Source organism: Lathyrus oleraceus, chromosome 3 (genome assembly GCF_024323335.1).
Source record: "Lathyrus oleraceus cultivar Zhongwan6 chromosome 3, CAAS_Psat_ZW6_1.0, whole genome shotgun sequence".
NCBI lineage: Eukaryota > Viridiplantae > Streptophyta > Magnoliopsida > Fabales > Fabaceae > Lathyrus > Lathyrus oleraceus.
Window position 1 is genome coordinate 432,888,285 of NC_066581.1, and position 72,089 is coordinate 432,960,373.

The window sequence follows — 72,089 nt, forward strand, 5'->3', positions numbered from 1 at the left end:
TGATAGCAAAGTCCCAGACAGAAGAGGGGCATTTGGTAGATTTGGCCAAGTTGTTCGACCGGCTGAGACAGTTTAGACTGAGGTTGAATCCGAACAAGTGCACGTTCGGAGTGCGGTCCGGTAAATTGCTGGGATTTATTGTAAGTGAGAAAGGAATCGAGGTTGATCCTGCAAAAGTAAAAGCAATAAGAGAAATGCCTGAACCGAGAACGGAGAAGGAGGTTCGTGGTTTCTTAGGTAGATTGAACTACATTTCACGGTTCATATCTCATCTAACAGCCACGTGCGAACCGATATTCAAGTTGTTGAAAAAAGATCAAACGGTCAGGTGGAATGATGCTTGCCAAGCGGCATTTGAAAAAATAAAAGAATATTTGCAGAAGCCTCCGATTCTGATGCCTCCTGTGGAGGGAAGACCGTTAATTCTGTACTTGACGGTCCTTGAGGGGTCTATGGGGTGTGTATTGGGGCAGCATGACGAGTCTGGTCGAAAAGAGCATGCCATATACTACCTTAGCAAAAAGTTTACCGACTGTGAAACAAGATATTCACTGCTCGAGAAAACTTGATGTGCTTTGGTCTGGGCTGCTCGCCGACTAAGGCAGTACATGCTGGTTCATACCACTTTATTGATTTCCAAGATGGATCCAATCAAGTACATTTTCGAAAAGCCAGCATTGACCGGACGGGTTGCGAGATGGCAAATGATTTTGACTGAATATGATATACAGTATACCTCTTAGAAGGCTATCAAGGGGAGTGTATTGTCTGATTACCTCGCTCAGCAACCCATTGATGATTATCAACCGATGAAGTTTGAATTCCCTGATGAGGACATCATGTTTCTCAAATCGAAAGATTGCGAGGAACCAATCCCGGAGGAGGGGCCTGACCCTGAATCCGAATGGATTTTGATGTTTGATGGGGCCGTTAACGTGAATGGAAGCGGTGTTGGTGCTGTTTTGGTTACGCCGAAAGGATCCCACATTCCTTTTGCTGCCCGGCTAACATTTGAGTGCACCAACAACGTGGCTGAATATGAAGCTTGTATATTGGGAATTGAGGAGGCGATTGATTTGAGGATCAAGAACCTTGTCATATATGGAGATTCAGCTCTGGTGATAAATCAGGTTAACGGGAAGTGGTATACGCATCAATCTCATTTAGTGCCGTACCGAGATTATACGAGGAGATTGTTGACGTTTTTCACCAAGGTGAAGATGCATCATGTGCCTAGAGAGGAGAATCCTTTGGCAGATGCTTTGGCTACTCTAGCCGCCTTGATTAAGGTGCAGTGGTGGAATCAGTTCCCCAGTGTTGAGGTTGGACGTTTGGATAGGCCGGCTTATGTGTTTGCTGTTGATACAGCGCCTGATGATGAGAAGCCGTGGTATTACGATATCAAGCGCTATTTGGAGACTCAAGAGTATCCCGAGGGAGCATCTAAAAAGGACCGAAAGACTCTGCGGAGGTTGGCCATGGTGTTCTACCTGAATAAGGATGGGGTTTTGTATAAGAGGAACTTTGATTGGGTCTTGCTAAGATGTGTTGATGATAAAGAAGCAAGCCAATTGATGAAAGAGGTTCATGAAGGATCGTTCGGTACCCATGCCAGTGGGAATGCAATGGTAAGGAAGCTGCTGAGGGCAGGTTATTATTGGATGACAATGGAGGCCCAATGTTTTAATTTCGTGCGGAAGTGTCATAAATGCCAGATTTATGCTGATAAGGTGCACGTGCCTCCAAATCCTTTGAGCTTAATGTCGTCTCCATGGCCGTTTGCTATGTGGGGCATTGATATGATCGGAAAGATTGAGCCTACAGCTTCGAATGGGCATCGGTTCATATTAGTGGCTATTGATTACTTCACCAAGTGGGTTGAAGCAGCCTCTTATACGAACGTGACGAAGCAGGTTGTGGCCAGGTTTCTCAAGAGAGACATCATTTGCAGATATGGGGTTCCCGAGAGAATCATTACTGATAATGGTTCTAATTTGAACAATAAGATGATGGCAGAACTGTGCCGGGAATTCAAGATCGAGCATCATAATTCTTCTCCTTATCGTCCGAAGATGAATGGGGCGGTTGAGGCAGCCAACAAGAATATCAAGAAGATTGTGCAGAAAATGGTGGTAACCTATAAAGACTGGCATGAGATGTTGCCGTTTGCATTGCACGGGTATCGAACGTCGGTGCGTACATCTACTGGGGCAACTCCTTTTTTCATTGGTGTATGGGATGGAGGCTGTATTACCTATTGAGGTTCAGATTCCCTCTTTGAGAGTCCTGATGGACGCGAAATTGCAAGAGGCTGAATGGGTAAGAACCCGATACGAGGAGTTGAGCCTAATTGAGGAAAAGAGGCTGGCGGCCATCTGTCATGGGCAGTTATACCAGCAAAGGATAAAGCGTTCTTTTGACAAAAAGGTGCGACCTCGGGTATATCACGTAGGTGATATGGTGCTGAAAAGGATCCTTCCTCCTCAAAACGATCGAAGGGGCAAATGGACACCGAATTATGAAGGTTCATTCGTGGTTAAGAAGGTCTTCTCTGGCGGAGCCTTGTTGCTAACGACCATGGATGGCGAAGATTTTCCATCCCCTGTGAATGCGGACGCAGTTAAAAAATACTTCGTGTAAAGAGACCCGCTGGACGAAAAGAATAAAACAGTTCAGGCAAAAATGGGCATCCCGGCGAACCAAAAACAGAAAGAAAGGTTCGGGCAAAAATTAGGGATAAAATGAAAAATTGTACACCCGGCAAGTCGAAAACCTGGAACGGCGGCTTGGGCAAAAAAGGGTATCCCGGTGGACTGAAAACCCGAAAGGGCGGTCCAGGCAAAAGAGGGATTGAAACGAACAACTGCGTCCAGCATGATCGTGTGCGTTTTGGTTAAGGCATCATGGATAATACCCGATGGGGATCAATCAGAAACGTCTTGTTCAGAAGGCAGAAAGCATGGAGAGTCTGAGGATATATGGGGTGTAACTGAGTTGGAACTCGATGAGATCACGGGTTTCACATTGCCATTAGGATAGATTTTTCCTTTTGTGCGCAATTACCTCTTTTCAGGAATTGCTTCCTTTGTATTGCTCATTTGAGCCACACTTTTTTCAATCAATAAAATGCATATTCAGTCAAATAATGTTGTTTTTGTTTTTCATTACCGCTTTGATTGCAAAAACATCCAATTATTTTTGATAAAGAATCTTGCATTTTGAGACATACAGGTCCCTTCCAATGCATGTTTATAAGATTGAGAGCTTGAAACCTTATTCGGAAGGTTGAGGGACCCAAGTGTTGAAATCTTGACACGCCTGGGGCACGGTTTTATCTGACGATCTCCTTTTGCAGGTGCTGTTAGATATTTTCGCTCACTTGAAGGTTGTGATGTGGAAGCTTTTGACAAGACAAATCCCCGTGGAGTCCGGTCAGGGACGAATGAATATGAAGGGATGACGAAGAGACGTTGAGACGTGCGACGATCCTTGAATGATAATCAAGAAGACTCTTCAAAGTCGGAAGACTGGAAAGTCTGTGGAGATTCCCCGCAAAGTCCAATCAGGGACAGGCGAGTTGGAGGAACGGTGAAGAGACGGCGAAGGACGTCCGAGGGCCTTTGAAATTAATCAAGAAGACTCTTCAAAGTCGGAAAATTGAAATTTCTGTATAAGTCCCAGGAGTTCGATCTTTGTCGAGTGCGGAGCGATTGGGAATACGAGATGATGGAGCAGAAAAGGTCCAGATGAGTTTGGGAATTCTCAAAAGTGGAAAGCTGATACGAGATTAGGAGGCGGATACTTTGGTTCGACAAGTCGACGGGTGTTCTGTACCAACTTTTCTCATTTCCCCAGTGTAGTCTCCAAACAGAGTCGTGAGAACTAACTCCCCAGCGGATCCAAGGTCTGTGGGTCCCCTAGTCGAGTCAGGATGGTTATCCCAGGCAGGTTTAAAACGATGTTTCCTCAGCAGCAGGCCCGAAGGTTGCTATCCCCGAGTGGAGCGGGTTGCAATGAAATATATCTCCAGCGGTGCTCATCCTACCAGTGGATTGGACGAGTTTCCGTAGCAGACTGATATCTGTATCCCCAGCTGAGTTGATTCTACCGGTGGATTGCATGGGTTGTCCCCAGCGGAGTAGCATTCGTTTCCCCTGGCAGGGTCAGGATGGTTATCCCCAGCAGGTTTTAGATCGATGCTTCCCCAGTTGCCAGGCCTGGAGGTTGCTGTTTCCCAGCAGAGCTATCTGTGAGCATTTTCCCAGTGAAGTCATCAGGTATCTGTGAGGGTTTCCCAAGGCAGAGTCGGGATGTATATCCCCCGCAAGTCGAAGATCGAGGTATCCCCACTGAGTGTTGGTGGTTCCTATCCCCCAGCAATTCCCCAAGCGGATTGGGTGCAAAGGAGGCTTTCCCCAGCAAGGGTTACCTTTTCCCAACAGCAGTGTCATTCCCCAGTAGGGTGGAATCGGAGTATTGACGAGTTCCTCAGCAGAGTGTCTCGAGCTCCCCAGGAGAGTCCCTTGAGGGGGACATTTTTTATGCATTCATCATGAAGAATAAGCATAGCATATTGCATAATAAATCGCGTAGCATTTCCATAATTATGGAGCATTACGCAGAAAAGTCAATCATGCATCATATCGCACGCATAAGCTAGGCTCAAGCCGTGGTTACCGTTTGAGAGGTGGTTTTATCAGAAGTGAAGGTGTTGCTCCGCGGAGTTTAGTATCTTGATTTTGAATCAGAGGTGTTCCTCAGTAGTGCGATACTGGAGGAGTTTTCTGTCGTGCGAGACAGCGATTGGAAGATGTTACTCTGAGGAGTCTAGCATCATGACGTCAGATCAGCAATGTTCCCCAGTAGTGCGATATTGGAGGAAATTTTTCTGTCAAGCGGAGAAGGAAATGGAATCAAAGGACGTTACGCGATCAGCGCGATTACGGGGTTTAACTGGAGAAAAGGAAATGTTGAGACATTTTTTTGGGAGATCGAGGTTCAACTGGAGAAAAGGAGATGTTGCGGCATTTTCTGGGGTTCAAATGGAGATTGGAGTTGAAGATTATATCCGGGATGAGGTCCTCAGGATTATCTTCTGTTCATGTGTCACCTTAGACTTTGGCTGAGGCCAATGGAGGTCGTTATAGGTGTCTTCCGGGGAAGAGACGCACATGTTACCTTCCTTTTGTGAAGGTATACCCTCTTATATGTCGCCCTCAGAGTGGTGTTGGTGTTATTTCCGACGTTGCCAGCGGAATTATCACGAGAAATTGGAGAGCGGGGTTCAAACGGAGAAAAGGAAATGTTGAGGCATTTTCTGGGAACGGGGTTCAAATGGAGAAAGGGAAATGTTGAGGCATTTTCTGGAGAGCGGGGTTCAAATGGAGAAAGGGAGATGTTGCGGCATTTTCTGGAGAATGGGGTTCACAATGGCGATCGCGAGTTATCGTCAGGCGACTGGGGTTCAAATTGGAGAATGGGATTCATTATTTTGGCAAAACAAGATGTTGGGGTTCAACTGCAGCGATCGGGGATCATTTGCGCGAAAGAAAAATCTCGGGGTTCAAGAAAAGCATGAAAAGGAGAGATAATAATCCCCAGCGGATGTGTGGTGTTCAGGCCATGGTTATCCCTGCGTTACCATTTATTTTGGTATCCAGGTCGACGTTACTATTTCGGTGATCAGGCCGACTTTTTCCGTTCCAGACGGATTCTTGTTTCAAGACTGTTCCTTTGCCGATTATGACAGGCGTTGTTAATTATTTTCCCAGCAGAGTGCAAATTTCTACGGTTCTTTGGTATTCAATCCCTGTGTACCTTGAAAGTCTGACAGTCGTTGCTCTCATCCATTCGGGTTCCCAGCTGATTGAATAGGGGCAGCTGTAGCACCTCAAATTTGCACCTATCATTGTACATACATTCTCATATTAGGTCATAGCATAACATGGTCCACTGCATAACATTGCATTGTCCCTTTTGCCCAAGTGCAAGGTCATTTAGAAGATTTAGGTCAAACTGGTCAGGAGATCAGTTAGTCAGTCAAGCAAGTGTGTTTTTCATTGAGCCAAGGCCCTAGGGTTGGTCCAACATGTTCACATGACTTGGGGATCCATTTAAAGTGTTTAGGTCAAAGATTGGATGTTCAGAGGTCATCATTCAATGCACAGTCAGTCAGAAACCCTAAAGAGTCAACTTGGTCAACTGTGATTGATTTTATGGTTTTGATGATGGGATTTGGTTTGAGAGAGCTTATTAATGTCCAAATAGGCCTCATATATCATGGTAAACATCATCATGGAAGAATTTGAAGCCAGACAAGAAATTTCCAAAAATAGAAAGTTGACCTGTAATTGGAATTTGCCAAAAATGGAAACTTCTTGATCCCAAACTTACATCATGATACGAGCTTCAAATGAATTGTTTCCCAACATGAAAGTTGAAGATCTTGTTCTCCCATTTCCAAAAAGTCCAAGAACTCTCAATTCCCATGTATGGTTGGCAAGATATGATCAATTCATTTTCAAAAATTCTTGAACTTCAAAAAGCCATATCTCTCAAACCATTTGGCCAAATTTGGTGGGGTTTTTTCCAACAAGTCACATTTGACCTCCTCTTTCCAAAAATGTAACCCTCATGCACCAAAACCTCATGGATCAAAATGGCATTTTTGAACCCACTTGAATTAATTTTAAGTGAGGTGAAAAATTGAACTTTTGATTTAACCACTTTTAACCACTTTGGCCTTTCAAATATGGTCTGAAATGTTGATTATAACTTGTTGCAAGCCCAATTTTCGTGCACCAGCCATTACACCTCCACATGTGAACCAAAGTGGCCATTTAGCAAAATGCTTCATTAAACTAAATCATGTTTAACACTTACTTATGCAACCTTAAACAGAAGATATAAACTCATTTTTCTGTCATTTGGAAACCCTAGCAGCCACATTCCAAGACAGAATTTCCATTTCTCTCATTCTCTCACTTTGTGCATATTGGAACTTTTCTCCAAAAAACTCAAGAGAACTCGAGCTGGCCTTGGTTTGCTTCATCATCCATCATCATTTTGAAGCTGTTGCAAGCCCTAAATCTCTACTGAAAGCAAGTTTTCCAGCACTGCTACATCAATATCCTCCCATGGCAGAGTTGGTTTCGAGCAAAAACAAACATCATTGAGCCAAAATCCTTCAAGCATTCATCATCTGGAAACTTCTTGAGCACCTGTTTCGAGCAAACAAAGCCAAACAACCATTACATCTCAGCTGTTCCTCAAATCTAGTGAGTTTTCGACCTCTTTGTTTTTCCAAACCATGCTATGCCTTATGTAGAGTTTACTTTGCTGGTCATTATGAGCTTTGAGTTGATGAAAATGGTCAAGTATTTAGCAAGTTATGTTGTTTTAAAGTTTCACATGTGAATGATGTTTTGCTTAGTTCTTCCATTGCTAGCTCGATTTCATGATTTTTGATGTTAGGATGTTGATAAGGTTTGTTTAATGTTTCGATTGCTATGCTTGATTCCAATTTCTGGGCATTTTGAATTTCACGATTGAATGGAGAAGACGAAGCTTCACTGTAGCTTAGAAACCCTAAAACTTTTTTCCAGATTTTCCTTTTGAACGTGTTTTGCATGTTTCTTCTACTGTTCCATTGCCCTGCCCAGTCGCTGCTTGCCACGTCCCAAAACCATGCGCAGCGTTTCATTTAAATTGTCCCATATTTACAAGTATGCCACCGTGCCCAATTTGACCATTACACCATGTTGTATTTCATTTCATTTTTTGCAATATTCATTTCATTTTGTACTCATCTTACAAAAATCATAACTCATCCGTTTTAAATCCAAATTTCATGGGAATTTTTGCATTATGCTCTGCTTGGTCTCTACTTATTTATCATGATTTTTCCAGAATTTTTGGATGAGTGGATTTTTTATTATGCTAGGGTTGGTGACATGTATCCATTTTTTGTACCTTTTGCCAAAACATTTGTGAAATGATGATGCATTATCCAATGGCCTTGAAATTTTTTGTGCTTAAACTAGACACATTCATGGTGATTTTGGTTTAGAGTTTGTGAATTTCCCATTTCTGGTTTGTGAGTTATGATTTTTTGAAGTAGGGTGTGACAATTTGTGTCACACCATTGATGTGCAACTTGTTGATTTTCATAGCCATGCCTATTGACCTCAAAATGGATTGAAATTTTGCATGATTGAGCTTGTGGATTTGTTTATGGCATTTTCCAATTGATTGAGATTTTTGTCCCCTGTTTGACCAAAATGTTGACTTTTGTGATACATGTTCCCATTTCATTTGTGAAATTCTCATACTTTATTGGATGAACCTGAAATTTGACATGTGATTAGTAGACATCTTAAGCTTTGTCATGGTGTTGATCCCGTTCATTTCTCATATGTTGTCACTGACTTATGATTTTTTGAAGTTGATACATGTTTGGTTGACTTCTTTGAGCATGCTTAAACTTGCCTTGCCTTTCTGATTTTCATTGACTATCTTCCCATGATCCAAATGAGCTGAAATTTGATATGCATGTCATGTTATGGATTATGTTTGATCATGAATTATTTGATGATTTTTGGAAATGTTTGAGATTGGTTTTGATGCAAGTCTTGCTGTTGACTTCTATGAGCTTCTAAATGCCATTGTCTTGACCTAATTTGTTCATGAAATGATGATGATGATTGATATGAATGTGAAACCAATTGGGTTTGTTTCTTGATTGTTTAAACATGATTTTGGACACTTGCCATTTGCTGTTTTGACTTTCTCATTCTCTTTTGACCCTAGGCTTGTCCTAGTGGTCCTGTTACTCACATTTGAGTTCATGTTTTCAGGTTAAGCAACAATTACCCAATGAGACCAATTCAAATTGATTGAGTTTGCTTGTTTATCATGACTAATCCATTTTTTTTGTAGGTTGCTTGGCTCACATGCCTTGAGCTTTGTGCATTGCACAGTTAAACTGCTTGTGTTGACTGTTAACCTTTGTTTCATTCTGATTTAACTTTGACTTGTATACTAACTGTGCTTGACTGATTTCGGGTACTTTAGTTGCTTTCAGTTCCTTGTGAACTTTGCTTTGCTTTGCTTAAGAGCAATTTGCATTGAGGTATACTTCTAAATCTTCATGTAGTCTGGAAGACCTGGCCTGTTACTTGGCCAGGCAACTGTCTGAAGTCCTCCTTAAGAGGCAATGTTTGTGACTGTTTACATTTGTCCTTGTATAGAGTCAAAGACCTCCTAAGTGAAGAGGCAATTGGCAGAACCCAAGGGATATGCAACCTATCCCCTGCTATTCTGTGTGTCATCTGTTTTGCTCACACCACTGTGTTGATGCATTGCAAATACAAACCCAAGATCTTGTACAATTGTACAGTTGAGTCAGTTTTAAATGTGTAGAAGGGTTCCCACTTTCTGAACCCACACATTCTTGTCTTAAGCTCTCCCAGGCCAGGGATAAGAGCTGTGAAGTCCTATCTTCACTCACCTTTCATCTGCTTCACCTTAGCCCCTCAATGGCAAGGTTAAGAGCTAACATTACCCAGTTCCAGTGGTTTGTTTGTTGAGGTTGATATGACCCCTCGACTAAAACCTAACCTTGATTGAGCCCATTGTTTGCATATAGTGTGTGCTACTTGTGCTTGTGTGTTTGTTTGACTTGCTTCCTGTGCAAGTTAGGTTTAGTTTAGCTTGCTTCCTGTGCAAGTTAGGTTTAGTTTGGCTTGCTTCCTGTGCAAGTCAGGGTTAGGATAGGCTTGCTTCCTGTGCAAGTTAGCTAGAAACCTTAACTTAGGGATGATTTGCATGATAACATCTAGGCTCGAGTCGTAGTCTCCCTAGTTGTGTCTCCCTCTGTTATCTGGTTAGGCTAGTCTTTCTCCCCTCTGTAGGGGAACCACATCGCCCTGATCCTCGTTCTAGACGAGGTATGTAGGCAGGAGACCGTGCGAGGTCTCTCCGGGCACTTTTTTTTTCTTTTTGTGTGTGTTGTTTGACGATTGCTAGGCTCGAGTTCCCGACTCCTTAGCAATTTGTTGTCTGTTTGTTCTTGTTGTGTGCTTGGAAGCCGGTATAAGTCCATCGAGTGGCATCTGGGTTCCAGTGTGCGTGTGTTGGTTTGGATGCTGATGTAAGTCCAGTGATTGGCATTCGGGCTCCACGTTTGCCTTTGCCTATTTTTGTGTGCGTGTCAGCCGAGCTACGAATGCTCTGATTCTCCTTCGTCCAAGGAGATACGTATGCATAGGACGCGATATCCTAGCGAGCATGTGTCGTTTCCCCAGTTCGAACTACTTTGACTCTGATGTCTATGCCTGATAGACTAAGTAGGCCCAGGATCCGATATCCTACCGAGTCAGTTTTAGTCTTGTTTTCTTGTGTCTCTTTCAGCCAGTGTGTGTGTGTGTGGTGTTTGTTTTAGCAACCTTTTCTTTTCTTAGAACGTGGATCCCGTCGAGTACGACGGACGTGAGGGGTGCTAATACCTTCCCCTTGCGTAACCGACTCCCTTACCCTTTCTCTTTGGTCGCGAGACCATGTCTTTTCCAGGTTTACTCTGAGCGTTTCCTTTCCCTCTTTTGGGATAAATAACGCACGGTGGCGGCTCTGTTGTCCTGTTTTCCCGCCGGTTTTTCGCGTAATGCGACAGATGGCTTCACAGCCCTTGGATCCATTGACCACGATCTAATCTCCACCTTTGTTTCTTATGACTTTTTTTAATACCATGTGTGACGCGTTTGACTGAAGCCTACCATGGAAGCGCGCATATGGAGTGTTTGATCAGCCACGTTAATTAATGAGGCTTGATCAGACGCTCCTGTTTTTTTTTTCTATTTTCTGATTTAATTTCTTTTATTTCTTTTATTTTCAAAAATTCATATCTTCTTCATTTTTATTCCAAAAAATATGAGACCAATTGCATTCTTCTCCAAATAAATAGTTTCTAATTTTGATTTTTAATATTTTTTATTTTGTCATTTGATATTTTTTGTGAATTTTCTCTTTTCTGGCTATTTTTAATTCATTTTAAATAGTTTTCAATATTCAAAAAATACAAAAATAGTTTCCTAACCTATTTGAATGATGATGGATCTATGAAAAATATTCTCATCAATTTTTTAATTGATTTGAAATTTATTTGAGATTTTAGTTCAATTAGGTTATTTTTATTCACTTTTAATTGATTAAAAATAGTTTTTGACTTTTAAAAATGCTGAAATTTTTTGTCAAACTTTGTTTGACCTTGTTGAACTTGGGATAAATCACTTGGACCTTTCAAGGTTGATTTGAAGTGATTTTGAAGTTTGACATTTCTTTTATTTTTAATTCAAGTTTATTTTGATATTAAAAATGACAAAAATATTTTGATTATTATTTGACCTCCAATCTCCATCCCACTTCTGGTTTCTCATTGTTTGACTTTGACTCTCAATGTCATTTGGTCAACACACATGGATTGGTACATTTTATTTCACCTTATGCACTTTATTCTTTCCATTTCCTTTTCCATTATTCATCTCTTTCTTCTTCTTCTTCTTTTTCCTTTTGATCAATGAGTTGAAGGTTGATAAGTTAGCATTGATTAGGGAGACTTAATCTTCCTTGATTCAAATCTAATTCATCTTGATCAATTGATCAAGTGAATGGCTTTGCATTAAGGATAGGTTGTTTCCTAAATCATGCAAAAGACTTAAACCAATACAAGATCAATTCTCTTCTTCTTTTTGGCATGGCAAGTTGTGGGAACTTGGTTCACTAATCAAGACTTCTAACTTGTGTTGTTGCCTACATTATTATTGACCGACCTCAGATAGTTGTGACTTCTACATAAGTCCAATTACGATTGCTTAACATAGCGCTAAATTTGCCTTATGGCATACTAACTACTAACACTAACTATTAACCATTAACATTTACTTTTGCTCTTTACTTTTATGCAATTTACTATTCTTGCACATATTATCCATTTGCTTTTTCCTTTGCTCACTTGAGCACATGTTTATGTTAATGCAATTTGCCTTTTGCTCACTTGAGCACATACTTGTGTATATACTATTGTGTTTGTGTTTTGTTTGATTGTTGTGAACCAAATGCAAAAATGGACAAAAGGACTTAGATTTTAGGACTTTCCCTATGCAAAATGGAGTGAAAGAGCAACTAGGCCTCATGCCTTTAGAGTGCTATAAATGTCAAAGAGGAACTAGGCCTCATGCCTTTAGAATGCTTAAAGCTTGAAGATGAACATTGAAAGGACCATATTCTAAACTCCCTCTTGTCCATTCTTTGATTTGTAAATAGAACCTTTTGATGTGTGTGTTTCTTTGTGTTAGGGATTACAACTTAAGCCAAATTGGGGAACCATTGCCATGTGCTTCTAAGAGAGAAAGATTCAAGATACATTGAGGAACCTTCCAAGAGTTCATTTGATTGTTGATTGCTTGAGTTTATGCTTATGTGATCGCTTATTCCAAAGGATGGGAGCTACTTGGATCATCCATATGATCTCAAGAGAGGAACTCCTTTTGTGGTTTGTTTCTTATCCCTCACCTCTTTGCATGTTTAGGACTCTAGCCATTCTTCTTCTTCTCTCCACTGTAACCCAAGCCAAAGCTTTTGTGCAAACATTTAATACTTGTTTTCAACATTAGAAACTTAAGCCTTATGCTTTTGATTTTCAAACTCTCTTTTCATAACACTTATTTTGAATTGAATCTCTAAGTCCACTTTGACCATATTTTGTATATACTTTTCATTGGTAAATATAACCCATTCAAATGTCTTTTGTGGTTTCAATGGCCACTCTCTTAATCAAAACTTTTCCATAACCTTTAGCTATTAGGTTTGAGTTATCCTTGTTGTGGATGTAATACTCACCTATATCCTTAGTGATGGACAATGAGTCTTCCATGCTTATTATAGGGTTAACCCCTCACTAGCATGTTGAAGCTATCCTCACATGGTGGATTTGTGGTTTTAGGTTTAGTTTTCTCCCTTGGACAACAAAAGACCATAAGGCTTTTGGACCAATCAATTCACCAACTCTTTTTTTTTTGAGATTTTTACCCCGAACTACGAGGTTTTGATCCTACCTTTTTTAAAGATGGTACGTAGGCAATGGGTTTATCCATCCAAACACAAAATGGAATTAAACTTGTATATCCTCTTCTCATCTCTTCAATCATGTTTGCACAACAAATTTTCACAAAACAACAACCTTACAACAAGTATGAAAAGGGATCCTAGGAGTACCTAGGATGTTTTGGGTGCCTAACACCTTCCCATTGCATAACGAACCCCCTTACCTAGATCTCTGACTCTCTTTTACTAGTTTTTGATTTGATAAAACTTTTAGGTTTTTGTTCGGTTTCTAACCATTCCTTTGGATAAATAGAAGTGCGGTGGCGACTCGACTTGTATGATTTACCTTGGATTTAGTCAATATCTCTAATGGTAACGAATACCCCGCTACAGAATGAAAATAGAAGATGAAAAAAGAAGAGAAGGAGAGAATAGAGAGAGACGAAAAAAAAGATTAATCATGCATAGTATCGCTCCCCAGGATTTCCCGAATCCAGGTACCAACGCGAAAAAGAGTGGCGAGGAGAAAAGAATAGAGTCGCCAGCTATGTACTTTTATCCCAATAGGAGGGAAAGGTAGTACTGCATAACCTAGAGGGAACGGATAAAACAGAGTCTCGAACCAAAGAAAATTGAGTAAGGGGGCCGGTTACGTGAAGGGAAGGTTATCGCACCCCTTCACGTCTGTGGTACTCCACAGGATCCACGATTGCTATTTATGTCTAAAGTGTGTATAAAAATCCTATATGCAATGCGAAAGAGAGAAAATCAAAGTAGGGAAAATAAAGAGTTATTGCTCGCACAGGCCCTACCCTGCTACATACGTATCTCAAGAAGGATTGAGAATCAGAGCACCGTAGCTCGGCTAACCTGTTTCTGTTTGTTTTGTGTTTTTTAGGTGAACGACGTTACTACGCAATCTACCGGATGCTCGACCTTTGGAGACTTACTCACCTGTAGTAGAAGGAGTTAACGTGTCCTTAAAAGAAGATAGAGTTTGTTTGTGTTTTAGGAATGCTCATGCAAGAAAGGAAGTCCTAGACGAAGGAACCGTGCTACCTTAATTGACATGCAAACGAGAGACTATACGAAGTCTAGCAATCCTATGGGGAGAATATAAGCAAGTCTCATAAGAGAACAACAAAAGATGGAAATGGAACGCCAATCAATGGGCTTACATCTAACTCCAAAAGCAAACGGGAAACAGATAGCCAATCAATGGTCTTACATCTAACTCCTCAAAACAAAACAGGAAGCAGATAGCCAATCAATGGTCTTACATCTAACTCCTCAAACAAACAAGTAACAAGTGCAACCACACAAAATGCAAACATCACACTCTATACACAAACAAGAGGCTCAGACAAATTGGTTGGGCTTTAGTCAAGGGGTCATATCAACCTCGACAAACAAGCCAAAACTGTAGGGGTGTTCTGAAGCTCTTAACCACTAACATTGAGAGTTAGGGTGCAACTGATGAAAGGAAATGAGGATAAGACCTCATGCTCTTAACCCTGGCCTGGGTGAGCTTGAATCAAAGAAGATTTGGGGATCCAGAATGAGGGACCCTATTCCACTTGACTGACTCTATACAAGATCTTCCACTTGAATCAAATGCCTGCCAAAAGAAACGACATGGCTTCTAGACTACATGGAAAAAGAGAGGTTACCTAAGTGGTAAACCAACCACACTCCAAAGCAAAGCTCAAGCAAGAGCTAAAAGCGACTAATGTACCTGTACAAAAGCCAAACAGTTAATATTTACATTCAGAAAACCAAAACAGACAACAGAGGAATCATCCAACAATTATACACAAGGTAAGTCTCAAATGCAATCACTCAAGTGAGTTCATCACATCAATGGACCTACAAAACAACAAGAGTTAGTAAACAAAGCAAATGGCATCTCAAATGATGAGGCCACACCAATCATTAGTGCTAAATACCTGAAACACAAACACAACTGGTGAGTACAAACCACTAGTGCAAAGACTAGGGTCAAAGGCAAGTCAAATAGTCAAAACATAAGCCAATACTTCACATGAGGCACATTCAATCAAACAAGAAAGAGTCCTCAAAAGGACCAAAGCCAATTCAAAAGGCAAAGTTATCACATGAACAAGATAAGGCAAAGGCAAACAATGTGATCAAACTTGGACATCAAACATAGAAAATCCACATTAAAACAGAAATGAATCCAATGATCATGAAATTTTTTATGTGCATTTAACATGTTAAGACAAGCATCATACCAAAAAATTAGGTCTAGAAGCAAATAAATGGTGTGTGAATGAAAATGCACAAGTACAAGGTCAAGAATGTGACACCAAATGTTACAACATATGTCCATGTGTCCAAAACAGTGGTATTAAATTGTAAAAATGCCAAACCAAAGCCAAAAAATCATGTTACATGTTATGAATAAGCATGTCAAATTTCAAGGCAATTGGATAAACCATGATCATTTTACAAATCAATTAGCTCAACATGTCATTTTGGTATCATGTTCAAACAATCAAGCACATTTAAAAATCCAGCAGCACAAAAATCATGAAACTAACATCAAAAAATAATAGACATCAACACAAGCATGTGGAAAAAAGTTTGGATCAAATTGGACAATCCTACCATTTTTAATGATTTTTGGAATTTTATGAACAAAAATGAAGTAAAATGAAATCATGTGGAAAAATGAAATATGAAAGAAATTGGAAACAGCACATGCCAAGTATTGAACCCAGGTCAATAAGGTACAAGGCGCTCAAGTAAGAAAATCAATTGGAAATGTATAAAAATGCATAGCGCTGGATTCGAACTGAGGCAAGGAGGGTCAAATGAGCGTTTAAGGAAAATCAATTGGAAATGTGCAAGCGCTGGATTCGAACAGGGGACTATGTGGTTGCAAGCGCGTTTGAAGGAAATAACAAAAAAAGAGCCATGCGAAGGAATCGAACCAAGGCTTGGAAGGTCACAAGCGCGCCAACAGTGAAACCCTAAAGCATGAACCAGACGGTGGAACGCGGTGGTTTCCACCGTCTTCCCCGATGAAGCCACGGCGGCGCTCAAGAACAACATTTCCAGAATTGAACATATTATACATCGTTAGAAAGATCTCTTAACGTAGAACACGAATCTAACAATTATTTGGCCTAAATCTCCATGATACGCACGGATCGAACGAAAGAAATTCTATGAGCCAAACTTGAAATCATCATATCTTACTCAATACTTATCCATTTTTGATTCTAAAATCATCAACATCACCAGCAATGAAAGATCTATCTAATCATGTACAGAAAATGGAGAAAAGAGAGCATCAAATTCCAACCTTCTTGAAGTGCAGTGAGATGAACTCGTGGTTTCAAGGCTTCTCCTGCTCCAGATCTTCTCCTCTATGATTACTTTGAAGCTTTAAACAAGAATTGATGGTTGAAAGCACTCCAATCCAGCTCAATCTTCAAGTTCCATCTTCATGTTCAAGCTTTGTGTATGCACGAATCTGCACCAAATTCTCCAATCCAATGCTTGATTCCTACTCAATAATGGTCAATGAACCAGATTATGCAAGAAAATTCATGAGTTATATGAAGAAATTTCAAGTTTGAAGTGAGAGAGTTTTTAGAGGGAAAATGGATTCTAGATCTGAAAATGTGATTCTCATCCAATTCAGTTAGGATTAAGCTTATATACTCCTCCTTAATCATGTTGAAATCAAGTTTAAGCATTGGCTAATGAAAAATTAAGGAAATATGAGGTGTGATGCAAAATACACAAGTGTGCTTAGCATGTGATGGTATGCACGTGAACAGTGCCATGCAAGTGTGCAATTCCACTTAAAATCAGCTCATGAACATGCTTGGATTGGTATTTGGCTCATGTGATCAACCAATTTCAAATTATGCACTTTCCCTCCAAAATGCACTTGAATGAACAAGTGGTCATGTGATCCTCTTTCACGCAAGGCAATGATTGATTTGGAATCTCTTGGTTACAAGGAGCATTTTGCAAAAAGAGTGACTCAATTTGGAGTTTTGGATCAAAAGTTATGCCATGTTGAACTTTCATGTACACTTTGTGATCCTTTGGCCATAACTTCTCAACCATTCATCAGATGCTCATGATCTTGGACTTTTTGAAAAGAGGAGAGAAATATCTTCAACTTTCGTGTTAACCAAAAATTCATTTGAAGCTCATTTGATGTTGGAAAATCAAGTTGAATGTGGTCCAAAAACTTGCCATTTTTGGAAACTTTGAATTACAGGTCACTTTCCATTTTTGGAAACTTTTGATTTGACTTCAAAATCTTCAAGATAGATGCTTGACATGATGAATAGGTCTCTTTTGAACATGAATGAGATGCTTCCACTCACTTCCCCAACTCAAAGCCCTCAGTTGACTGCACAGTTGACTTTTATGGTGCTCAGATGACCTGGAAGTGCACTGATGAATTTGAGCTTCTACCACTTGGGGAAAATGCTCCAAAATGGAACCAAAGCTCATATAAGCTCAACATGATATCATATGATCCTCATCTCAAGGAAACACTTGCTCTTTTGCACTACTGAATTCTCTTGATGCCAAATCTTACTGCCATGGTGCAATGCAAATATGGAATGATGAATGACCTAAAAATGAAATGAATGCATGAATAGGTGAGGGCAAATTTGAGGTGCTACACATAGCATAGAATATTGCATACCTCATGCATATCTTTACAAACACTCCTTTGTACAGATGACTCATATTCCCCATAGACATGTCAGTTAATCCCTAACGAATAACCATGTATGAAAGCCTATACACCATCCATCAAACAATTTTCCATTAACACCCTTATCCTACATCTCACTCACTTCGTTCACTCCCTGTGGACAAATTTCTTGGTTATTCTAGTATTTAATCCTCTCTTACCATGAGTGTTCGAAAGCCGTTGATATTCATGCCTTCAGGTCTGAGAAGATTAAATAGAGGCAGCTGTCATACCCCAAAATTTGCCTCCTGTTTTTGTTGTTCTACCAAACTCGTGATTCTAACCTCATTCATGTCTCATGCATACTCATCATTCATTCATGATTAACATTGATTAACAAACATCATAAATTCAAGGTTTATGGTTAACAAAGCAGGTTTGGATTGAAGATTTTGGTATTATTCATCGTATGGGCTGCAACCCTGATTCTGGTTCTTGAGGGATCTTCTTGCTTGGTCTCCGTACACGAAATGGGCTTCTAAACCCTAATTGTGGGCTCATTATTTGAAATGTTGCTTATGGGGCTTTGTGCTTGATCCAAAACCTTAATCAGGGATAATTGGTGTTCAGGGTCCTGGCTTGGTTGACTTTGGGACTCGGGATTCATCAAAATCTTAGCATTGATCTTTGAGGTTCATGAATCAAGGGATTTATTTTGAGGGGGTGGAAACCCTCGTTTCTAGCTATGTCATCATCATCAGTGGGGGATACTTCAAGACTGAGGTTTCATATGATTCATTTGGTCCGTTATGGATGGTTCATGGGCTTAGAAGATTCATGGTCCTGATTCATTGATGGAGATTAATTCAAAGCTTTGCATGGTCGTAATATGCTACGTGGTTGATATTCATCTGGCTTAGTTCTGAGCACGGAGTACCTCAAAGATATTGTGGTCCATATTCAATTGTCCATGAGAGAATACGTTGTTTTACCTAAGTTGACTTTTGGTCAACCGTTGACTTTTTGGTCAAACAATTGACCAAAGTTAACTGATTCTTTTCCTAAACTTCTATATCCACTTCTCCATAAACCATCTTTGATTCAGCTTGATTCATTTTGAAACCAAATGCTTCACAATACTCGACCATAAAAAACAATTCACAAGTCTATTCCCATTTTCTTTGATCATGGCCGAATACAAGACAATTCCGCAATCACTTGAGTTAACCATCACAATCACATTTCAATTCCATATATAAATCATGTTACAATTTTAATCACAAATCCATTACATTTCAACCTTTTTTTTAGTCCATAAACCATTACAATACTACATTTCAACTGTCAATCATACTTTTCCATTAACTCATTGTCATACGGTGAACTGACTTGGGGTGTTTTGCTTTTTATCGCAATGTCGCGGATAGCAAGAGTCGCCACCGACTTTTCTTTTATCCAATAAGGAAAGGTGGAAAAGAACAGGAAAGACCTCAATAGATTTTGGGTTCGGGAGGTACATTATACAAAGGGAAGGTATTAGCACCCTTTGTATCCATGGTTATCCATGGGCTCTTAATTGCTGGATCACTTATATTTTTGTCTGAAAAAGTGTTGGTGAATTGCTTAAAAATGTTTGAAAGAGAGTTTAACTTTGTAATGATTCTCGTATGAATGTATACAAAGTATTTATCTCGTTTGATTTTGAAAGCGGTTTAGAAAAGGTTTTGAAAAGAGAATTTAACTTTGTAATGATTCTTGTATGAATGTATACAAAGTGGTTATCCCGTTTAGTTTTGCAATTGTTTAGAAAAAATAGTTTGGAAATGTGTGAGGTGTAAAAAGTATTTTAGGTTATGATCCAGTAATTGAGAGTTATACCTTCCTAAGGTCGTTATGAACGTTTCCTATCCTTATGAGGGTAAAACTGTCCTTACTATTGAGAAGTAAGTAGTTTTATCCTTTGGATGTTTAAGGGTCATCGTAGGGTCATCGATTGGTCATTGAAGGCAACAGTTGTAAGGATACCTTAGCATTCGAAGGGACTATCATCATTTAACCGTAGGCTACACCGAAGGGTCATCAAGGGACAAAATTGTATTTTCGAAGGCAACATCCGAGGGACTATGATTTATTTTATGATGATTTAATCGAAGGGCCATTGCTAAGTGTATCCCCACACTCGCGGGACATGACCATTATACCGTAATACCGTAAGGCAGCAAAGAGAGGTCCAAGATCACTTATTTAACGGTCATATTTTAAAGTCAATTAAGTAATTAAGTCCATACTAAAATCAATACATTAAAATTAATACATTAAAATTAATACATTAAAATTAACACATTAAAATTAATTAAGCAATTTAGGGTGAATCTCCCCAAGGGTATCCCACAAATAAAGTGGAAGACCTAAACAACGATCTTTTTTCTGGGACATATGAACCTTTGCAAAATTCAACAAACGGGTTAGCATACCAAATCCGGGTGCAATCGAGGATTACATCGTAAAAGAAAAACAGCAGCAAGCAAACAGTGTATAATTAACATAGAATCGACCAGATACGCATAAGACATGACAAACAAAACATTGGCGGCTGCCCTGGTTCGCCTCTGCTTCGCCTAGCGAAGGTCTAGCGAACACTCGCTGCGTGCTCGCTTAGCGATGTGCTAGCGAGCGGCTGCGGGATTTGAATTTCAGAACGGTATGACTTCAACCTGCGGCATGGCTTATGGCATCCAACACATAATTATATGGTTCAGCATTCACAATATCCAGGCACACTTAAATTCACATGCAAAACCTCAAATATGTTTATGAATTCAATTATATTATCACATGCAAGTTAAGAACATAAAGCGGTATCACATGCAAATTAAGAAAATAACACGATAATAGTAATGCAAACCTGTTTGCAATCGAATTGCAACCTTGAATTGGCGAGCCGGATTGAGTTGGGCGGCGGTAGCTTCGGGGCGGGGAAGCGGCCTTCAGGGTTTCTTCACTCGGAACTCTCTAAAGTAGCCTCTAGGGTTTCCGTGCCAGGGTTTCCGTCCGTCTTCCTCTGTTTTTCGTCCTCCTTTTCATTACTGAAGTGCTGGTATTTATAATGCCATTTTTCATGACCTAATGGGCTCAGAACGAAGCCCGAAATTTTTTGTTGTTTGTCAGCCTCGCTAGGCGAGCTGGTAGCGAACGTTTGCTTCGCTAGGCGAGCTGGTAGCGAACGTTCGCTAGGCGAGCTGTAACACCCTTCTAAATACCCCAAATTATTATAATTAAAATAACAATATATTCATCAGAGTAATTATGCCCCGAAGGGTGTCACACAATCATTTCACAGAATTATCAAAATTGTCCTGTCATGCTCATTTATTTAATCAAAATAAGGTTCTTTTGCATAATTCGCAGCGGAATAAAATCCAACATCAATGTAAAACATGTAACACAATACATGTAAATCATTCAACCACCAATATCAAATTAATTAAAACATTCCCTCCCGATGTTACATCTATCAGAGCATGACCCATAAGAACTACTCTAGACTCCAAGCATTAGCTTCTATTCAACTCATTTCTCGTTACCTGAAAAATAGGTGTAAGGGTGAGTTCCTCCATCAATATAATAAGCATTATAGAACAACATGTAATGCCAAGTAATTAACACATTAATTCACCCTAATCATACTACGCATTCAGCAACAGCAATATCCGTTCAAACATCATACTCAACAGTAGATTCTCAACAATAATCAACATCAACAACACAACACACAACACACATATAATACTGGAATACATCCATTCATATTATATGTCATACATTCATTATGCAATGAGACTCTATGCATGCGGTACCGACTATGTTGTGAACATATAGTTCAACCTCACCGTCCAAATCCAGGCACGGCTACCAAGCTCACTAGTCCCACTCATTTGAGACATAATGACTCACTCACTAATTCCTCACCATGGGAATTAGCTACCACCCCAAATGGGCCATGAAATGCACGCTACTCACCTAGCATGCAAACAATCAACAACAGTCCAATAATTACTAAACTCACTAATTCCTCACCATGGGAATTAGCTACCACCCCAAATGGGCCACAATGTGCAAGCTAATCACCTAGCAATTGCAACATCACAACGAACTCAGAATAGACACATGCTCACACTCTAGCCACAAAACAGTCTATTCACAAATGCATACACAACTGATACAATCACAGCATCATGCATATCAACACACATCATTAACACGTTTTATCACAAAAGCATATCATATCATGCCATATAATCAAACACAGTATTAGCTCACTCTACTAATACCTATACTACTCAAAACAACGGGAAATGATCCCTATCACATCATGCCTCAGCTAAGTCGCATCACTCAGCCTAAACAACCAAAAACTGCACAACAGTAGCACAGAAAAGTCACAATTCTGCCCATACGCGTATAGCCTCTGCCATACGCGTATTGCCCAAACCTGGCCAAACCCATACGCGTAATGCCCACTCTCATACGCGTATTGCGCATTTCCTCGCCCAACTCATACGCGTATCACCTATCCCATACGCGTATGCTACGCGTAACAATCTCCCCTTACGCGTACCAACAGAGACCAATTTACGTTCAAAATATCATCTTTTTCTCCCATACGCGTAAGGCCTCCTCCATACGCGTACCACCCAGCTCATACGCGTATTGCCTAGTGCCATACGCGTATGACCAGAAACCAGAACTCTCAGATCTGCTATGGCTTTCTCTGTTACGAAACCTATCCGATCCAACCCTCCACAGTCCAAATTACACAAAATAATCGTCCATATCATCTACACGAATCATATCCTATTCATCTTCACCAATCCTAACATTATCTCTTCTAATTCCTACGAATTCTTTTCAATTATCATCCAATTTCATTCATCCAATTTCATTCATCCAATATTTCACAAATTCATCATGCATCAATCAAATCAGAGATACAACCAATGGTTATCACTACCCAGTACATATTATCATATAATGCCCTTTAACCGATGATAAACCCCCTTACCTGAGTTAATCCGGCAGCTTCCGAGCTCCAAGCTTCTCCTTCCTTCAACCTTCGTTCTCTGGCTTTTTGCCCTTTCTGCCTCTTTTCCCTTTTCACGTGAAATTAACCTTTTTACCAAAAATGGGATTTTTCTAAATTCCAACTTATATATTATCCCAATAAATAATTATCCCAAAAATTATTATTCCAAAATAATAATAAAATAATAATAATCCAAACTTCCAATTATTCAATTAAATTAATAAATAAAATATTAATTTAAATTAAATAATTAGCTTAGTTTAATTGGGGTGTTACAACTCTCCCCCACTAAAAGAGTTTTCGTCCTCGAAAACATACCTCAATCGAACAACTCCGGATAAGCCTCCTTCATCTGGCTCTCCAGTTCCCAAGTCACATTGCCACCTGCTGGTCCTCCCCAAGCTACTTTCACCAAGGCAATCTCTTTACCCCGCAACTGCTTCAACTCTCGATCCTCGATCCTCATAGGTGATGTTTCAACAGTCAGGTTATCTCTCACCTGTACATCATCTACTTGGACTACATGCGACGGATCATGAATGTACCTCCTCAACTGAGACACATGAAAAACATCATGCAAATTCGCAAGCGACGGCGGTAAAGCGATACGATAGGCTACCTCTCCTATCCTCTCCAAAATCTGATAAGGACCAATAAATCGAGGTGTCAACTTCTTCGACTTCAAAGCTCGACCAACACCGGTTATCGGAGTGACACAAAGAAATACATGATCTCCCTCTTGGAACTCAAGGGACTTCCTCCTCTTATCATGATAACTCTTCTGACGACTCTGAGCAATTCTCATCTTCTCCTGAATCATCTTAATCTTTTCCGTAGTTTGTTGAACAATCTCCGGTCCAACCACAGCACTCTCACCGGACTCATACCAACATAACGGTGTCCGACATCTCCTACCATACAAAGCTTCAAACGGTGCCATACCAATGCTCGAATGAAAACTATTGTTGTAGGTAAACTCAATCAAAGGCAAATAACAATCCCAAGCACCTCTTTTTTCCAAAACACAAGCTCTCAAAAGATCCTCTAGTGACTGAATCGTCCTCTCAGTCTGACCATCAGTCTGCGGATGATATGCAGAACTCAATCTCAGCTTAGTTCCCAAAGCCCTCTGCAAACCTTCCCAGAACTTCGATGTAAATCTAGGATCTCTGTCCGAAACAATACTAGACGGAATACCATGCAAACTTACAACCTTCTCAATATACAACTCGGCTAGCCTCTCTAACGGATAATCCATTCTGATCGGAATGAAATGAGCCGACTTCGTCAATCTATCAACAATCACCCAAATAGCCTCAAAATTCTTACTTGTCCTCGGCAAACCAGAAACAAAATCCATACTGATACTATCCCACTTCCACTCTGGAATAGCCAACGGTTGCATTAGCCCAGACGGCTTCTGATGCTCAATCTTCGACTTCTGACAAGTCAAACAGGAATACACAAAACTTGCAATTTCTCTTTTCATTCCCGGCCACCAAAATAACCTTTTCAAATCATGATACATCTTCGTAGCTCCAGGATGAATACTCAAGCCACTACGATGTCCTTCTTCAAGAATACTCTTCTTAAGCTCGGCAACATCCGGAATACACACCCGGTCACCAAATCTCAAAACACCATTCTCATCAACTCGGAATTCACCACCCTGACCTGAGTTCACCAAAGTCAACTTATCAACCAAAAGCGTATCAGATCTCTGACCTTCTCTGATCTCATCCAGAATACCACTTGTTAATCTCAACATCCCCAGTTTAACACTATTGTGAGTACTCTCACACACCAAACTCAAATCTCTAAACTGCTCAATTAAATCCAATTCCTTAACCATTAACATAGACATATGTAATGATTTCCGGCTCAATGCATCAGCTACTACATTTGCTTTACCCGGATGGTAATTCAAACCAAAATCATAATCCTTCAGAAATTCTAACCATCTCCTCTGTCTCATATTCAGCTCTTTCTGATCAAACAAATACTTTAAACTCTTATGGTCACTGAAAACTTCAAATCTTGACCCATACAAATAATGCCTCCACAACTTCAGAACAAATACCACGGCTGCCAACTCTAAATCATGTGTCGGATAGTTCCTCTCATGAACCCTTAACTGTCTCGAAGCATAAGCTATAACCTGCTTATTCTGCATCAACACACCACCTAGACCCAACAATGAAGCATCACAATAAACCTCAAATAATTCCGACGAACTCGGTAATATTAGAATAGGAGCAGTAGTTAGCCTTCTCTTTAACTCTTGGAAACCTTCTTCACATTTTGAGTCCCAAACAAACGCTTGTCCCTTTCTAGTCAACATTGTCAACGGTAACGCCAACTTAGAAAATCCCTCAATAAACTTCCTGTAATAACCAGCCAAACCAAGAAAACTTCGAATCTCAGAAACTGACCTCGGAGCTTCCCACTTAGACACCGCTTCTATCTTAGAAGGATCAACAGCAACACCACCTTTTGAAATCACATGACCAAGAAAACCAACCTCTTCTAACCAGAATTCACACTTAGATAGTTTAGCAAATAACTTCTTTTCTCGCAGAACTCCTAAAACCACTCTCAAATGCTTCGCATGTTCTTCTTCGGATTTCGAATACACCAAAATATCGTCAATAAATACCACAACAAACTGATCTAGGTACGGATGGAAAATCCTATTCATATACTCCATGAATACTCCAGGCGCATTAGTCACACCAAAAGGCATTACGGAATACTCATAATGTCCATACCTTGTTCTGAAAGCAGTCTTCTGAATATCTTCAGTTTTCACCCGTATCTGATGATACCCAGACCTCAAATCTATTTTGCTGAACACACTAGCACCAACCAATTGATCCATCAAATCATCAATCCTCGGTAAAGGATACCGATTCTTGATCGTCACTTTATTCAGTTGCCTGTAGTCCACACACAACCTCATAGTACCTTCTTTTTTCTTAACCAACAACACTGGTGCACCCCACGGTGACACACTCGGACGAATAAATTTCTTATCCAACAAATCTTCCAACTGACTCTTCAATTCAGCTAGCTCAACAGCAGACATACGATAAGGAGCCATCGATATCGGTCTAGTACCAGGTACCAAATCAATCGAGAACGCAACTTCACGCTCTGGCGGTAATTCATTCACTTCTTCCGGAAACACATCAGGGAATTCACACACCACAGCTAGATCGCCAATCACCAGTTTATCTTTAGCCTCCAAAGTCGCTAACAGCATAAACAACTCTGCCCCATCTGCTACTTCCTCATTCACCTGCCTCGCTGAAAGAAACAAACTCTTTCCTTCCTCAATCTCAGGGAATATCACAGTCTTATCAAAACAGTTGATAGAAACTCGGTTAAACACCAACCAGTTCATACCCAAGATAACATCAATCTGCACTAATGGAAGACACACAAGGTCTATCCCAAAATTCCTACCAAACATACTCAAAGGGCAACTTAAACAAACTGAAGTAGTAGTCACTGAACCCTTCGCAGGAGTATCAATCACCATACTTCCAAGCATCTCAGATATCTCTAACTTAAGTTTCACAGCACAATCCAAAGATATAAAGGAATGAGTAGCACCGGTGTCAATGATAGCCACAAGAGGAAAGCCATTAATATAACACGTACCTCGGATCAAACGATCATCTGCAGAAGTCTCAGAACCCGATAAAGCAAAAACCTTGCCTCCTGACTGATTCTCTTTCTTCGGCTTAGGACACTGTGGACTGATATGACCCAACTCTCCACATTTGAAACAAGTCACAGTCTTCAACCGGCAATCCGCAGCCAAATGACCACCTTTTCCACACTTGAAACATTTCTTCTCATTACTGGTACACTCATGGATACGATGTCCAGCCTGACCACATCTGTAACACTTAACAGGAGCACTAGAATCTCCTCCACTAGGCCTCTTCATCCCACTCTGCCTCTGGAAACCTTTGCCAGCTGCATACGGTTTTCCACGATCAATCTGATTCTTGCCTTTCCTATCAACCCTTTGCTGATAGCTCTCTGCTCTAGCCTTGGAATCCTGTTCGAAAATCCTGCAACAGTCAACCAAATCAGAAAACACTCTAATCCTTTGATACCCAATCGCCTGCTTGATCTCGGGACGCAACCCGTTCTCAAACTTCACACATTTGGAAAATTCCCCAGCAGCCTCAGCATAGGGAGTATAATACTTCGACAGCTCTGTGAACTTAGCAGCATACTCCGTAACGGACCTGTTACCCTGCTTCAATTCCAAGAACTCTATCTCCTTCTTTCCTCTGACATCCTCGGGAAAATACTTCCTCAGAAATCTCTCTCTGAACACAGCCCAAGAAATCTCAGCATCTCCCGCAGTTTCCAACTCAGTGCGGGTAGCAACCCACCAATCATCAGCTTCCTCTGACAGCATATGTGTACCGAACCTGACCTTCTGGTTATCAGCACACTCAGTTACTCTGAAGATCCTCTCTATCTCCTTCAACCATTTCTGAGCACCATCTGGATCGTATGCTCCTTTGAACATTGGAGGATTGTTCTTCTGGAACTCACTCAGTTGACGAGCAGCTCCCATTCCCACAACATTCGGATTTCCTCCAAGTACTCCAGCTAGCATACCCAGAGCCTCAGCAATTGCAGCATCATCTCTACCTCTTCCAGCCATCTCTATTCTGAAACCCAAACAAACTAAAACAATAAGTACTGATAGGGTTACACAACACCTATCCCGTACAGGGAAACATAATAACTACGACTCGACACGACCGACTGTGCTCTGATACCACTAATGTAACACCCTTCTAAATACCCCAAATTATTATAATTAAAATAACAATATATTCATCAGAGTAATTATGCCCCGAAGGGTGTCACACAATCATTTCACAGAATTATCAAAATTGTCCTGTCATGCTCATTTATTTAATCAAAATAAGGTTCTTTTGCATAATTCGCAGCGGAATAAAATCCAACATCAATGTAAAACATGTAACACAATACATGTAAATCATTCAACCACCAATATCAAATTAATTAAAACATTCCCTCCCGATGTTACATCTATCAGAGCATGACCCATAAGAACTACTCTAGACTCCAAGCATTAGCTTCTATTCAACTCATTTCTCGTTACCTGAAAAATAGGTGTAAGGGTGAGTTCCTCCATCAATATAATAAGCATTATAGAACAACATGTAATGCCAAGTAATTAACACATTAATTCACCCTAATCATACTACGCATTCAGCAACAGCAATATCCGTTCAAACATCATACTCAACAGTAGATTCTCAACAATAATCAACATCAACAACACAACACACAACACACATATAATACTGGAATACATCCATTCATATTATATGTCATACATTCATTATGCAATGAGACTCTATGCATGCGGTACCGACTATGTTGTGAACATATAGTTCAACCTCACCGTCCAAATCCAGGCACGGCTACCAAGCTCACTAGTCCCACTCATTTGAGACATAATGACTCACTCACTAATTCCTCACCATGGGAATTAGCTACCACCCCAAATGGGCCATGAAATGCACGCTACTCACCTAGCATGCAAACAATCAACAACAGTCCAATAATTACTAAACTCACTAATTCCTCACCATGGGAATTAGCTACCACCCCAAATGGGCCACAATGTGCAAGCTAATCACCTAGCAATTGCAACATCACAACGAACTCAGAATAGACACATGCTCACACTCTAGCCACAAAACAGTCTATTCACAAATGCATACACAACTGATACAATCACAGCATCATGCATATCAACACACATCATTAACACGTTTTATCACAAAAGCATATCATATCATGCCATATAATCAAACACAGTATTAGCTCACTCTACTAATACCTATACTACTCAAAACAACGGGAAATGATCCCTATCACATCATGCCTCAGCTAAGTCGCATCACTCAGCCTAAACAACCAAAAACTGCACAACAGTAGCACAGAAAAGTCACAATTCTGCCCATACGCGTATAGCCTCTGCCATACGCGTATTGCCCAAACCTGGCCAAACCCATACGCGTAATGCCCACTCTCATACGCGTATTGCGCATTTCCTCGCCCAACTCATACGCGTATCACCTATCCCATACGCGTATGCTACGCGTAACAATCTCCCCTTACGCGTACCAACAGAGACCAATTTACGTTCAAAATATCATCTTTTTCTCCCATACGCGTAAGGCCTCCTCCATACGCGTACCACCCAGCTCATACGCGTATTGCCTAGTGCCATACGCGTATGACCAGAAACCAGAACTCTCAGATCTGCTATGGCTTTCTCTGTTACGAAACCTATCCGATCCAACCCTCCACAGTCCAAATTACACAAAATAATCGTCCATATCATCTACACGAATCATATCCTATTCATCTTCACCAATCCTAACATTATCTCTTCTAATTCCTACGAATTCTTTTCAATTATCATCCAATTTCATTCATCCAATTTCATTCATCCAATATTTCACAAATTCATCATGCATCAATCAAATCAGAGATACAACCAATGGTTATCACTACCCAGTACATATTATCATATAATGCCCTTTAACCGATGATAAACCCCCCTTACCTGAGTTAATCCGGCAGCTTCCGAGCTCCAAGCTTCTCCTTCCTTCAACCTTCGTTCTCTGGCTTTTTGCCCTTTCTGCCTCTTTTCCCTTTTCACGTGAAATTAACCTTTTTACCAAAAATGGGATTTTTCTAAATTCCAACTTATATATTATCCCAATAAATAATTATCCCAAAAATTATTATTCCAAAATAATAATAAAATAATAATAATCCAAACTTCCAATTATTCAATTAAATTAATAAATAAAATATTAATTTAAATTAAATAATTAGCTTAGTTTAATTGGGGTGTTACACGAGCTGGTAGCGAACGCGTAGCGAACAGGCCAGTTTGGGCCATTTTCTGGATTGGGCCATTCGTGAGCTGGGCCTTCGTTCCTTTGAGATCAGTGTCATAAAAATGATTCGGAATGCCTTGAAAAATGTCTTGAACTATTGATGGGCAAATTTTGGGGTATGACAGCTGCCCCTGTTCAATATTCTTGAACCGAGAGAGTAGAATGGTATGTGCCGTTCGTGGTCTGGAGGTGAAAGATTATTGAACACTAGAATGCCCCAAAAATTTGCACTTGCTGGTCAGGAGTTATTCCTGATGGAGATGGGCTTAAAGATGCCATCCAGGGAGTTTGATGATGAGAGCTTCAGAGTGCGTCGTACATTAGACGATATCTGAAGACATGGATGTCGTACCGGGTCATACGCTAGACCGTATAGTGAATCATCCATCATGCTGTTGACTTCGCTGGGGAGTCAGAGTATGTTGTATACTGCTGGGGATAATGGATCGGAATGGATCATATCTGAGTACCAGAGTGAGTTGTTCGTTAGGCGGATGACTTTGATGGGGATGAAAGATCAGAACGGATCGTACGCTAGATTGTTTCTGAGTTGCAGAATGAGCCGTCCGTTAGGCTGAATCTGCTTGAAGATGGAGCAGTCGTATACTAGACTACCATTCAGGAATGTACCTGTCCGAAGGTAGCACCTGAGCAAGGGAGTAGTCGTTCACCAGACTACCATTCAGGACTGTACCTGTCCGAAGATAGCACCTGAGCAAGGGAGTAGCCGTATACCAGACTACCATTCAGGACTGTACCTGTCCGAAGATAGCACCTGAGCAAGGGAGTAGCCGTATACCAGACTACCATTCAGGAATGTACCTATCCAAAGGTAGCACCTGAGCAAGGGAGTAGCCGTATACCAGACTACCATTCAGGAATGTACCTGTCCGAAGGTAGCACCTGAGCAAGGGAGTAGCCGTATACCAGACTACCATTCAGGAATGTACCTGTCCGAAGGTAGCACCTGAGCAAGGGAGTAGCCGTATACCAGACTACCATTCAGGAATGTACCTGTCCGAAGGTAGCACCTGAGAAAGGGAGTAGTCGTATACTAGACCACCATTCAGGAATGTACCTGTCCGAAGGTAGCACCTGAGCAAGGGAGTAGCCGTATACCGGACTACCATTCAGGAATGTACCTGTCCGAAGGTAGCACCTGAGCAAGGGAGTAGCCGTATACCGGACTACCATTCAGGAATGTACCTGTCCGAAGGTAGCACCTGAGCAAGGGAGTAGCCGTATACCGGACTACCATTCAGGAATGTACCTGTCCGAAGGTAGCACCTGAGTAAGGGATGTAGCCGTATACCAGACTACCATTCAGGAATGTACCTGTCCGAAGGTAGCACCTGAGCAAGGGAGTAGCCGTATACCAGACTACCATTCAGGAATGTACCTGTCCGAAGGTAGCACCGGAGCAAGGGAGTAGCCGTATACCAGACTACCATTCAGGAATGTACCTGTCCGAAGGTAGCACCTGAGAAAGGGAGTAGTCGTATACTAGACCACCATTCAGAAATGTACCTGTCCGAAGGTAGCATCTGAGAAAGGGAGTAGTCGTATACTAGACTACCATTCAGAAATGTACCTGTCCGAAGGTAGCATCTGAGAACTTGACGGTCTAACTTGGTCGCACATTAGACTATATCTGGGCAGAATCCGAGGACTTGACGGTCTAACTTGGTCGCACATTAGACTGTCACTGAGCAGAATCTGGTCTAACTTGGTCGTACATTAGACTATATCTGGGCAGAATCCGAGGACTTGACGGTCTAACTTGGTCGTACATTAGACGGTCACTGAGCAGAATCTGGTCTAACTTGGTCGTACATTAGACTGTATTTGATGACTGGGAGGTCTAACTTGGTCGTACATTAGACTGTATTTGAGTGGTTGAAGGTCAGAATGGATCGTACGCTAGATCGTATCTGAGTTGAAGGATTCATGTGTTGAGATGTATCAGGATGGACCGTATGCTAGGCAGTACCTGAGAAGTGAAGGTCCAACTGGGTCGTACATTAGACCGTGTTGGGAGTAGTTGAAGATCAGAATGGATCGTCCGTTAGATCGTATCTGAGTGGAAGGAGTTATATGTTGAGCTGAATCAGAATGAACCGTATGCTAGGCTATATCTGATAGTATTTGTATATGTTGTATTTGCAATGAATATTTGGGATGGGCTTATAGATGCCATCGTTAGGAGGATGTCTGACTGAATGTTGACATGGAGTATATCTGAAAGATGTATCCGAAGAAGAAAGTAGTCGTACACTAGACTACACCTCGGAATATACCGTGCGCTAGGCAGTATCTGAGGGATATAGTTGAATCTTGAAAGTAATTGATAAAGATGTCCGTCTGAATGGACCTTTGTTTTGACTGTGTCAGGAGGATAATTGACCTGAAAAATAAAGTTAGCTTCATGCCATGTCATGATGCATGAGATGCAAATGTTGTATGCATGCGTGTGCTGTGAAATGATGTAATGAATGAATTATGCGTCTGAAATAAATGCGAACATTGTATGCATGTATATGTTATGAAATGAATGAATTATGCGTCAGGGGACGCTACTGGGGAAATAAATCTCAGTCTTCTGGTCGGAGATATTTGTATTGATGACCCTTTCTCAGCTGGGGGTATTTGATTTCTGTCTGATGGTGGAAACACTCGACAGAGCCTGGCTGGGGATGGAAGAGATGACCCATTTGTCTAGTAATGCCAATTTCTTCTGGGGGAATAATTGGCGTTGCCGGGGAATCGAATTAGCAACGGATTCATTGGGAAGCATGGTTAGACCTTCTCCTCGATCCTGAGGTCGTGTAGTAATTGCTATTACCGTTCTAGGCATGCATTTTTGGTAAACATTGATCGTATTCAAATGCATAAATCAATTCAAGTTAAATCAATGGACGTTTACGCAAACAAAACAGAAAAAGTGAAAACAAAAGCATCTTTTTTTGGAGATAAAATTGTATTGATTTTGAAAGAGGACTTGTAAATAGGCAATTTGAGTACAAGGAGACAGAAATCCTAGTAAGAGGAAATTGTCAGGCAAACAAAGAGAAGCTATGAGGAAAAATCCTGTTGATTTTAACTCCACTACTGTCATTATGTCTTCAAGCATCTCATCTCCTGCTGTCGGATAGAAGTGATTGGCTTGTTCAGTCCCTTGGAACTTGGTTGAAGCTGACTGAGAACGGGACATAGTCTTATGCTTTAATCCCTAATTTTTGCCTGGACCGCCTTTTCAGGTTTTCAGTCCACCGGGATACCCTTTTTTGCTCAAGCCGCCTTTTCAGGTTTTCGACTTGCCGGGTATACGTCTTTATATGTTTATCCCTAATTTTTGCCCGAACCCTTTTGGTTCGCCGGGATGCCCTTACTTTTGCCTAGGTACGTCGACCTAGCGGGTCTCTTTTATGCGTAGTATTTTTTTAACTATGTCTGCGTTCACGGGATGTGGGAAGTCTTTGCCATCCATCGTAGCAAGTATCATGGTTCCACCAGAGAATACCTTCTTAACTACAAATGGCCCTTCGTATGTGGGAGTCCATTTGCCCCTGGGATCACCTTGTGGTAGGATGATACGCTTGATCATCAAGGCGCCAAGTTGGTACACCTGTCTCTTGACCTTTTTGTTAAATGCTTGGGTCATGTGCTTCTGATATACCTGCCCATGACAAACAGCCGCAAGTCTCTTTTCATCAATCAGATTTATCTGATCGAGTCGAGTTTGAATCCACTCATCCTCATCTAAGCCTGCATCTTTCACAATTCTTAGAGAGGGAATCTGAACTTCCACTGGTAAAACGGCTTCCATTCCATAGACTAAAGAGAAAGGGGTTGCCCCTGTCGAAGTGCGGTAACCATGAAGAGCAAAAGGTAACATCTCATGCCAGTCTTTGTATGTTATTGTTATTTCTTGCATGACCTTCTTGATATTGTTAGCAGTCCCCACAACGCCATTCATCTTTGGCCGGTACGGAGAAGAGTTATAGTGCTTTATTTTGAACTGCGTGTAGAGTTCAGTTTAGTACCATTATCAGTGATAACTCTTTCAGGAGACAGCAGGTTTCTCGAATGTATATTTGATAAGATCCATCTTAGAAATCAATAAAGTGGTATGATTCAACATATACTGTCTTAGTCGGCGAGCAGCCCAAGCCAAAGCACAGTAAGCTTTCTCGAGCTGTGAGTATCTTGTTTCACAGTCGGTACCTTTTGCTAAGGCAGTGTATGACATGCTCTTTTCGACCAGACTCGTCATGTTGCCCCAGCACACCCTATTGAATTTTCTAACACAGTCAAATACATAGTTAGAGGTCTTCCTTCAACTGGTAGCATCAGAATTGGAGGTTCTTGGAGATATTTCCTGATTTTGTTATTCATCATTCCATACCATCTCTTGATTTTTCCTTTTTAGTAATTTGAAGATGGGTTTGCCGGTAGCAGTCAAGTGTGGAATGAATCGGGCAATGTAATTCAAGTGTCCCAAGAAACCTCTGACTTCTTTCTTGTCTATTTCAGTACCCAGATTTACAATTTCAATTGATTCCTCATGCGGCTGTGTGGTCTTTTCTTCTTGTAGTACCAGTCTGGCCAGTTCTCCAGGGACTTCACAATCTTCCTCACTTCCATCCTCGGCCTGGTAGATCGGATTTTCAAAGTCATAATGAACAGTAGCAGAGTCATTACCAACAGGATCCATAGTGGATATGGATCGGCAAATTGTTACGTGAGTGTGTGCAAGAAAACATAGCTTGTTTTGAAAAATGACAGGAAAGATAAAGAGCGCAATATTTGAATGCAAAAAGTCCATTGATCTATTGAATATGAATATGCTTATGAAAATGACAAAACCCTTGAAAAATTAGCTATTGTGCCCCGGGCATAGACACAATGCCTTAAAATGCTAAAACAACAATAACAATTACTCCTGACTAAAGGAAATCGGGATAGTGTCTTCCGCCTTCCGATTATTGAGTCCGTCACCAATTGTTGGGAAAATCCAGCTATCCAGGTCGCAACCGCTATCAGTATCCTCCACAACATTGACAGTCTTGTCATGATTAGGCAGAGGGGCAGTGATGACATTAGGAGTCTCCGGAGGCTCGAACTCAATTTCCCCAGCGTCGATCATATCCTGAATTTTGTTCTTCAACAACCAACAATCGTTTGTATCGTGCCCGGGGCTATCGGAGTGATATGCACACCTGGCATTGGGATTATAACGAGGCGAAGCAGTGTTGACATTTGCAGGAGGACCTCTGAGAGTGATTAAGTTTACCCTTAGCATACTTTGCAGTGCTTGTGCTAAAGTCATATTGAGCTTGGTAAACTGCCTTCTTGGTCTGTCTGGTCTTTGCTGGAAGTTTTGAGCTGGCGGGGCGGCGATTGTCACTGCTCCAACGGCATGGTCACCATTTTTCTTGTTATGATTCTTTTGACCATACACAGCATTCGATTCATTCTTCCCATGGTAGGACTTTTTACTGCTTGTAGAAGTAGCTGCCTGTAACTTTCCACTTCGAATGTCGCTCTCTACCCGTTCACCTGTCAGTATAAGTTCAGTGAAACCTGATGAAGAACTCCCCAGTAGGTGGCTGTAGAACGGGCCAGTCAGTGTGCTCATGAACATGTCCACTAACTCTCGATCAGTCATAGGAGGTTTGACTCTGCCAGCCAAATCTCTCCATTTTTGAGCATATTCTTTGAAACTTTCTTTAGAGCCCATGGTCATATTCTGCAACTGTAGCCGAGTAGGCGCCAATTCAGAATTGTATTGGTACTGTTTATAGAAAGCTGTTGCTAAATCAGTCCAGGTGCGGATGTCAGAGCTCTCGATCTGGTAATACCATTCCAACTGTGTGCCAGACAGACTCTCTTGGAAGAAATGAATCCATAGTTTCCTATCAGTGGTATACGGCTGAATCTTTCTCACATAAGCTCTCAGATGCATCTGAGGACAAGATGCCCCATCGTATATAGTGAAAGTGGGGATCTTGAATTTGCGAGGAATGACCACATCGGAGACCAGTCCCAAGCTTTCGAAATCCAAACCGGGCGCCTTCTGGCCTTCCATAGCTAGCATACGTTCTTCCAGCAACTTGTACTTATCATCTCTTGGAGAGTACTGTTCATTTTCATAATCTTCATCGTCATCCTCAGGGTTGGAGAAATCAGCATTCTCTTCCTTTGAATCATTCTCCGCCCCCTCTTCTGGACCATTCGGGATTCCAAACTTGACTCCTGCGGCCTGTCCTTTACGCCTTCTTCCCGGGTTAATGAAACTCACAGCTTTCTTGTCTTTCTTCTTTTCGAGCAAAAGAGCCTTCAGTTCCTCCTGCCCCTTGGATAAGCTTAGCATCATCTTCTTGAATTGAGCATTCTGAGTCTGGAGATCTTTGACAGTTTGTTCAAGGTCCATTTTCTGTTTGCATGAAAACCGTGAGAACATTGATCCCTTTAGAACACCTGTTATGCAATGTTATGCTATGCAATGTATGAAATGTTTTCAAGGCCTTTTGGAATTTAACTTTGCATAAACTACCGAAAAGGGAAACTTTTTTTTTTTGTTTTTTTGTTTTTTGTTTTTTTTTCATACAAAACAGAGCAAAGTTAAATCCCTAAGTCCTCGAAATGGTTAGTACAATGCCATGATGTTATGATGTTAAGTAAACAACAAGCACAAGCAAGTCATACAACCATCATCCCTAGGTTTTAAGGCTTGCATGAGTTCCATAGGTAAGTACCCTCCCCACTGAAGTTTGGTTGGTTCAACCTGTCCTAGAATAGTAACCGGGTTCTAGAAGGATCTCAAATCATTGACCTTTCTTTAAGTCCACTTCAGTGCAACACCAAGTGGTTGACCGAAGCTTCCCTAAAGTCCAATCTCAAAGAGTGTAGTATCGAGTCTCAACCAACCCCAGTCGGAACCGAAGTCAGTTATCTCACTACTTTCTAATGGCCAGGATGAGTCAATTAGGGTTCTAAAGGTCTGGTTAATGCTTTGATGACACCACGCGGAAGCCAAATTTTTCCTCAAATAACATGAGGACCATCAGGACAACCAAAGTGTCACATTAACCGTAGCCATCATTTTAACCATTCCAGTATACGCCGGATAGTCGCGATGATCTATTGCTACTTACCTAAGGTACACTAGATCCGGGTGTAGGATCTTTCACTCAAGAATACCCAAGCAATCCCTTAAAAGTAAATCAGACAATTTTAAATAAGTGATCTTGTTTTTTAAGGTAACCTCTCTTGTAAGTATTCCCCAGCAGAGTCGCCAGTTCTGTCATACGGTGAACTGACTTGGGGTGTTTTGCTTTTTATCGCAATGTCGCGGATAGCAAGAGTCGCCACCGACTTTTCTTTTATCCAATAAGGAAAGGTGGAAAAGAACAGGAAAGACCTCAATAGATTTTGGGTTCGGGAGGTACATTATACAAAGGGAAGGTATTAGCACCCTTTGTATCCATGGTTATCCATGGGCTCTTAATTGCTGGATCACTTATATTTTTGTCTGAAAAAGTGTTGGTGAATTGCTTTAAAATGTTTGAAAGAGAGTTTAACTTTGTAATGATTCTCGTATGAATGTATACAAAGTATTTATCTCGTTTGATTTTGAAAGCGGTTTAGAAAAGGTTTTGAAAAGAGAATTTAACTTTGTAATGATTCTTGTATGAATGTATACAAAGTGGTTATCCCGTTTAGTTTTGCAATTGTTTAGAAAAAATAGTTTGGAAATGTGTGAGGTGTAAAAAGTATTTTAGGTTATGATCCAGTAATTGAGAGTTATACCTTCCTAAGGTCGTTATGAACGTTTCCTATCCTTATGAGGGTAAAACTGTCCTTACTATTGAGAAGTAAGTAGTTTTATCCTTTGGATGTTTAAGGGTCATCGTAGGGTCATCGATTGGTCATTGAAGGCAACAGTTGTAAGGATACCTTAGCATTTGAAGGGACTATCATCATTTAACCGTAGGCTACACCGAAGGGTCATCGAGGGACAAAATTGTATTTTCGAAGGCAACATCCGAGGGACTATGATTTATTTTATGATGATTTAATCGAAGGGCCATTGCTAAGTGTATCCCCACACTCGCGGGACATGACCATTATACCGTAATACCGTAAGGCAGCAAAGAGAGGTCCAAGATCACTTATTTAACGGTCATATTTTAAAGTCAATTAAGTAATTAAGTCCATACTAAAATCAATACATTAAAATTAATACATTAAAATTAATACATTAAAATTAACACATTAAAATTAATTAAGCAATTTAGGGTGAATCTCCCCAAGGGTATCCCACAAATAAAGTGGAAGACCTAAACGGCGATCTTTTTTCTGGGACATATGAACCTTTGCAAAATTCAACAAACGGGTTAGCATACCAAATCCGGGTGCAATCGAGGATTACACCGTAAAAGAAAAACAGCAGCAAGCAAACAGTGTATAATTAACATAGAATCGACCAGATACGCATAAGACATGACAAACAAAACATTGGCGGCTGCCCTGGTTCGCCTCTGCTTCGCCTAGCGAAGGTCTAGCGAACACTCGCTGCGTGCTCGCTTAGCGATGTGCTAGCGAGCGGCTGCGGGATTTGAATTTCAGAACGGTATGACTTCAACCTGCGGCATGGCTTATGGCATCCAACACATAATTATATGGTTCAGCATTCACAATATCCAGGCACACTTAAATTCACATGCAAAACCTCAAATATGTTTATGAATTCAATTATATTATCACATGCAAGTTAAGAACATAAAGCGGTATCACATGCAAATTAAGAAAATAACACGATAATAGTAATGCAAACCTGTTTGCAATCGAATTGCAACCTTGAATTGGCGAGCCGGATTGAGTTGGGCGGCGGTAGCTTCGGGGCGGGGAAGCGGCCTTCAGGGTTTCTTCACTCGGAACTCTCTAAAGTAGCCTCTAGGGTTTCCGTGCCAGGGTTTCCGTCCGTCTTCCTCTGTTTTTCGTCCTCCTTTTCATTACTGAAGTGTTGGTATTTATAATGCCATTTTTCATGACCTAATGGGCTCAGAACGAAGCCCGAAATTTTTTGTTGTCTGTCAGCCTCGCTAGGCGAGCTGGTAGCGAACGTTTGCTTCGCTAGGCGAGCTGGTAGCGAACGCGTAGCGAACAGGCCAGTTTGGGCCATTTTCTGGATTGGGCCATTCGTGAGCTGGGCCTTCGTTCCTTTGAGATCAGTGTCATAAAAATGATTCGGAATGCCTTGAAAAATGTCTTGAACTATTGATGGGCAAATTTTGGGGTATGACACTCATAAACCATTACAGCACACCATTCAAGATCCCATTGAAAGTTTCGATCATTACAATACTACATTTCAACTGTCAATCATACTTTTCCATTAACTCATAAACCATTACAGCACACCATTCAAGATCCCATTAAAAGTTTCGATCAAATCACATTTAGCCATACATTCCATTTACATTACAACCCTATCCAGCTAAATCAAATCACTAAATCAACAAGTCAAATTGTGAATCCCTGCACATAGCAAAATGTTAGAATCCATGAACCAAAGTTTGTGTGGAAGTAAAAGGCATTGAACGCAAAATCTATGACATTCACCATTATTTAAACAGTAATTAAGTATAACATTTTTCAACATTCACAAACTTAGAGCATCCACACGGCAGTAGCAGATCTCAAGTTGGCATGTTGAACCACTAACGAACTCACCATTAATCTTAGCCATGTTCATAACCGATTATGCCTAGCAGCCACAGCCAATTACATACCCGGTTTTCACAAATGGTTTAAATCCAAGGGCTCATCTCCTTTCCCGTGTTTTCTGAATTTTGGTTCCTAGCAGTGGGAACCTTCTCCTGGACTGGTTAAGGAATCCATAAAAGATATGCTCGGTGCATTCTCAAAAGCTACTCCACATTCCAATAAATGGGCCAAAGCTTGGCATGAAGGGGCATTGTCCAATACCACAGTGATGTCCCATTACACTTTAAGAGGTTTCCTAGACATTGCAGCAGTTTGGTGTTGCTGCTGTCGCCGGATACTTCCGTTCGCAAATACAACTGTGATTTGATACAACCATCAATAAAATCAAAAGGCAAAGGGGCATCGTTCAGTTATATAAAAACGAGTTCTGATGACAACAATGAATCCAAGGGTAAAGGCTAATCGACTGCTAGAGTCAGGGTCCTACAAAAGTTGTAAAAATTACAAAAGCAGGCCAAGTAATGCTGCTCTATCCTCATGAAACTCCCGACTCAAGTTCTTTAGATGATTTCCAACTTTATGAATTCAAAACATCATCAGATGAAAATTGTCCAGAATCAAGCCGAAGTAGTTTATCATACGTTTCCGTTCCTGAGGAGGATTACCTTGGCAATGTAGGTCCTAAAATACGACTTTCAAGTGGACGTCGTTCAGTGGTTGAGGATACATCTTTTTCTGGATCAATGCAACACAACATTGGTGATGATCTCAGGATGAGTCTTTCTTCTGCGGTTGCAAGGAAAATGCTTGGTATACAATCTGAAGCTGCTTGCTTTGAAAAGGACACGTTAGAGAATAGGATGAGCACTCAATCTGCTTTCAGTAATATGATTGAATCATTGGATTAAGAAACTGCTGAGCTGACTTCAAATGAGGGTATGAATCCATCATCCCACAGTCGTCGATTTAGCTTCAACTTAAGTCGAATCGGAAGAAGTTTCAGTTTTGAGGAAGGCCCTGTGGTTTCATAATTTGGTTCTAAGTATGTTTCTTCAAAGTCAGAATCTTCTATTTGTTGGGAAAATCCAAGCAAAGGAAAGATGAATAGCCAACTACAATCAACAGGCTGTCATCGGTTCGTCAGCAGCTAGCAGTAGCAAATAAGAGTGTCGATGGTGGTGTAAATGTGGTGCTTGCTGAAAAGGAAAAGGAAGGAACGGAAATGGATATGGCCAAACTAGAATTGGATTTCATGGGGACGTCTGTAATACATTGGCTGACTTAAAGTAGTTTCAGTTTAATTGTCGCGTACAATTACGTCAATATGGCCTCTCCCAGTTGGTTTATTGCTCCAGCAGGAAGTTAAAGCAAACATACTCATCACGGCATCCATGCCGCATACAATCTGCACAAACAATCCACATACGCAAACTTCAGCATATCCTACATAATTCTCTCCAGTGGGACACCAACAAGTTCAAACAGTGAGAACTTCGGCGCCGGTTAAAACAAAGACAACAATGCATAAACCAGTCCCCATACATTCAACCTGTAACCTACGAGTAAATCACACATTACAACATCAATCATCAACATCCACTTAGAAACTTAACAGACATAGCAGGAAGTTCATGGTATGAGATAAGTAGTTACTTATCTGATTGTTTAGCCACTGGCCAAGACAATCGAAATCCTCACACTGTCTATGGATTACCAAACCACCAATTAAACAGAAATGGAAGAAATGGAGGTAATGGTGAGACTCCTCGAGGTCTAAAAAGCAGGAATAGGTGATGGTTTTAGTGAAACATAAACAAAATCTCAGGTTATTAGTTCTGAAGATGACTCGTCTCGAATTTGCATGCAGTTGAAGTACAAGCCTCCTTGAAGGAAAATTCAACATCCTCGTTCAAGCCGGTGCACAAGGATGTGTTTTAATATCAGCACATGTTAGAACTAAACTGGATTTAAACCTTCAAACAAAACAATAGGCATGACAGTGCTGAAACTGTTCGGAGAGCTCTTCATCTTGGTGCCAATGTTAAGGTGATTACCGGTGATCAACTTGCCATAGGAAAGGAGACTGGGAGGAGACTTGGGATGAGATCTAATATGTACCCACCTGTTACCGTGCTTGGACAAGACAGAGATGCGAGTATTGCTGCACTTCCAGTTGAGGAGCTGATTGAGAAGGCATATGGATTTGCTGGGGTATTTTCAGAGCATAAATATGAAATTATAAAGAGGTTGCAAGAAAGGAAACACATTTATGGAATAACGGGGGATGGTGTTAACAATGCTCCATCTTTTAAGAAGACCGATATTGGAATTGTTGTTGCCAAGGCCACAGATGCCGTAAGAGGTGCTTCTGATATTGTCCTTGAAGAACCCGGATTGAGTGTTATCATCAGTGTCGTCTTAACTAGTAGGGCTATTTTCCAAAGAATGAAAAAACTACACGATCTACGCGGTATCTATCATTATCCGCATAGTGTTTGGCTTCATGTTCATTGCACTGATATGGAAATTTGACTTCTCACCTTTCGTGGTCTGGATTATTACCATTCTTAATGATGGAACGATCATGACAATTTCAAAGGATAGGGTGGTTCCATCTCCTTTACCCGATAGCTGGAAATTGAATGAAATTTTTGTTACTGGGATTGTTCTTGGAGGTTATTTAGCTCTGATGACCTTAATATTCTTCTGGGCAATTAAAGAAAATCAATTCTTCCCTGACAAACTTGGAGTTAGGCACCTGAATCATGATGAAATGATGGTTTCTTTGTATCTTCAAGTCATTATAGTTATCCAGGCTTTGGTATTGGTGACCCGTTCTCGTGGTTGGTCGTTTCATGAATGCCCTGGAGCCCTATTAGTCATTGCTTTCCTCATTGTTCAGCTGATTGCTACATTAATAATAGTATAGGCCAACTGGGGATTTGCAAAGGTACAAGGAATTGGTTGGGGTTGGGCATGAGTAATCTGGCTCTACAGTATTGTCTTCTACATTCCACTGACATGATGAAATTTGCCATGCCATACCAACAACTGCAGTGTAACCATCTTCCAAGGATTGTGTTCCAAATGAGTTAGAATTAACTGAAAGTTTTTTTCAAATAATGTGTGATGGCATGTCTACACCGAATTTAACGTGACAGCGGTAAGCAACCTTATGCAGTAGGGTCGGTAATGCTTCGAACACGTTATCAAAACATCCCAAAGAAATAAACAACGCATGTGCAGACTTAACTTTAGATTGACGATCAACATCTTCAATTAAACCACTGCAGTTTGTGACAGCACTAATGCTCTCCTCTAGAAGCCCTTCAACATTATTAGGATAGACAGCGGAGAAAGTGTTGAGTAAAGATGATTGAGCTTGTTCAGTAGATGCTGCAGCTAGTAAACCTTTCACTTTCTCTACAGTAGTGAACTCTTTAAGGACCGTCTTGTAGCATGGTTCACAAGTTAAACAGCGAACCAATACCACACAAAACCGGAAGTAAACCTGCAACGCGAAAAGCCACATTACAACCAACATGCCGATTAACACCATTTAACAAAAATTACTAACACATTTTTCACTTAACTCGAGTTCCCATTTTTAACATAGCTAAACACGAGTTTCCACTAACTGATTTTGTCACTAACTAACTTTTTCCATATAACTCACTAACAAAATTCCATCTAACTGAGGAGCTAACAGAGTTAACCGTTTAACCACTTTCCTCTCCAAACTCACTAACAGTAACTGTTGCCCTAAAGGAGCTACCCGAATTGCCCGATTCGGTTAACCATCCCCAACTCTATAAATTCATCTCTCACCCTCATTCATGAGTTTGGTACATGATTCCTGCAAACTCATCCCCATCCCTCACTATTCGCTCAATTACCGTAACTGTTAGAGCTTCAACATCATAAGCTCTAATCAGTTGAGCTTTAATCTCCATCACATCACTCCTTCGCTCGAACTCACGGTATAATCCCACAGCTCATGAGAAGTTTGAAGAAGAATAAAAGTGAAAAAGAAAAGAATTATGAGACAAAGAGGAGAAGGATTTGAGAACTCGGAGTAACGTACCTGGAATTTCGGTGACCTCTGTATCGGTAAGTTCCCTTGTCTTCGCCATTTGGCCTCATGTTAGCTACCTAGAGGTAGAAGAGGAATAAGGGAGTCAAATCCCTAACATGTGAAGCTTTGACTCTGAGAGAGTGTAATTTAATTTCAAGTCTCAGGTTTAGGGTTCTTGGTCTATAGGCTTCGATTCAGGTTGTGTAAGGAGAATTGGACCTCTTCATGGAGATTTTCGAAATCAGAGGAGAAAGATGAAGGGATTAGTCTGATAATTTTAGGCATCTCTAGTTCCACCGCTGCCGAAGCCGACCTCCGGCGCGACGGAGAAAATGGAGCTCCGGCGAGTAGAGTTTGAGTTTAAATCTCTGGTTTTTGGATTTACCGCGCGGGTTTAACCCGTTCCCTTACATCTTGCTGACACGTGGCCCCTTTCCATTGTTTTAGTTTTGCTAATCATAATTAATTAGAAAGCTTGGATTTAGAAACAGTAGTTTATTAGGAATTATTAGATTTTGATTAGATGATAATTAACTTTGGGTATAAATTTGATTAATTTTAGAATTTGGATTTAATTGAATTTTAGATTAAATAGATGAATCTTTTAAGAAATTAGAAATACCATTAGGATTAAATAATTTTAGGATTAGAAGTAATTAGATAATCTCTTAGAAACTAAAATTGTTTAGAATTTAGAATCAATTTCGATTAGGATTAGAATTTTAATTAAATGTTCATAATTGTCAAATGATTGTTTTGCCCTTAGTGTAGAAATAGTCCAACTTTTGCATGTTCCCATCGTTTTGGCTTTGAGAAAATATTTCAAATAAACATTAACCCTTTAGGTAGTTGTACATCCACTTTCAACTAATTTTTCTCACCGATTAAGTTGATCAAAGTACGCTTTGATTGACTAAGTCCTTTGACTGTGCTTAATTCCCAAAGTTTAGTCAAGTGATCAAAAGACCCTTGATCACTTGATAAAGCAAGTCCTTGTGATCAAGATGCTGGATATTGGATCTCCAAGTTCAATCAAGATTCAAAGATCAAGATCGAGAGTTCGAGTTATGCAAATCAGTACAAGACAAGACTACCATTCAAGCACTACAAATGTCAAAATTCAACACTTGTTAATCATGAGCCAAGTTGTGTGCCATGAGTCTTAAGTAACAGAGAAGGAATGGAACTGGAGTTTTCCTACCCCCATTCTGAATATCTTTGGGTGCAGGACGAATGATCTGTTTGCTCATCGTATTTGTAACACCCTTTTTAAAATACCCCAAACTTTTAAATTAAAACAACAAAATATAAATCAGAGTAAATATGCAATTAAGGGTGTCACACTTGACACTTCACACCATTCATCAAAATAGCTTGTCATGCTCATTTATAAATCAAATTAAGACATTGCACAATTCGCAGCGGATAGAAGATCTAACAGTATGCAAACCATGTAACACATTACATGTAAAACTGTTCAACAACCAACAAATGAAACAAGGTAAAACATCCCGTCCCGATGTTACATCTACCAGAGCATGACCCACTAAGGAACTACACTAGACTCCAAGCACTAGCTTCTACTCAATCACTGCTCGTTACCTGAAACATAGTTGTAAGGGTGAGTTCCTCAATCGATATAATAAGCATTATAAAATATCATGTAATGCTAAGTAATTTAACACATATCATCACCCTAATCAGATTACACATTCAGCAACGGCAACATCAACTCATAATCATAATCATACTCAACACCAACACAAAACAACACGTATAATATTGGAATACATCCATTCATATTATACGCCATACATACATTATGCAATGAGACTCCATGCATGCGGTACCGACTATTCGTGAACATATAGTTCAACCTCACCGATCAAATCCAGATACGGCTATCAAGCTCACTAGTCCCACTCATTTGAGACCTAGTGACTCACTCACTAATTCCTCACCATGGGAATTAGCTACCACCCTGAAGGCCATGCTATGCACGCTAATCACCTAGCATGCAAACATCAACAACAATCCATAATAATTCACTCACTAATTCCTCACCATGGGAATTAGCTACCACCATAAAGGCCATACTATGCACGCTAAATCACCTAGCATGCAACCAACAACAACAATCCAAGATGGACATATGCTCACACTCTAAGCCATAAACAGTCCATTCACAATTGCATACATAACAGATACATTCAAAGCATTATGCATACAATCATACATCATCAGCATATTTATCCCAGAATCACATCATGTCAAATAATCAATCACAGTATTAGCACACTCTACTAATACCTACACTACTCAAAACAACGGGAAATGGTCCCTACTATAGCATACATCAGCTAAATTACATTACTCAGCTGAAACGACCAAAACTGTACAACAACAGCTCAGAAAAATCACAATTCTGCCCATACGCGTATGGCCCATTTTCTAGCCAAACCCATACGCGTATTGGCCTGTCCCATACGTGTATGCTACGCGTACCACTTCCTCATACGCGTACCAACAGAGACAAAACTACGTTAAAATCATCATCTTCCTCATCCATACGCGTATGCCTCACCCTATACACGTACCAGGCCATCTCATACGCGTATTGCCTAGTGCCATACGCGTATGACCAGAACCAGAATTTCCAGATCTACTATGGGTTTTCTCTGCTACGAGGTTTCCCAAATCCAACCTTCCACAGTCCAATTTTTACACAGAATTCATTCATATCATCTAACACGAATCATACCCTATTCAATTTCACAAATTCTAACATTATTCCATCTAATTCTTACGAATCTTCTCCCATTATAACCCATATCTCGTTCATCCATCAGTTCCCAATTTACAACATTCATCATTCCAATTAGGGACAAATCAATGGCTTATCACTACCCATTACATGTTAACCCATAATACCCATTAAACGACGATAAACCCCCCTTACCTGAGTTAATCCGGCAACCTTTTGCTTCCAGCTTTTTCCTTTCTTCAACCCTCGTTCTCTTGCTCTTTGCCCTTTTCCACTTTAGAGTCGTTTCTCTGTTTTCACGTGAAAACCCCCTTTTACCAAATGGGACCTTTTTATTTCCAACTCTATTATTCCAATAATAATAATAATAATAATAATAATAATAATAATAATAATAATCCAATAATAATAATCCAATTATTTAATTAAATTAATAATATACTATTAACTTAAATTAAATAATTATCATATTTTATCGGGGTGTTACAACTCTCCCCCACTAAAAGAGTTTTCGTCCTCGAAAACATACCTCCAGCAAATAACTCTGGATAAGACTCCTTCATCTGACTCTCAAGTTCCCAAGTTACATTGCCACCTGCTGGTCCTCCCCAAGCTACCTTTACCAAAGCAATCTCTTTACCCCGCAACTGCTTCAACTCTCGATCCTCGATCCTCATAGGTGATGTTTCAACAGTCAGGTTATCTCTCACATGTACATCATCTACTTGGACCACATGCGACGGATCAGGAATGTACCTCCTCAACTGAGACACATGAAAAACCTCATGCAAATTTGCAAGTGACGGCGGTAAAGCGATACGATAGGCTACCTCCCCTATCCTCTCCAAAATCTGATAAGGACCAATAAATCGAGGTGTCAACTTCTTCGACTTCAAAGCTCGACCAACCCCAGTTATCGGAGTAACACGAAGAAACACATGATCTCCCTCTTGAAACTCAAGTGACTTCCTCCTCTTGTCGTGATAACTCTTCTGACGACTCTGAGCAATCCTCATCTTCTCCTGAATCATCTTAATCTTTTCCGTAGTTTGTTGAACAATCTCCGGTCCAACCACAGCACTCTCACCGGACTCATACCAACATAAAGGTGTCTGACATCTCCTACCATACAAAGCTTCAAACGGTGCCATACCAATGCTCGAATGAAAACTATTGTTGTAGGTAAACTCAATCAAAGGCAAATGACAATCCCAAGCACCTCCCTTTTCCAAAACACAAGCCTTCAAAAGATCCTCCAGTGACTGAATCGTCCTCTCAGTCTGACCATCAGTCTGCGGATGATATGCAGAACTCAATCTCAGCTTAGTTCCCAAAGCCCTCTGCAAACCTTCCCAGAACTTCGATGTAAATCTAGGATCTCTGTCCGAAACAATACTCGACGGAATACCATGCAAACTTACAATTTTCTTGATATACAACTCAGCTAATCTCTCTAACGGATAATCCATTCTGATCGGAATGAAATGAGCCGATTTTGTCAATCTGTCAACAATCACCCAAATAGCTTCAAAATTCTTAATTGTCCTCGGTAAACCAGAAACAAAATCCATACTGATACTATCCCACTTCCACTCTGGGATAGCCAACGGTTGCATTAGCCCAGACGGCTTCTGATGCTCAATCTTTGACTTCTGACAAGTCAAACAAGAATAAACAAAACTCGCAATTTCTCTTTTCATTCCTGGCCACCAAAATAACTTTTTCAAATCATGATACATCTTCGTAGCCCCAGGATGAATACTCAAACCACTACGATGTCTTTCCTCAAGAATACTCTTCTTAAGTTCGGTAACATCCGGAATACACACCCGATTACCAAATTTCAAAACACCATTCTCATCAACTCTCACCTTGACCTTGATTCACTAGAGTCAACTTATCAACCAAAAGCACATCGGATTTCTGACCCTCTCTAATCTCATCCAGAATACCACTCGTTAACTTCAACATTCCCAATTTAACACTATTGTGAGTACTCTCACACACCAAACTCAAGTCTCTAAACTGCTCAATTAAATCCAATTCCTTAACCATTAACATAGACATATGCAATGATTTCCGACTCAATGCATCAGCCACTACGTTTGCTTTACCCGGATGGTAATTCAAACCAAAGTCATAATCCTTCAGAAACTCTAACCATCTCCTCTGTCTCATATTCAGCTCTTTCTGATCGAACAAATACTTTAAACTTTTATGGTCACTGAAAACCTCAAATCTTGACCCGTACAAGTAATGCCTCCATAACTTCAGAACAAATACCACAACTGCCAACTCTAAATCGTGTGTCGGATAGTTCCTCTCATGAACCTCCAGTTGTCTCGAAGCATAAGCTACAACCTGCTTATTCTGCATCAAAACACCACCCAAACCCAACAATGAAGCATCACAGTAACCTCAAATGGTTCCGACGGACTTGGTAATATCAGAATATGAGCAGTAGTTAACCTTCTCTTTAACTCTTGGAAATCTTCTTCACATTTTGAGTCCCAAACAAACGCTTGCCCCTTTCTAGTCAACATCGTCAACGGTAACGCCAACTTAGAAAATCCCTCAATGAACTTCCTATAATAACCTGCAAGTCCAAGAAAACTCCTTATCTCAGAAACTGACTTCGGAGCTTCCCACTTAGATACCGCTTCTATCTTAGAAGGATCAACAGCAACACCACCTCTTGAAATCACATGACCAAGAAAACTAACCTCTTCTAACCAAAATTCACACTTAGACAGCTTAGCAAATAACTTCTTTTCTCGTAGAACTCCTAAAACCATTCTCAAATGCTCAGCATGCTCTTCTTCCGATTTCGAATACACCAAAATATCGTCAATAAACACCACAACAAACTTGTCTAGGTAAGGATGGAAAATCCTATTCATATACTCCATAAATACTCCAGGCGCATTAGTCACACCAAAAGGCATTACAGAATACTCATAATGTCCATACCTTGTTCTGAAAGCAGTCTTCTGAATATCCTCAGTTTTCACACGTAGCTGATGATAACCCAATCTCAAATCTATTTTGCTGAACACACTCGCACCAACCAACTGATCCATCAAATCATCAATCCTCGGCAAAGGATACCGATTCTTGATCGTCACTTTATTAAGTTGCCTGTAGTCCACACACAATCTCATAGTACCTTCTTTCTTCTTAACCAATAACACTGGCGCGCCCCACGGTGACACACTCGGACGAATAAATTTCTTATCCAACAGATCTTCCAGCTGACTCTTCAATTCAGTTAACTCAACAGCAGACATACGGTACGGAGCCATCGATATCGGCCTAGTACCAGGTACCAAATCAATCGAGAACTCAACTTCACGCTCTGGTGGTAATTCATTCACTTCTTCAGGAAACACATCAGGAAAATCACACACCACGGCTAGATCGCAAATCACCAGTTTATCTTTAGCCTCCAAAGTCGCTAACAGCATAAATAACTCTGCCCCATCTGCTACTGCCTCATTCACCTGCCTTGCTGATAGAAACAAACTCTTTCCTTCCTCAATCTCAGGAAAGATCACCGTCTTATCAAAACAGTTGATATAAAGTCGGTTAAACACCAACCAGTTCATACCCAGGATAACATCAATCTGCACTAGTGGAAGACACACGAGGTCCATCCCAAAGTCTCTACCAAAAATACTCAAAGGACAATTTAAACAAACTGAAGTAGTAGTCACTGAACCCTTCGCAGGAGTATCAATCACCATACTACCATGCATCTCAGATATCTCTAATTTAAGTTTCACAGCACAATCCAAAGATATAAAGGAATGAGTCGCACCTGTGTCAATAATAGCTACAAGAGGAAAGCCATTAATATAACACGTACCTCGGAACAAACGATCATCTGCAGAAGTCTCAGAACCCGATAAAGCAAAGACCTTGCCTCCCGACTGGTTCTCTTTCTTCGGCTTAGGACACTGTGGGCTAATATGACCCACCTCTCCACAGTTGAAACAAGTCATAGTCTTCAACCGGCACTCTGCAGCCAAGTGACCACCTTTTCCACACTTGAAACACTTCTTCTCAGTACTGGTACACTCATGGATACGATGTCCAGCCTGACCACATCTGAAACACTTAGCAGGGGCACTGGAGTCTCCCCCACTAGGTCTCTTCATCCCACTCTGTCTCTGGAAACCCTTGCCAGCTGCATACGGTTTTCCACGATCATTCTGATTCTTACCTTTCCTATCAACCCTCTGCTGATAGCTCTCCGCTCTGGCCTTGGTATCCTGTTCAAAAATCCTGCAACAGTCAACCAAGTCAGAAAACACTCTAATCCGCTGATACCCAATAGCCTGCTTGATCTCGGGACGTAACCCGTTCTCAAACTTCACACATTTTGAAAATTCCCCAGTAGCCTCATTATAGGGAGTGTAATACTTCGACAGCTCTGTGAACTTAGCAGCATACTCAGTAACAGACCGGTTGCCCTGCTTCAATTCTAAGAACTCTATCTTTTTCTTTCCTCTGACATCCTCGGGAAAGTACTTCCTCAAGAATCTCTCTCTGAACACCGCCCAAGTGATCTCAGCACCCCCAGCAGCTTCCAACTAAATGCGGGTAGCAACCCACCAATCATCTGCTTCCTCTGACAGCATATGCGTACCGAACCTGACCTTCTGGTTATCGGCACATTCAGTCACTCGGAAGATCCTCTCAATCTCCTTCAACCACTTCTGAGCACCATCTGGATCGTATGCTCCCTTGAACATTGGAGGATTGTTCTTCTGGAACTCACTCAGTTGACGAGCAGCTCCCAAGCCCACAACATTCGGATTCCCTCCAAGTACTCCAGCTAGCATACCCAGAGCCTCAGCAATCGCAGCATCGTCTCTACCTCTTCCAGCCATTCTATTCTGAAAGTCCAACAAGCTAAAACAATAAGTACTGATAGGGTTACACAACACCTATCCCGTACAGGGGAACAAAATAATTACGACTCGACTCGACCGACTATGCTCTGATACCACTAATGTAACACCCTTTTAAAATACCCCAAACTTTTAAATTAAAACAACAAAATATAATCAGAGTAAATATGCAATTAAGGGTGTCACACTTGACACTTCACACCATTCATCAAAATAGCTTGTCATGCTCATTTATAAATCAAATTAAGACATTGCACAATTCGCAGCGGATAGAAGATCTAACAGTATGCAAACCATGTAACACATTACATGTAAAACTGTTCAACAACCAACAAATGAAACAAGGTAAAACATCCCGTCCCGATGTTACATCTACCAGAGCATGACCCACTAAGGAACTACACTAGACTCCAAGCACTAGCTTCTACTCAATCACTGCTCGTTACCTGAAACATAGTTGTAAGGGTGAGTTCCTCAATCGATATAATAAGCATTATAAAATATCATGTAATGCTAAGTAATTTAACACATATCATCACCCTAATCAGATTACACATTCAGCAACGACAACATCAACTCATAATCATAATCATACTCAACACCAACACAAAACAACACGTATAATATTGGAATACATCCATTCATATTATACGCCATACATACATTATGCAATGAGACTCCATGCATGCGGTACCGACTATTCGTGAACATATAGTTCAACCTCACCGATCAAATCCAGATACGGCTACCAAGCTCACTAGTCCCACTCATTTGAGACCTAGTGACTCACTCACTAATTCCTCACCATGGGAATTAGCTACCACCCTGAAGGCCATGATATGCACGCTAATCACCTAGCATGCAAACATCAACAACAATCCATAGTAATTCACTCACTAATTCCTCGCCATGGGAATTAGCTACCACCATAAAGGCCATACTATGCACGCTAAATCACCTAGCATGCAACCAACAACAACAATCCAAGATGGACATATGCTCACACTCTAAGCCATAAATAGTCCATTCACAATTGCATACATAACAGATACATTCACAGCATTATGCATACAATCATACATCATCAGCATATTTATCCCAGAATCACATCATGTCAAATAATCAATCACAGTATTAGCACACTCTACTAATACCTACACTACTCAAAACAACGGGAAATGGTCCCTACTATAGCATACATCAGCTAAATTACATTACTCAGCTGAAACGACCAAAACTGCACAACAACAGCTCAGAAAAATCACAATTCTGCCCATACGCGTATGCCTCATGCCCATACGCGTATGGCCCATTTTCTAGCCAAACCCATATGCGTATTGGCCTGTCCCATACGTGTATGCTACGCGTACCACTTCCTCATACGCGTACCAACAGAGACAAAACTACGTTAAAATCATCATCTTCCTCATCCATACGCGTATGCCTCACCCCATACGCGTACCAGGCCATCTCATACGCGTATTGCCTAGTGCCATACGCGTATGACCAGAACCAGAATTTCCAGATCTGCTATGGGTTTTCTCTGCTACGAGGTTTCCCAAATCCAACCTTCCACAGTCCAATTTTTACACAGAATTCATTCATATCATCTAACACGAATCATACCCTATTCAATTTCACAAATTCTAACATTATTCCATCTAATTCTTACGAATCTTCTCCCATTATAACCCATATCTCGTTCATCCATCAGTTCCCAATTTACAGCATTCATCATTCCAATTAGGGACAAATCAATGGCTTATCACTACCCATTACATGTTAACCCATAATACCCATTAAACGACGATAAACCCCCCTTACCTGAGTTAATCCGGCAACCTTTTGCTTCCAGCTTTTTCCTTTCTTCAACCCTCGTTCTCTTGCTCTTTGCCCTTTTCCACTTTAGAGTCGTTTCTCTGTTTTCACGTGAAAACCCCCTTTTACCAAATGGGACCTTTTTATTTCCAATTCTATTATTCCAATAATAATAATAATAATAATAATAATAATAATAATAATAATCCAATAATAATAATCCAATTATTTAATTAAATTAATAATATACTATTAACTTAAATTAAATAATTATCATATTTTATCGGGGTGTTACAATATTCACCTCTATTCATAGGCTTTAGCACAACTCGATTCAAGTTGATTAACAAGCCTCTTCATCATTCAAAGACAACCCTTCATCATGGGAAGCTGCAAGGAAATTCAAATTCAACACTCATCGATCACGATGCGAATTGCACGTCATGAGCCTTAAGTAGTAGAGAAGGAATGAGACTGGAGTATTCCTACCCCCATCCTGAATATCTTTGGGTGCAAGACAAATGACCTGTTTGCTCACTGTATTCGCCTATATTTATAGACTTTAGTGAAATTTAAATCGAATAATTGATAAGTCTTTCTGCATAGATTAAAGCACAAACATGAAGATCAGACTGAAGATCAGACTTCCAACCGTTCAGGATTTCTCTTTCTATCCTTTTGTTCTCCCAGTAAAACTAAAACCATTTTGTAAATAAACTAAAAAACAATTAACCCTACGATTAGGATTGTACGATACGCGCCTTAAGCAATGGAGAAGGAATGGGACTTAAGTATTCCTACCCCCATTCTGAATATCTTTGGGTGCAGGACGAATGACCTAGTTGCTCACTGTATTCACCTCCATTCATAGACTTTAGTACGATCTGAATCATGACTCTCATTTCGAAATAAAATCAAACTCACCTCATCAAACTCAGTTTTGCCTTTGGGCTTCTTTTTTAGTTTAAAACCTTTTCAGAAAGGACGTGTTACTTCCGTCCTACCGTGAACGACGCTTAAGCCTCAATGTGCGAGCAAGCCATGTTTAACTGCTAGAGTGCGATCCGATTTCATCCATTCTACAGTAAATAGGCAGACGCTTAAAGCTCTCATGCTCAAGCATACAAGTCAGTCGACAGTAGAACGTGAACGTTAATAATGTCTACTAAAAACAACTAACACATTAATCCTAGCTCCACGAACTACGGAGCTTTGATTCCCTCATTGCATGAATGAGGATACGTAGGCACGAGGGCCCAAATCCTTGGCGAGCACAATTATCTATTCCCTTCACCTTTTCCACACTTATCTATTAACCCCTGTTTCCACCCTTTTGTGAGTAATCTTCAGATAATAACACCTATTCTTATGAAGAACATTCAAAACGGTTCCCATGGAATACCATGGATGTTTGGGGTGCTAATATCTTCCCCTTGCATAACTGACTTCCTTACCCATTTCTATTTCCCCCGGGTTTTATCAATGTTTTCCCTTCCCTTAGGGGATAAGTAAAGTTCGATGGCGACTTTGTTGTACCTTTGAGCGTGCGACGCGCTCGAGTATAATTCGCATAGCTTCAGACACGCCTAGGGGAGACATGATTACAGCCCATGATGGAAGTCTAATCCCTAAATCAGCACACTGCTCGAGGAGATCTCAAGGGTTTGTCTCTTGATTTCTGCTAGACAGCTGTCTAGAAGATCCAAAGTCAGACGGATGATGCCCCCACGTGTTGATCTATCTGATCTTCAAGAATACCAAGGGATTGGATCCTGAGGATTTCTGATTCAGATGACTCCTAACTGGTAGAAGTATCAGAGTCAGATCCAGATACCAGATGTTTATTTCAGAGCCTAATTTTTCTATTTCAGAGAAGCAAATTTGGTTTATTCCGGGCAAATTTCAATTTTTAAATGTTTCAGAATAAATGAGAATTTGTCTTCAGCGAGGGGTTTAGTGAAAATATCAACCCATTGATGGTCTGTATCAATAAATTTTAATGATATTACCCCTTTATGAACATAGTCTCTTATAAAATGATGTTTTATTTATATGTGATTAGCTCTGGAATGCAAGATAGGGTTCTTACTTTAACATATGGCAGCAGTATTATAACAGAAGATAGGAACGTTACTCTCAAAAATCTGAAGGTCTTTTAGTTGATTTTTCATCCAGAGCATCTGAGTAGTGCATAGTGAAGCTGATATATATTTTGCTTCTGCAATAGGCAGAGTGATGGTTGACTGTCTTTTGCTGGCCCAAGATATGAGATTGTTTCCCAAGAACTGACAGTTCCCAGATGTACTTTTACGTTCCATTCTGTCTCATGCATAATCTCCATCACAATATCCGGAGAGCCTATACTCTGATGTTTTCTCATACATCAGGCCAAGGTTAGGAGTTCCTTTCAGATACCTTAGGATTCTTTTAACAATTGTTAAATGAGATTCCCTTGGATCTGATTGGAATCTGGCACAAAGACATACACTGAAAAGAATGTCAGGACGAGTAGCCGTCAGATAGAGAAGAGAGCCTATCATACCACGATAGAGCTTCTGACAAACCTTTTGACTAACTTCTTCTTTCTCCAGAATGCAGGTTGGATGCATGAGTGTCTTTGCAGGTTTTCATTCTTCCATTTTGAATTTCTTCAGAATGTCTTTTATGTATTTTCTTTGATATACATAAGTAGCTTCTAAAGCTTGATTGATTTGAATTCCCATAAAGAACTTTAGTTCTTACATCAAGCTCATTTCAAATTCTGCCTGCATTAGCTCAGAGAATTCTTGACAAACAGAGGGGTTAGCTGAACCAAAAATAATGTCATCAACATATATCTGGAATATCATAAGATCATCTCTAATGTTTTTACAGAAGAGTATAGAGTCAACCTTTCCTCTAATAAAGTCATGTTCCAGAAGAAAGTTGCTTAATCTTTCATACCAAGCTCTAGGAGCTTGTTTTAGACCATACAATGATTTTTTTTTAGTTTAAAAACATGTTCTAGACATTTAGAATTTTCAAAACCTGGGGGTTGATGGACACACACTTCTTCTGATATATAACCATTAAGAAATGTGCTCTTGACATCCATCTGATATAATTTGATGGAATGATTTACAGCGAATGAAACAAGTAAATGAATGGATTCTAACATGGCGACTGGAGCAAAAGTTTCGTTGTAGTCAATGCCTTCTTATTGACTGTAACCTTGTGCCACCAGTCGTGCTTTGTTTCTGACTACTTCTCCTTTTTCGTTCAATTTGTTTCTGAATACCCATCTTGTTCCAATAATATGAGTTCCTTTAGGCTTTGGGACAAGATCCCAAACGTCATTCTTTGAGAATTGATCAGGTTCTTCTTTCATTGCCAGAACCCAGTCATTATCTTGAAGTGCCTTATCATAGGAAGTAGGCTCAATCAGAGAAACTAATCCTAGACGAGTTTCTTCAGATATTTTGAATGTTGACCTAGTTCTGACAGGTTTATCCTTGTTTCCCAAAATCAAATCTTCAGAGATGTTAGGGAGATTTCTTGATCTTTTCTAGATAGTTAAGATTTTAGTTGCATCTGGAATTTGTTTCTCAGTTTCTTCTAATGCTTTAGACTTTTCGTCAGAGCCTGCAAGAGTTATCTCCAAATCTGCAAGTTTCTCAACTATCTTTGACTTTTCAGGGTCAAGCTTATCATCAAATCTAACATGTATTGATTCCTCCACAATTTTGGTTTCTGTGTTGTATACTCTGTAGCCTTTAGAGCGTTCTGAGTATCCTAACATAATACCTTTTTGTGCTTTTAAATCAAACTTGTTCAGATGTTCTTTAGTGTTAAGAATAAAACATGAGCATCCAAAAGGATGGAAGTAAGAAATGTTGGGTTTTCTTCCCTTGCACAGTTCATAGGGAGTCTTCTCCAGAATAGGTCTTATAGAGGTTCTATTCTGAATATAACACGTTGTATTTACTGCTTCAGCCCAAAAGTGCTTAACCACATTTGTTTCATTGATCATGGTTCTGGCCATTTCTTGGAGTGTCCTATTCTTCCTTTCTATAACTCCATTTTGTTGTGGATTTCTAGGGAAGGAGAAATCATGTGATATTCCATTAGAGTCAAACAGTTCTTTAAAGATTTTATTTTTAAATTCACCACCATGATCACTTCTGACTCTGATGATTTTAGAGTTAAATTCGTTTTGCACTTTAGAACAAAAGCTAGTGAATACAGAGTGAGACTCGCTCTTGTGCTTTAGATATTTTACCCATGTCCAGCGACTAAAATAATCAACAATGTGTCATACCCTGATTTTGGCCCTGAAACTTTTTCCCATCAATCATTCGTTTGCATTCTTTTTTTTCATGACCCTTCCATCTGGTCATGATGCTACCCACCAACATTAGTTGTTGGACTTGCTACCACGACCAACCCATGTACCCTTTATGAACCCTTGTATGTATTCTTGGTTACCCTTTTTCTATTTTTCATCCACGGTTCCTTAATTTGAACATTAAACATTGTTCTATTTTGGTGACAGAGGATAAGATAGTGAGTGTGTTTTTCTGAAAAGTTAAGAATCCAAAGCAAACTCTTGAACTTTTTTTACTTCATAAATTGAATAGCTTTTTGTTTGTTAAGGTGGCTTTTGAGAATGGAATTTATGCTTATTACGGATCCCGTTTTTAAACTAACAAAAAAATAGTGAGGTTTTAAAAGGTTAATGAAAGAGAAAGAACGAGGGTTTATTCCTTTTTTGTTTGTTTTTTTAATTTTTAATTTTTATGTAACAAAAACAAATCACAAAAAGTTATTATCGTATATTATTATAAAGAAAGAGTGTTTGGCTTTAGCATGCAACTTGGCTCCTTGTAAAAAAGGAAGGAGCGTTTAAGAAAGAGAGAAAAATAATAACATTAACAAAATCATGCAAGATGTGAAGAAGCTGCAGAATCATAAGCAGAAGCAACTTGTGAATGAAGAATCTAAGAAGAGGGAGCGTCACATTGTCACGTGGACTCAAGAGGAGGATGATGTATTGGAATATTCTTCAAGAATTCATGGAACTGAAAATTGGGCTATAATTGCTTCTAAGTTCAAGGCTAAAACAACAAGACAGTGCAGAAGGAGATGGTACACTTATTTGAATTCTGATTTCCAGAAAATAAGGAGGTCACATATCCCTGATGATGCGGAAAAGATCAACTCCGCAGATAGATCACATAACAACAAGATTTCTGCAACTTGCCTGATCAAAATGATGTCTGCAATGTGAAGTTTGGTGGCTTCGCTCCAAACAACAAGATTTAAGGAACATTCCTTAAAAAGGATGAATCAAAGATAAACGCGTTAATGCAACAAGCCGAGCTTCTAACATAATTAGCTATAAAAGTTGATGCGGAGAACATGGACCAAAGTCTTGGAAATGCATGGAAGATACTTCAAGAGTTTATGAACAGAAACAAAGAGTCAGATATTCCTGGATACAAGATTCCCGATTTATAGCTCGTAGATCTTAAAGACTTATTGGAATAATTAAAGGACAGTAATAAGGAAATTCAACCATGTTGGAGGTACATGGAATTATATGAAGACTCTCCAAGAAGTTCTAAAGGATTGACTATTCTGCCTCATTCTGCTGCTGAGAATTTGAAATGCTCACTACATCAAGATAATGGAACTGAACTGAATTCAATGCAAATTGGAGATCAAAAGGGAGATGGAGGATGTGATCGAGTAGTTCTTTCTAGCGCAGCTATGAATCAACATATATTCACATCCTGTGAGGAATAGATAAACAATAATGGCATCGACATTGTTTCATCCCTGTCAACTCAGAGTTTAGTTCCCCTCTTCAATGTACACCTATGTTCAGATCCTTAACTGCAGCAATTCCAAGCCCACAATTTTCAGAAAGTAAAAGGAACTTCCTTATGAAAACACTTGGAACGGATTCTCCATCCCTCACCCAGAGAATAATAGCTGAATAATCTATGATGCCAAGGTATCTGCCTCTCCAACCTGAACCAATCTGCAATCTGGTCTTACGGTAGCGCCAATCCTGCAGGGTTTATCTCCAAACGAGCCATGTAGGAAGCACATCAATCCATAACAGTAGCAGGTGAAACCAACAGAATCCTGCAGCAAATCCAAAACTTTGCAACTATCATCGCCAACGGCAAGTGTCATCATGCGACTATCATAGCCTTGCATCAAACGCAACCAAAGCCCTGCGAAATCAAACCAAACCACACAACAGTCAATACCCAAAAAACCAAAAATCAAAAGGAGATTTTGCATGTGGTTCACATCAGGTTGCAGTTTTTGTTTCCAAAGCAGCATTTCATTTTATCCAAGGCGCGAAACTAAGTGATTACAAAGTGTCGGTTATGTTGAAGATGCAGGACTTCAAATTTGTGGCGATGAATTGGGGTCTATTGTTTGAGGACATGATGTAAAGGAGTTGAGATATAATGGTAAGATTGATGGCATTGTAGACAAGCTTTGTACATCAAACATCGATGGGATTAATAATGAGACTGATCTACCGGATAAAAAAACAACATATGTATGGAATCAAGAAATCCATGAAAGTCAAGCTAAAAGCCTCTGGGTTTTTGTTTGGGAAGCACTTCAAGACATGACTCTCATGATACTTGAAGTGTGTGCTATTGTGTCTCTGATTGTTGGCATTGCAACAGAAGAACGACCCAAGGGAGCTCATGATGGTATTGGAATTGTTGCAAGTATCTTGTTGGTCGTGTTTGTGACGAAAACAAGTGATTATCATCAATCATTGCAGTTCGAAATTTGGCAGCATGTGAAACCATGAGATCAGCCACACCTATATGTAGTGACAAAACCGGGACACTAACAACCAATCACATGACTGTTGTGAAAACGTTGCGTTTGTATGAGAAGCAAAGAAGTGAGCAACGAGACTTCTAGTCTATACTCTGAACTCCTAGAATCTTCTATGAAATTGCTGCATACCTCAATCCTTCAGGTTTTGGTTTCCCAAACAAGCCAAATGAGGCGCACATCAGTCCAATAATAATAACCATAAAACCATGCTTTTTTTTTACAAAGCCAGACATAAGCCTTTCCCAAAGAACCTTACACGACTCATGAAATCGACGCCGTAGAAAGATTGAGTCCCACGGTAAGTTCAGGTGTTACACAATGTGATGACAGTCACTTTGAAGATCTCCAAACTCTAATGAATCAGGTGATTAACATTGAGAGTTCCGTGGGTATGTCAACTCGCCATGCTAATGCCAAGACTGCTACAACACAACACACATAATTAGTAACTCTAAAACACATATTTTATTTCGTCTGAGTGAGTTTACAGTGGTAAATTCACCTGTTACCAACAATGAAGTTTTTGGAAATGGAAAGGATTGAAGGAGGGACCACAAGTTGAAAGAGGACAAAAATTCCCCAAGCAACTCCGTACTATGAAAGACTGTGAATTCGCTCCCGTGGTTCCGGTTGTTCACGCATATAAAGAGCATAAACCCTAATTTTGTGAAGGAGCTGATACTGTTCATAAAAGAAAAAAGATTAGATAGCGGCGAGAAGAACGTCAAAACCCTAATCAACGAAAGTAAAGGAGGAAAGTCTGAAGAACTCTATATCTTTTCACCGCCATTGGATGAAGCTCACACCGAAGGCAAGGGAGGCGTGTTTTGAGCGCACCGGTGGGAGTCGATTGGCGAAAGAGTGAGATTCAAGCGTCCGCGTGGGAATCGTCATTTGACCTCTTTTAAACGGTTTTGTTTGTCGCTTTCCTATCGGGTTCCATCTCTGTCATCGGCGTTCATTGTTGTCGCGGTCGTCCATTTTTTGGATCTCAGGTTCATCTTTTTTTTTCTTTGAAAATAATTTGGGTTTTATTGAAGGAAGAGACATTGTTTGTTTTTTTTATTTCATTCACTGCTGATTCCTCTTCAAATACCATTCCTGGCATTCATTCTTTCATTCAAAACGTTTAAAACCATTTATTGAATATTCGGTTACTGTTCCAATGGGACTTTTGTGGCTTCCCATTACAGCTACCTGTCATTATTGTTCTTAGCTAAAGCTAGCGGTAGCCGTTCCTAGTTACCCACGCCCAACATCCACGCGGCTAGGGTTTGTTCCTTGAATCGCCACCTCATTTTGGCCAACCTGGGGCGGGTTATTCATTGACCCGAATCTCCACAACCCAACGGATCATTGGGTTTAACTCGGCCCAAACGCTTGTGGCCCATGCTTTTTTTAGTTTCTTTATTTTTTTTATTATTTATTCTTTTTGATTTATTTGTTTATATGTTTGAGTCGCTGTTAAGGTAACAGCTGACCACCCGTGGCCGGGTGGAGGGGAAGATGTCTCATCTCCCCTTTTGTGGTGGGTTTGATCCTTGTGCATGTCATTTCCTATTTATTTCATCATTTTATCATTTTTGTTTATTATTTTCTCTTTTCATATTTTTATGTTTCATTCCCATTTTTCCGACACTTGTTGATATTAATGTTTGTCCTTAATTTACTTTATTGTTTAAACGTCAATTTTTAATCTATGGATTTCGCAATTCCCGTGTTATTTATCCATGATTATTTTTATCGATACATTGATAGTATTTCGCCGAATTTTGATTAGTCGTATATGACATTTCCATTATTGTCAATATGTGTAAACCGGCTTTGAGCACATGATCTAGGTTTTGTTTGCTTCTCAATTTCCATTTTCCTTGTACGTCTTTGCGTTATGCAACTTTGATTCGCATCCTCGCATCCCGATTTTAATCCGTGCATGTACCAATTTTACTTTTTTCGATTTCATTTTTAAGTGTGTTGTAAATATAACTTGTTGTATTTGTTATTTTCTTCACATGGCTTACTCTTGGGCCTTCTTACAATGAGACAGTTCTCTTGCACTTACACTCATGCATTATTTATTCGTTTGATTGGGCCCGACTTAGTTATTTATCTATCTTGAATCCCCATTCGACAAAATGTACCCCCATTCCCATGGCATGTAATAATTTTACTATTTTATTTCTTTATTTGCTTGACTGTTTAGTTAGCTACTAACACAAGAATAAAATCAACCATTTCCAAAAGATCAAAGATAAAACCTCGATCCAACGTCGAGTATTTTTCTCAATAAATAAATCCATCCATTTCTATCCATTCCATTTCTTTCAAACCATTTCATTCAAATCTTTCTCAATCGTTCATCAAATGCTTGATCCAACGTCAAGCCATTTTCACAAATAAAACTAAAAAAAAACTTAATTCATATTGAAGACCTTTTCAATAAAGATGGAAATGGAACATGGTGGATACCATGCATTCCTGAGACTAGGGTTCGAGATGGATGTCTCGCTTACCTTATCTCTCGCCATCATCCAAATTTATCTATTCTGTTCCTCCCAAACCTTCATTCAAAGTTCTTTCTCAACCGCTCATCAAATGCTTAATCCAACGTCAAGTCATTTTCACAATAAAACTCAAAATACTTAATTCCTATTTAACACTTTTCAATAAAGATGGAAGTGGAACGTGGTGGATACCATGCACTCCTGGGATTAAGATTCGAGGTGGATGCCTCGCCTATCTTAGCTCTCGCCATCATTTAAAATTGTCAATGTGGTTTCTTCAAACCCTTTCTCAATCAAATTCAAAACACTTAATCCTTATTAAACACTTTTGCAAATAAGATGGAAATGGAACATGGTGGATACCACACACTCCTGAAACTAGGGATCGAGATGGATATCTCGCCCATCCAAGTCCTCGTCATTACTCAAAACACATCAAACCAATCAATTTCTTTTCTCGCCGTTGTGCGATTGACTCTTAAACCTTTTCTCAAACGAAAGTTACTTTGTTTTAAAACAATGCAAGGCAATATTTCTCCACCTGTTTTGGGTAGTCCAACAATGTTTTCGTCGATTTGACACAAAGTAGCTTTCGCTAAAATCGACCAACAAACAAACATTTTTCTACCCAGAACTACGTAAGCCTTGATTTCTCTATTGAGATACGTAGGAGAAGGATTTGTAAATCTTGTCAGGCCCACTAATAAAAAACTTAGGTTTAGTCCTTCGTCGAAAATCCAAAAACATTCTCCTCTCTTCCATTCTTTCTTTCCCACCTAATAACTTGAAAAGCCTAAACATCTCAAACTAACACTAGCACGCATAACTAACCTAACGGTTCCCGTTGAGTACAATGGACATGAGGGGTGCTAATACCTTCCCCTTGCGTAATCGACTCCCGAACCCTGATTTGGTTGCGACGACCATAATCATTGTCGTTCTTTCTTGGGTTTTATCGATATTTCTCCTTTCCTTTTTAGGAATAAATAAAGTTCGGTGGCGACTCTGTTCAGTCCATCATTGCGAGCGTGCGATTGCGCTTCGCTAGGTCGTATCCGCCATTTTTTTCGAGGTACGACAGATGGCGACTCTGCTGGGGATAAGCCTTTCCCTAAGTGAGTCAAGCCTAGTTAAGACGTTTGTGTGCCTTTGTTGTTTAATTGTGTGGCTTTTCCTTATTTATCACTTTTATTATCTTCATTGTTATATTGATGTATTTGTTGTATATTGGTTCCACTGTGTTGGGTACTTGGATATTTCATTGCAAACCATGTGGGAAAGACTATACACCCGAGTCTAGAGTAAAAAAACATAAGATAGGATGATGGTTGAGTAGTACAGACTCTCGAGGTGAATACTTCTTAAGAGTCGGTACGAGAACCTCACTTGGAGTAGATCCTTTTGCAAATATTGTCGCCCTAGGTGGATACCTCGTAAGCTTCAATATTTCAAAGGGGTCCATGACTCTAAGAACCTTTTAGAACATTGAACCTTTGGCCAACTAGAAATGATGGTTGTGTAGTATGGATTCCCGAGGTGAATACTTCATAAGAATCGGTACGAGAACCTCACTTAGAATAGATTCTCTAGATGGAGTTGACGATCGAAAAGTATTTTTCGTAGGCGTCAAACATTCTTTTGAATCCATGACTCTGAGTACCCTGTCTAGGACCAAGTCGATGGTTGCGTAGTATGGACTTTCGAGGTGAATACTTCGTTAGAGTCGGTACGAGAACCTCACCCAGAATAGATTCCCTTGATGGAGTTGACGACCGGGAAGTATTTTCTGTAAGCGGCAAACATTCTTGTGGATCAATGACTCTAGGGATCCTTTGTAACAAAACCCTAGACCACACCCAGTGAGAACCCCGTTTTGGAAAGCAATCAGGTTTATCCATACCTCGGACCTTTGAACTTGTACCCAAAAAAAACATTGCATCCATCCATTCATTGCATACGCATAAAAATCAAAACTCTTAGTTTGTTTCGCATTATTTTAGGAATCCAAGACTTGTTAGCAAAATGAATCCTGAGAGAAGAAGCACTCTTCAGTTCAAATACGAGAACATGGACCTTGCCAGCCTGTAGAAGTTGAGTACCAAAGTAACACCAATCAAACTCAACAACTTTGTGCAAGACTATGGAAGAATTCTGGACATCCTAAATGAGAAGATGGACATGATGACCACAGTTACTATTGCTCATTTCTATGATCCACCTCTACGTTGTTTCACGTTTTCTGACTTCCAATTGGCTCCTACCTTGGAAGAATTTGAGAGGATTGTAGGTCAGAATCTGAGGGATCATAATCCATTTCCTAAGTTTGATGAAGGTATTCCTCCCAAAAGGATAACTTTAGCTTTGGGTCTGAAGGTTTCTGAAGTCGTGGACAATTGGGATGTGAAGGGAGCTTTCAATGGTTTTTCTAGGAAGTTCTTGGAAGATCAAGCTAAGAAGATGGAAAAGGAGGGGAATTGGGTAGCTTTCTATACTGTGTTAGCTGTGTTGGTGTATGGGATAGTTCTCTTCCCAAATATCGACCATTTTGTGGACCACCTGGCGGTGAGAATCTTCCTCTCTGATAATCCTGTATCGTTCCTCTTGGAAGACCTCCACTACGCTCTCCACAATCGTCATGAGAAGAAGGAAGGAACCATCTTATGTTGTGCGCAACTGTTGCATGCCTGGTTTAGATCTCATATGCCCGAAGAAGGCCCTTTTTTCTCAAAGGAACTCAAGCCCTCCTAGAAGTTAGCTTCCCTCACCTCCAATCATGTTAAGGGGTATATCAGGGATTGGGAAACCGAGGATGTTATTGTCAGCATTAGAGACTTCCCCAATGTACCTTTGATAGGTACCAAGGGTTGCATCAACTATAACCCCGTGTTATCTTTGAGGCAGCATGGTTACCCTATGAATGGCCCTCCAAAAGTTGAAGCTTTAGAGCCTTTCATCTTACACAGTGCTGAAGCAGATCATCCCATGGTGAAGAAGATCAAGAGGTCTTGGCAAGCAGTTATCAGAAAGGGTAAGAAGTTGGGTAAGAGAAATGTCATCGCTCAAGAGCCTTATACTTGTTGGGTTAGAGAGAGGGTTCAGATGGTTAAACTCCCTCTTTTATTTGATCCTTCTATCTATCCGTTGGTTCCTGAGCCAGAACCCATATTACTTGAAGATGTGGAGAAACTCAATGCCCGTATTAAGGAGCTGGAGTTGGAGAATGCTGACTTGAGGATTAAGCTCGACCGAGTCTCGGTAGAAAATGGGAATTTGAAAGACGGTCTGCAGAAGAAGGACAAAGAGCTTGAAATCTCCAACAAAAGATCTAGGGAGTCTGAGGCAAGGAGAGAAAAGTTCGGACAAGCGCTCTACAGCACTAAATCTGTGTTCAAGACAAAGGAGGAGGAGTTGGATAGAGCTTTACTCCGGATTCAAAAACTCAACAAGACTCTGGAATTGACCCTTGAAATGAAAAGGGAAGCACGCCTGATTTTTGAGATTCGTACTCGTGAACTGGATAATACCATTCAAAAATACAAGGATACTATGGAACACGAGAAGCTGAGGACTGAAGAGTCAGAAAGAGTCTACACACGGCTGAAATATCAGTTGGAACAAGCCGATGCTAGAATCCAGGGCGTCTGAAATGCTGCAAGATTGAATCCATAACCACACTCAAAGGAATTTCTACTTTCTTCTTAAAAATTCAAGACCTCTAAGGGCTTTACACTGAGTGGAAGGGCAAATTTCTGAGGCTGTCCTGATTTACAAATTCCGTCATGTAAGAGCTACCTGAGAAATTGCAAGAAGCTAATTGGTGCATGTGTCCAGATAACACCCCACATCAAGTCTTTAATTTCATTATGTTTCATAAGGCGATGTTAGAAGGGCTGACTACCGACCTTGCTACGGTTCGGAAAACCCATAAGCCATAAGCACGTTGTTTGTATTTGAACTTTGCTATGAGTTAATGAAAAAATCTCTTTTGAGATTCATTTTATTGTGTTTTATTTCCTTATTACTTTAAATATTTGCGAACAAGTGTTGTGGCATTTCTGAAATAAATGACTGAAACTAACCCAGAGTTTTGCAAACAAGATGCATCCATACATGCATTCATACATTTTTAAAATAGAGTCTCACTCCGCCCTTTCTTCCTTCAGTTTCATGCTGAATTTTCAACACCAGTATAATACTCGCGCCCGAGTAAGACTAAGGATGGCTGAACAAGAGCAAGAGAGCGCCCAAGTTAGAGCTGAACTAGACGAGATCAAGGGAGGCATGTCCCAGATGCGAGAAATGTTGCAAACTTTAACCTTTAAATTTGAGGTTCCGCAAGCGACCGTGATTTCAGAGACCACGAGCCCAACCGTGGTAGTCCAACCTCAGAGGACGTTACCCTCAACCCTTCCTCCGTATGGGCTACCTTACGACTTCGTCCATCGAGCGGAAGTAATGCACGACATGGGGCAATCTGTCCAACAAGTCGTGCCATTACCGGTTTACACCGATGCACGCCCAGTCATCTACACCGTTGCTCCACCAGCTGCCTATGCTAGGCACATTCCGCACTTTGAAGATCAATATCACATGTATCAGACTGTCGACTCAACCGTTGTTGGTGACGAAGTAAGGTTTAAGGATTTTAGAGAAGTAAAGGAGAACATGCAACTCCTTGAAAAGAAGTTCCGAGATTTAGAAGGAGACCACGTCTTTGGATTTGCCGTCAAAGAAATGTGCCTTGTATCTGGGTTGGTGATTCCGACCAAATTCAAAACTCCAGACTTCGACAAATACAAGGGGCATACTTGTCTAAAGAGCCATCTCATCATGTATTACCAAAAAATGGCTGCACACGTGGAAGACGACAAGCTGACGATCCACTGTTTTCAAGATAGCTTGAGTGGGGCTCCTTCCAAGTGGTATTTAAGTCTGGATCAGAATAGGATCAGATGTTTCCAAGACCTGTCAGACGCGTTCATAAAACACTACAAATATAACATGGACATGGCGCCTGACAGAAGACAGTTGCAAAGCATGTTCCAGCATGACAAAGAGTCCTTTAAGGAATATGCTCATAGATGGAGGGAACTGGCTTCTCAAGTTGAACCACCTCTAGTTGAGGAGGAATTGGTTGAACTATTTATCGACACTATCCAACCCCAATTCTATGAGAAGATGGTTGGAAGTGCTTCCTTGGGATTCTCCGAGCTTGTTGCTATAGGGGCTCGCGTCGAATATGGTTTAAGAAATGGAAAACTTGCGGCTGTAGCTGGAACTTCAAATGCTAATCCAAAGAAGTTCTCTGGAGGGTTTCCCAAAAGAAGGAAGGGGAAACAAATGTTGGGACTGTTGGCCAAGAAAGAGCCCCTCCAAGAAGGAGACCAAAACAATATTCGCCACAACAGTATGTTCAACAACCCTTTCCTTATCAGCAGCCCATGTATCCCATCCAGTACGCCCCGCAACCGTATGTAGCTGTTGTGACGTCCGCATTCAATCAACAACCTACTCAAGCTTATCAAGTTCCTTCGGTTTATCGACTGACTCCAGTTCAACAATGTGTTGCGGTTCCTCCACCTTATCAACAAGCACCAGCAGCTCCTGTCTATCAACAACCGAGAGCTCAAGCTCCAAGGCAAAATGCTCAGAACCAGAATAAGAGGCAAGGGGATAGGGCGACCTTCAATCCAATCCCAATGTCATACACTGAGCTTTATCCCTCCCTGTTGCAAAAGGGTTTGGTGGTTCCCAGACCTATGGGACCTCCACCTGATTGTCTTCCTCCATGGTACAACCCTAATGCACATTGTCCTTTTCATGAAGGTGCCCTCGGGCATGACCTAGAGGGTTGCTATGCTTTGAAGCATAGGGTTCGTGAGCTGATTGACAGCGAGATCTTATCTTTTAAAGATATGGGACCGAATGTGAAGAACAATCCTCTTCCTCCCCATGGAGATCTCGTAGTGAACGCCATTGAAGATGCCTCTGCTGGTGTTATGGTTGAGAAGATGGACGATGTCAAGACTCCTTTGGCAGCGTTCCATGCCCGGTTGGTGGAAGATGGCTTGATTAATGATAGTCATGAAAATTGTGAAGAGTGTGCCACATACTGTAAGACCCCAATTTTGACCCTAAGATCCCTCATGGCATCATAACATTGTATTTGCATTGCCTCAAGGATCATAAGCATCTTGGTTCCCATTACCTTTGGGTGGGACCTCTTATGAGTGGTTTGAGATCACCAAGCATGCTTGAATTGTATATTATTGCTTTTCTTATTTTGTTTACTAACCAAAAGCACAAAAATATGTCACTAACATTTCTTGTTTGTAGCTTGAGCAATCACAAGGTCAAAAGCTTCAAGGAGATCATAAGTACAAAGATATAGCCAAGAGAAGATGAAAACAAGCATGGTAATGGTTCCCAAAGCTTTCATACATCAAATATGCCTCCCTAGCATCTCAATTCATCCTTTTTGATTAAATTAAGTCAAAGAGTTTGAGGTTTGCTCCCCAAGGAAACCCTAGTTCATCTGATCATCCACAGTGCCTTGCTCTTGAAGCAACCTCAGCCCATGATCAAATAAAATCAAGGGAAGTTCTTTAACTCATCATTTCATGCATATTTGAACTGATTTGAGTGTCCTCAATCATCAACTCATCAAGATATGAGTTGTGGACTTGAGAAGTTGATCAGTCAATTCATCTGATTATTTTGAAATACACTGAGACCTAACTTTTTATGTGTTGGTCAAATAAAGATGATCCCAAAATAAAACATGTTCCTAAGGACAATATGAACAACTTTCATGTTCATCAAAAATTTATTTGAAGCATGGAAGATCATCATCCATTCCAAGACATTATAGGTCATTTTGACTAAAACCCTAATTTTGGGTCAACTTCCCAAGAACATAACTCATTCATTTTTTATGATTTTGAGGTGGGATCAAATGAATTGGAAATATTAATATGTCTACTTCAAATGTTATGTTGAAAAAAATTTCAAAATCTCAAAGGAAATACATGTGATAATACAATACATTATAGGTCACTTTGGACCAAATGCATTGAAAGGCAAAAAAGTCCAACTTCAAGTGCCCATAACGCTTTCATCAAAAATCCAAATGATGCAAAATTTAAGTCCATTTTGATTGTCATGAATATATCTACAACTTTGATGTTGAAGGTTTTTTCATTTAGGGCTTGCATCATCAAAACAGAGGGGCTTGAACATTGGCCAAATTTGGAAACCTTGCCTTTACATGTTTTGCACCTTACACTTTAAATTCAAAATTCACTAATTTCCACACTTCAAATGGATTTTTTCCCAACATAACATTTGTTCCTTACATCAAGACCTTTCCAACCATTACTCATATGCTCATGTTTGGATTTGGCAAATGGCATTTTAGAAGAGGAGAAGTTTTAGGCATAATTGTGCATAACATGTTGAAACTCATTACACAAGCCTATGCATTGCCAACTACACGTCCATTTCAGCTCAATTATACTTCAGATTGCATTTGGCATTGGATTTGGGCCTTCTATATGATCATGCAAGTCGATGCAATGAAGATCCTCTTGCCATGCACACGGATTTTCCACCTCCTTGCATCAGCTTCTACTATAAATACACTTGCTTGCTTCACTTGAAATGACCCGTGAATCAACCTGAAATGCTGCTGAACTAAAAACCAAACCTTTCACCAAAGGAACTATTTCATTTTGATTCAAATTTCTTAGATCTGAAATTCAACTAAATCTGGTTGAATTTCTAGATCTAAAGTTCCTAGACCTCTCTCTCATAATCCATTGAAGCCCTGTTTGGCCAAAGGAAACAAGGAAGCAAGCTCAGATCACCACAATTCAAAGGTTCTCTTCAACTGGTTTTTTCTTCGAAACTCACTATTTCTTGATCTATTTGCTTGGATATTGTGTTGGCTGAAGTCCTCTTCATAGAGGCAATTGTTTTGAGTGCTCAATTGTTGAAATCCATGAAGTTCAGTATGAACACCATGATTTTCTCTCTCTGATTTCTCTCTCTATGAGGATCTAGAGAAGAAACCAATGGTACAGGGATGATGTACATCATCCCAGCTTTCCAATGATATGAGGATCGCTTCATTTGGTTAAGTTTTCATTACCTGCAATTTTGGCCGGAATCTTCATGCTCACCGGAGAAGACGGTGGCTCCGGTCACCGTCCCTTTGCTAGATGCATCGTGAGCCCTTGGATCTGATCTCCAGATTTAATCTCCATTGTCCAATGTTATGACTTTGTTTTAATGTTTGTGTGACGCATTGACTTGGACGTACCATGGGCGCGCGCTTCTGGAGCGTTTGATCAACCACGTCAATTAATGAGGCTTGATCAAACGCTCCTTGTTTTTTTGAATTTTCTAATTTCTGTTTTAATTTCTTTTATTTCCTTTATTTTCAAAAATTCATATCTTCTTCATTTTAATTCCAAAAAATATGGGACCAATTGCATTCTTCTCCAAATAAATTCTAGTTTCTAATTTTGATTTTTAATATTTTTTATTTTGTCATTTGATATTTTTTGTGAATTTTCTCTTTTCTGGTTATTTTTAATTCATTTTAAATAGTTCTTGATATTCAAAAAATACAAAAATATTTTCCTAACCTATTTGAATGATGATGGATCTATGAAAATATTCTCATCAATTTTTTTAATTGATTTGAGATTTATTTGAGATTTTAGTTCAATTAGGTTATTTTTATTCATTTTTAATTGATTAAAAATAGTTTCTGACTTTTAAAAATGCTAATTTTTTTTGTCAAAAGAGGGAAAGGAAACGCTCGAAGTAAACCTGAAAACAGGAAAGAAAAAGACAAGGTCTCGCAACCAAATCTTGGGTTCGGAAGTCGGTTATGCGAAGGGAAGGTATTAACACCCCTACGCATCTGTAGTACTCTACGGGATCCACTTTTGTAGTTATTTTCTAAAGGGTGTGAGTTTATCTTGTGCTGTTTACTAAAAAAGAGGGGTTAAATGAAAATGACTCGCGCAGATGTCGCATCCACTGCATACGTATCTCATTTGAATATGAGAATCAGAGTCTTCATAGCTCGGCTGACCTATGGGTTTGGGGGATGTGTGCTCGCTAAGACATCGCGTCTTATGCCTACGTATCTCATCTGGAATGAGAATCAGAGCAAGCCGTAGTTCGGCTAACTACGGGGTTATGGATTGGGTTTTGGACGAACGACGTTACAACGCAATCTACCGGATGCTCGACCTTTGGAGACTTACTCGCCTGTAGTAGAAGGAGTAAACGTGTTCTTAGGAGAAGAAAAATCAATGAAGGGTTAGGGTTTATGTGAGGCAGAGGTGATTCTGTGCAGTTGAGTTCCTTCAGGGTTTGGAGGCTGCTCTGAACTCTGTTAGCTCTTCTCTCACTATCTTTTTCCAGCCAGGGTAATAGGAATAGAATGCCTTTTGTTTCACTGAAACTCTGAATTTATAACCTGATTTTTATGGATCTGTGGGCTCAAATGAGAGAGGTCCAAGTCCAAGATTTTTTTATTTTATTTATTTATTTATTTATTTTTATT

At 40.2% G+C, this 72,089-nt stretch overlaps 2 pseudogenes; both read left to right on the forward strand.

Annotated features, from left to right (window-relative positions):
* Positions 1–41,315: 41,315 nt before the first annotated feature.
* Positions 41,316–42,676, forward strand: LOC127131586 (plasma membrane ATPase 4-like; annotated as a pseudogene).
* Positions 42,677–57,930: 15,254 nt separating this feature from the next.
* Positions 57,931–60,043, forward strand: LOC127128060 (transcription factor MYB88-like; annotated as a pseudogene).
* Positions 60,044–72,089: the final 12,046 nt, after the last annotated feature.